General features: G+C 46.5%; 1 long non-coding RNA gene across 1 annotated transcript; it reads left to right on the forward strand.

The window, feature by feature from the left end:
- Nucleotides 1-1,347: 1,347 nt before the first annotated feature.
- LOC141219420 (uncharacterized) lies at nucleotides 1,348-58,760 on the forward strand. The gene is made up of 3 exons (XR_012287896.1): nucleotides 1,348-1,687; nucleotides 5,055-5,141; nucleotides 58,490-58,760. It is a non-coding gene; the product is annotated as an uncharacterized lncRNA (long non-coding RNA).
- Nucleotides 58,761-72,089: the final 13,329 nt, after the last annotated feature.

The following is a 72,089-nucleotide window of genomic DNA, read 5'->3' on the forward strand; positions in this document are numbered from 1 at the left end:
AATTATTCCACATAGAAGGGAGAACTACCGTCACACCGTGAGCAGACCACATGACCACCACATAGTGACCGAACAATACCTCATACTGTAAAAGGGACAAATATCGCCACACCATGACCAGACCAGATTTTAGCAGCATATAGCGACCAAATTATTCCACATAGAAGGGAGAACTACCGTCACACCGTGAGCAGACCACATATGACCACCACATAGTGACCGAACAATACCTCATACTGTAAAAGGGACAAATATCGCTACACCATGACCAGACCAGATTTTAGCAGCATATAGCGACCAAATTATTCCACATAGAAGGGAGAACTACCGTCACACCGTGAGCAGACCATATATGACCACCACATAGTGACCGAACAATACCTCATACTGTAAAAGGGAGAAATATCGCCACACCATGACCAGACCAGATATTACCAACATATAGCGACCCAAATAATTCCACATACAAGGGAGAAATACCACCACACCATGTCCACACCACATAGTGACCAAATAATAACACATACAGGGATAAATACCACACCATGACCGGACCAGATATTACAACATAGTGACCGAATATTACAATACTGATCATTAATGAAATGTCCTCGGACGTACATTCAGTTGAAACCAGTGGGCCCCCTCTACGTCCTGCTCAGGGTCCTGCCAAGGACCCTGGCCCACCGGATAATCGTTCAGTGTCCCGGTGCTCCAGTCAGACCCTGTTTGCCCACCAAACTCATCCATTTAAATGTCTGATTTTAGAGTTTGCATTGTGTTCCTTTTCTTTGCTTATAAAAACATAATAATTATAGTCTATGGACCTTTTCTGATGCTGATGGTTCACAAAAGAAATTTGAGACATGTTTGATTGTAATCTGATTTGCAGATAAAGCTGGCCCATTCAAATGATTGGATTGCCAAAAAAAGATCCATTTGCATCCTTGTTCTGTATGTTTTTCACTGACTAATGTTAGAAGTTTGTAAATCTTCATCACTTTTTTTCTCTCATCAATAGGTGGCAGAAAATGTCATTTTTCAACATGAGGAGAGAAAACTTCATTCCATCACTTTACCTGATGGGCCCATGCAGGGTCGGACTGGCCTGGTGTGACAAATTCCCGGTGGGCCCCGATGAGAGAGTGAGAGAATTGGTAGCGGGGGCTCTTAAAAAGTGCGGGCCCTTTAAAAGCGCAGCCGAAGGAAATGTAGCGTCGCGTGCGGCGCTCCTACTATTCAGTGGTGACAGCGGGTGACGCGCATAGTCACATGACAGGAGGACGTGATCTTGGTGGGCGGTGACACGCACCGCGCTCTGCTTTCCCGCTGGTGGCTGGCAGTTGTGTGGTGTCAGGTGACACGCTGACGTCACGCTCTCCTCTTTCTGCTCCCCTGCCGGTTTTCGATACGCCGACGCCGCGCTCTGCTCTCCAGTCCCGGCTCCTGCTCCCTTGGAATTGGCCTTGTAACACCGGCTCCCGTCCGGGTATGTAACACCGCACCAGCACCGCGCACCGCCCTCTTCTCTCCTGCTCTCTTGGCCTTTTAAGCCGGCTCCTGGGCTGAGTATGCGGTGACCTGCACTCTGCTCTCTCACCATCACCCTGGAAACAAGGCTGCCGGCCCCGGCTACAGCTCTCCCTGCTTCAACTTCAAGTCAAGTGCAATAGCCACGTTTTTCTGGGTGAGTGTTCCCAGCATTGGTCATCATCCATATATGGAGGGGTTGCAGGCTGGTCACATGGTGACATGGATGGAGACATGGGGCTGAAGGCGGGGCTGGCTGGACCCATGGGGACATGGGGCTGAAGGGGGGGCTGGATGGACTCATGGGGACATGTGGCTGAAGGGGGGCTGGATTGACCCATGGGGACATGGATGGGGACATGAAGCTGAAGGGGGGGCTGGCTGGACCCATGGAGACATGGGGCTGAAGGGGGGGCTGGATGGACCCATGGAGACATGGATGGAGACATGGGGCTGAAGGGGGGGCTGGATGGACCCATGGGGACATGGATGGAGACATGGGGCTGAAGGGGGGGCTGGATGGACCCATGGGGACATGGATGGAGACATGGGGCTGAAGGGGGGGCTGGATGGACCCATGGGGACATGGATGGAGACATGGGGCTGAAGGGGGGGCTGGATGGACCCATGGGGACATGGATGGAGACATGGGGCTGAAGGGGGGGCTGGATGGACCCATGGGGACATGGATGGGGACATGGGGCTGGATGGACCCATGGGGACATGGGGCTGAAGGGGGGGCTGGATGGACCCATGGGGACATGGGGCTGGATGTACCCATGGGGACATGGATGGGGACATGGGGCTGAAGGGGGGGCTGGATGGACCCATGGGGACATGGGGCTGGATGGACCCATGGGGACATGGGGCTGGATGGACCCATGGGGACATGGGGCTGGATGGACCCATGGGGACATGGGGCTGGATGGACCCATGGGGCTGGATGGACCCATGGGGCTGGATGGACCCATGGGGACATGGGGCTGGATGGACCCATGGGGACATGGGGCTGGATGGGGACATGGGGCTGGATGGACCCATGGGGACATGGGGCTGGATGGACCCATGGGGACATGGAGCTGGATGGACCCATGGGGACATGGATGGACCCATGGGGACATGGAGCTGGATGGACCCATGGGGACATGGATGGGGACATGGGGCTGGATGGACCCATGGGGACATGGGGCTGGATGGACCCATGGGGACATGGGGCTGGATGGACCCATGGGGACATGGGGCTGGATGGACCCATGGGGACATGGGGCTGGATGGACCCATGGGGACATGGATGGGGACATGGGGCTGGATGGACCCATGGGGACATGGATGGGGACATGGGGCTGGATGGACCCATGGGGACATGGATGGGGACATGGGGCTGGATGGACCCATGGGGACATGGGGCTGGATGGGGACATGGGGACATGGGGCTGGATGGACCCACGGGGACATGGATGGGGACATGGGGCTGAAGGGGGGGCTGGATGGACCCACGGGGACATGGATGGGGACATGGGGCTGAAGGGGGGGCTGGATGGACCCACGGGGACATGGGGCTGAAGGGGGGGCTGGATGGACCCACGGGGACATGGATGGGGACATGGGGCTGAAGGGGGGGCTGGATGGACCCACGGGGACATGGATGGGGACATGGGGCTGGATGGACCCACGGGGACATGGATGGGGACATGGGGCTGGCTGGACCCACGGGGACATGGATGGGGACATGGGGCTGGCTGGACCCACGGGGACATGGATGGGGACATGGGGCTGGCTGGACCCACGGGGACATGGATGGGGACATGGGGCTGGCTGGACCCACGGGGACATGGATGGGGACATGGGGCTGGCTGGACCCACGGGGACATGGATGGGGACATGGGGCTGGCTGGACCCACGGGGACATGGATGGGGACATGGGGCTGGCTGGACCCACGGGGACATGGATGGGGACATGGGGCTGGCTGGACCCACAGGGACATGGATGGGGACATGGGGCTGGCTGGACCCACGGGGACATGGATGGGGACATGGGGCTGGCTGGACCCACGGGGACATGGATGGGGACATGGGGCTGGCTGGACCCACGGGGACATGGATGGGGACATGGGGCTGAATGGGGGGGCTGGCTGGACCCATGGGGACATGGGGCTGAATGGGGGGGCTGGCTGGACCCATGGGGCTGAATGGGGGGGCTGGCTGGACCCATGGGGCTGAATGGGGGGCTGGCTGGACCCATGGGGCTGAATGGGGGGGCTGGCTGGACCCATGGGGCTGAATGGGGGGGCTGGCTGGACCCAATGGGACATGGGGCTGAATGGGGGGGGCTGGCTGGACCCATGGGGACATGGGGCTGAATGGGGGGGGCTGGCTGGACCCATGGGGACATGGGGCTGAATGGGGGGGGCTGGATGGACCCATGGGGACATGGGGCTGAATGGGGGGGCTGGCTGGACCCATGGGGACATGGATGGGGACATGGGGCTGAATGGGGGGGCTGGCTGGACCCATGGGGACATGGGGCTGAAGGAGGGGCTGACTGGACCCATGGGGACATGGATGGGGACATGGGGCTGATGGGGGGGGCTGGCTGGACCCATGGGGACATGGAGGGGGACATGGGGCGGAAAGGGGAGCTGGATGGACCCATGGGGACATGGAGGGGGACATGGGGCGGAAAGGGGGGCTGGATGGACCCATGGGGACATGGGGCTGAAGGGGGGGGGCTGGCTGGACCCATGGTGACATGGATGGGGACATGGGGCTGAAGGGGGGGCTGGGTGGACGCATGGGGTGACATATGGATGGAGGCAGGGGGCTGAAGGGGGGGCTGGCTGGACGCATGGGGAGACATGGATGGAGGCATGGGGCTGAAGGGGGGGGCTGGCTGGACGCATGGGGAGACTTATGGATGGAGGCACGGGGCTGAAGGGGGGGGCTGGCTGGACGCATGATCGGACACATGGAGGTGAAGGTGGCCAAGTTGGGGACCTGGATGGACACATGGAGGTGAAGGGCGGCAAGCTGGACACATGGGGACCTGGATAGATATATGGGGTGGGGTGGGATGCATATATGAGGGGGACAGGATGGATATATGAAGGGGGGCGGGCTGGACACATGGAGGCCCGGATGGATATATGGGAGGGGCAGGCTGGACACATGGAGACCAGAATGGATATATGGGGGGGGGGTCAGGTTGGATAGATGGGTGGCCACGCTGGACAAGGGACTTTATTACTGTTTAGGGGCCAGATTGAGGAACTTTATTAGTTTATGATGGCGAATGGGGAACATTATTACTTTAGAGTCCAATTAGGGACATTATTACTTCTGTAATATAATTTACTTTTTAGGAAACTGTTTTCCATAAGAGGGGACAAAAGGGGGGTCCTGTTACTGTGCAGGGCGCCACTATGTCGCTTTATTTCTTCAACTGGTGTAGTGTAGAATCCTGGGGAAAAGTGGGAATGTGCTCTAAAAGAGATCAGTTATTGATAACTGTGTGTTATTTTCTGCAGAGATGATTCCTGGCTGGAAGAAGTGATGGCGGACTGTGCCAGATGAAGAAAAGCGAAGATGAAGAACTTCACCTAGAGACATCACTGGTGAGTCAGTGTATTACTGTACACTTACACTATATAGTATATACTGAGCTCCTGTGTATGTCACTCGTGATAACTGTATTACCTGTACACTATATACAGAGCTCCTGTGTATAATGTCACCGGTGATCACTGTATTACCTGTACACTGACACTATATACAGAGCTCCTGTGTATAATGTCACTGGTGATCACTGTATTACCTGTACACTATATACAGAGCTCCTGTGTATAATGTCACTGGTGATCACTGTATTACCTGTACACTGACACTATATACAGAGCTCATATGTATAGTGACAGTGTTGTTAGTATTGTGGTTTGTATTCCTGATCAGTATTGTAGTATTTGGTCACTATGTGGTGGTAATATGTGGTCTGGTCATGGTGTGGTGATATTTGTCCCTTTTGTATGTGGTATTATTGGTGTTGTTATAGTGGATTATGTTGTGTATGGCGGTCATTTGTTCTCGCTGAGATTAACTAGGAAAAGATTTTTTTCAATGAGGCCACGGCTTCACTATCCGTATTTGGTCAGTATTTTTTCTCAGTAGTGAGAGGCAAAAGCAGGAGTGGGTGATAAATCCAGAATTGGTGACTTGTTTCTATTCTACCTTTTCTCTGATTGTTCCTCACCTGGTTTTGGCTCCCACTCCTGAGAATAATCCTGACTGAATACTGATAGTGGGGCTGTGGCCTTAGAGATGAAATACTTGGAGCAGAGCGTCAAAGATGGACTTACAGGGGTTCTCCGGTGAAAACAAGTAATCACCTCTCCACAGGATCAGTGATAACTTATTGATTGGTGGGGTCTGACTACTGGGACCTGCACCGATCGGCAGAATGTGGAGCTTTTCTCCCCATTAGACTGGAGCTCATGTGCGACTCGACCACTGATCCATTCTTCCAATCGGTGCGGTTTCCAATCAGTAAGTGATCACCTATCCTGTGTAGCCCATGAATCTGTGATCACTTGTTTTAACCGCAGAAGCTCTTTCATGCAAACTCCAGAAATTGTCCATCCCTGTTCTAGTCTGTGCACAGTAGATGTGAGGAGCCGCCGGTCACTGCTCCACTATAACAGGGAGATAATATAAGAGAACCACCGAATGATAGGTCCAATACAACAAAAGCAATTCAAAAATACCTTTATTCAAGTTATGGTTAAAGTGACACTACATACACAAGGAAAGCCGCATTATAATAGTCATACAGCAATGTTATAATATATACTAGACTCTGAGATATATAGATGAATAAGAATAGATAAACATCAAGCAGGTTAATACATGGAAGGAAGGGGACAAACGGAAAGGGGTTATATCACCGAAATGGCAACTAAGAAAACATGTGAATGGCCAAATCATAAATATATATATATGTACATGGCAGTGTGGAGAGGAAAATTCCCGTGTGCTCCATGTCATTTAATAGTACATATACCCCATGCTTATCCATACAGTCCAGAGTAATCAGTGTGTAAGCCCAAATATAGAGTGTATCTACCTGCACAGAAGTCCAGTGTGTATAAATGGCATCAAGCGGCGCAGCCCCGATGCGCGTTTCGGACACACATCCTTCGTCAGGGGGTAGCGTCCATATGAACCAGCACGTATAAAAATACTAATGTGACCAATCGGTAAGCACCGGGTGTCCTACATAATTAGGATCGCCCGCAATTAAGCTCCAAATTGAGGCGGGCGCATACAGCTGGTTATCCGCCGGTGTATACAGGCAGCGCTTGATGTGCACGCATGCGGCGGCCGGAGGGACTGGAAGTCGCGGGCATCGCGTCATGCATCAGCCGACGACGGGAACACACGTGACCCGGGTCACCTGATGCATAGAGACACGTGACCGCAGCCTCACGGAGCACAGACGGCGCATGCGCGCAGCGCTTACCCGTAGAATGGGCATCAAATTGTCCTCTGTATCCAAGCAACCACGGGAGATCAGGAAGCCAGAATGGAGAAAGGAACACAAGAGGAATAAGGATCACGCAGATAGAGACAACTCGGGGAATCAGAGTGACAATAAGTAAGTGTGAGACTAGTGAAGTGACTGTGCAAATCATACAAATATAATCATATGTTATGTATATACACATCGACCACAATGGGAGATATGCATAGAGAGGAAGAGGGATAAAGTGAACATGTGCTATATATCAAAGACCTATAATGGCCAGTTAAAACATTAAGGTGTGTGTATATAGAGTATAACACAGTGTATATATCCATATTTGAATATATTTGCGTATACATACATATCAAATATAAAGTGTTTACGTGCAATAAATAGAGTAACATGAAAAAAAGGGGGGGGAAAGAAAAAAAGAGAAGAGAAAAAAATATATATATAAAAGATATATATAAAAAATAAAATAAAAAATTTTTTTTACATATAAATATATAGATAGATAGTAAAAACAATCAGATAATACATCAACATACGTATGGAAATAATATACAGGTGAGACATTCTATCCCATCAAGAAAAAATTATATTTTTATATATAAAATATATAAAGAAAGAAAAAAGGGGGAGAAAGAGAAGAACAATATAATAACGGCTTCCAATCTTCAATCCCGAAATATGTCATAACACTAGGATCCCACTCCGATGCTAGATCAAAGGCCACATCAGAAATAAACTATAAGAGGGGAGAGAGAGTTAAAATTACTATCATATAGAAAATAAATAAAAACATGTTAAAAACAAATTAAAAACAAACAGGCAGGTTCAAGGACTAGATTGGTCACAGAAATGGAACGTAACTCATGTCAATACCGGTAGGCCAATTCCTTAGATTAAGGAGAATCTGCTCCAGTGATGCGGATTTTATACAACAGGCCGATATATTAAAGATGCGATTCTTGGAGAGAGGCTACAGCCGTCGCTCCGTCAAAAGAGCATTTAATAGGGCTAAACATACCTCTAGACACAATGAACTATATTCAAATAAGACACAGCCAACGAACAGAACTGTTAGATTCATCACACAGTATCATGGTCAAACTAATCTGATGCGCTATTTTCTAAACAAATCTTGGCCCATCCTACAATCTGACCCTGTGCTCTCGAGATATTTGAGCCCGAAACCCAATATCACTTTTCGTCGGTCACGTAATTTACGGGACGATCTAGTGAAAAGTCACTATACCAATGAAAGAACAACTTTTATGTCTAAAGTGAAACCACTCAAAGGCTGTAGACCCTGTGGTAAATGTGTGGCATGTTCAAATGTGGTGCGATCCGACACATTTCAAAGCTCGGACGGACTTACAATATATAATATCCAACACCTCATTACATGTACCACAACTGCAGTGATCTATTATGCCACTTGCCCATGCTCATTAATCTATGTGGGATTAACTACCCGCCAATTAAAGGTTAGGATACGCGAGCATGTTCTTGGTATTATAGCAGCAAAAGAAATCAATGATCCATCGCTCTTGAAGACAATACCGAGACACTTCAAGACATTTCACGGATGTGACGCCTCATTACTTAGAGTAATTGGGATTGATATGGTTCCACCTAACATTAGAGGAGGTAAGATAAGTAAACGTCTGGCCCAATTAGAAACAAGATGGATCTGGACATTGAAAACTGTCTGTCCTTTGGGACTCAATGAGAACATGAGTTACGTTCCATTTCTGTGACCAATCTAGTCCTTGAACCTGCCTGTTTGTTTTTAATTTGTTTTTAACATGTTTTTATTTATTTTCTATATGATAGTAATTTTAACTCTCTCTCCCCTCTTATAGTTTATTTCTGATGTGGCCTTTGATCTAGCATCGGAGTGGGATCCTAGTGTTATGACATATTTCGGGATTGAAGATTGGAAGCCGTTATTATATTGTTCTTCTCTTCCCCCCCTTCCCCTCTCCCCCTTTTTTCTTTCTTTATATATTTTATATATAAAAATATAATTTTTTCTTGATGGGATAGAATGTCTCACCTGTATATTATTTCCATACGTATGATGATGTATTATCTGATTGTTTTTACTATCTATCTATATATTTATATGTAAAAAAAAAAATTTATTTTATTTTTTATATATATCTTTTATATATATATTTTTTTCTCTTCTCTTTTTTCTTTCCCCCCCCTTTTTTTCATGTTACTCTATTTATTGCACGTAAACACTTTATATTTGATATGTATGTATACGCAAATATATTCAAATATGGATATATACACTGTGTTATACTCTATATACACACACACCTTAATGTTTTAACTGGCCATTATAGGTCTTTGATATATAGCACATGTTCACTTTATCCCTCTTCCTCTCTATGCATATCTCCCATTGTGGTCGATGTGTATATACATAACATATGATTATATTTGTATGATTTGCACAGTCACTTCACTAGTCTCACACTTACTTATTGTCACTCTGATTCCCCGAGTTGTCTCTATCTGCGTGATCCTTATTCCTCTTGTGTTCCTTTCTCCATTCTGGCTTCCTGATCTCCCGTGGTTGCTTGGATACAGAGGACAATTTGATGCCCATTCTACGGGTAAGCGCTGCGCGCATGCGCCGTCTGTGCTCCGTGAGGCTGCGGTCACGTGTCTCTATGCATCAGGTGACCCGGGTCACGTGTGTTCCCGTCGTCGGCTGATGCATGACGCGATGCCCGCGACTTCCGGTCCCTCCGGCCGCCGCATGCGTGCACATCAAGCGCTGCCTGTATACACCGGCGGATAACCAGCTGTATGCGCCCGCCTCAATTTGGAGCTTAATTGCGGGCGATCCTAATTATGTAGGACACCCGGTGCTTACCGATTGGTCACATTAGTATTTTTATACGTGCTGGTTCATATGGACGCTACCCCCTGACGAAGGACGTGTGTCCGAAACGCGCGTCGGGGCTGCGCCGCTTGATGCCATTTATACACACTGGACTTCTGTGCAGGTAGATACACTCTATATTTGGGCTTACACACTGATTATTCTGGACTGTATGGATAAGCATGGGGTATATGTACTATTAAATGACATGGAGCACACGGGAATTTTCCTCTCCACACTGCCATGTACATATATATATATTTATGATTTGGCCATTCACATGTTTTCTTAGTTGCCATTTCGGTGATATAACCCCTTTCTGTTTGTCCCCTTCCTTCCATGTATTAACCTGCTTGATGTTTATCTATTCTTATTCATCTATATATCTTAGAGTCCAGTATATATTATAACATTGCTGTATGACTATTATAATGCGGCTTTCCTTGTGTATGTAGTGTCACTTTAACCATAACTTGAATAAAGGTATTTTTGAATTGCTTTTGTTGTATTGGACCTATCATTCGGTGGTTCTCTTATATTATGTGTCTTACCGAATGGTCTGCCATTTCACGTTGGTCCATATAATAAGTACACGATTACTTACCGGCCCGTTGATTTGCGGGTCTGAATATGATCAGTGTCTTATACTGTTATATTCAGTGTTGTATATATCTGATAATTTTACTGTGTTTTGCACAGGCTCCGTCTACTCTGAATATGGACCTAAAAGCCAGGGAACTATCCTGGCAGGGACAAATTAATGAAGTTTTTGGTAACAGTGGTGCTGCAGCTTTGGATTCTATTGGTTCACAGGTTGATATAGCTACTAACGTAATTAGGAACCTATTGTTAAAAAGGACACGCCTTTGGTGGAATAAAGCTTTCCTTGAAAATTACATTCTGAAACAGTTGATCCCTAGAGGCCTTAGGGTACGGGTCATACCATCCTTTCTGATTGAAGATAAGGACTTTATTAGGGATTGGGAGCAAGTGTGTAATGACACATCTAAGAGATTTATGGAGTTATTGATACAACTCAATCTCAAGTCCATCAATGAGATTGATAAATCCCTTGAAAAGACGGTCTCCAATGCAAAAGTGGATTTATCTGTGGATCAAATTAACTCCATTGATGCACAGATGAATAAGTCCATGGACTTGTGGGTAAAGGACATCCAGGCGAACCATGCCAAAAAACTAACTAGAGACCAGAGGGATTTTTCGATGGGCAGAGTATATAGGTGGAAGAAACTTACTCCCCCGGGCCTAACTAGGGATCGCACCCCATCTATTTCATCAAACCCGCCGACCAGCGAGGCATCTGACGCCTCCTCTTCCGTCTCTGTATCTACTCCAAAACGGAAACGCGAGTTACGGTTCCCTCCTAACAAGCGCAACTATAACTACTCACCAGAATCTAGAGGCAGCTTGAAGGTAATTAACCTAAGTTCTCACTCTTTTTCCCAGCAGGAGATTTCGTTGTTGAATAAAGGTTTGATGTTTTGCCCTTCAGCACAATTCGATAGGTTTACGGCCATTAAAGATCTCCATCTTTTTGCACGGAAATTACTATTTAAAAGATACTTCCATGATGAGGCCGCCTTTTGTTTATTTCCCACAGAGACGGAACAGGAGGCGTTAGCCAACCTGGAAGAACTGGCGGAGGAACATAACAGTCCGATAGGGGGTAAGATCCCTTCCTCTATTAGACCACGCTCTCAGAAATTCCCACCCCTATCTACGTGTCCCACCATTGATGTATTTGTTAAAATGGTGAGCAAAGACTTTGAGAAAATTCCACGTTACCCAACATTAGATAATTTGACTAGAGATGAGAGACAGTGTCTCCAGCGGCTGCGTAAGTTGCCAGATGTGGTGTTTAAACCAGCTGATAAGGGTGGGAATGTGGTGATCTGGCCTAAATCAATGTACGAGGATGAAGCCTTCCGCCAATTGAGAAGTGTGGAATGCTATAAGAAACTAACCTTTAATCCCATAATAAAATATCAGACGGAACTCTCCTCTATCTTACAAATAGCTAGGGACAATGGAGTCATTTCAAAAGAACTACATCTAGCACTCCAGGTCAGTGAACCCTCCATTCCCACCCTGTATCTTTTACCAAAAATACATAAAAACTGCCAAACACCACCAGGGAGACCAATTATCTCAGGGAAAGGGAATTACCTGGAAAATGTAAATCGATTCATTGACACCAAACTGCAGCCGCTGGTAGAATCACTACCTTCTTTTACCAAAGACACCTCTGAGTTCTTGAGGAAAATAGATGGGCTTCACATAGATGGGGATACCATTCTCGTAACAGGTGATGTAGAATCATTGTATACCAATATTCCCCATGCAGATGGAATACGGGCTACCCAATTCTTTCTGCAGTCTTCATCCAACACAACGGATATGAGTGATCTCATTATCCAACTACTAGAGTTCACCCTATCTCATAACTTTTTTCTATTCAATGGGTCCTTCTACCTACAGCTCCGGGGTACCGCAATGGGTGCGGCATTTGCACCGGCATATGCTAATTTATTCCTGGGGCTGTGGGAGAGGGACCTATTCCTGTCAGATCAGTATCCATCTATGGACCGCGTTCTTTTTTGGACGCGATACATAGATGATATATTCTTGATCTGGCAGGGGACCATTAAAGAATTACATCAATTTATGAATGATTTGAATCAGAATCATTTAAACATTCACCTTACATATCAATACGACACGGACTCCATCGATTTCCTGGATGTGAAGATATATAGGGATGCCCATAACTGTTTACAATCCACTCTATTCCGTAAAGATACAGCGGTGAATTCTCTACTGCTGGCATCTTCGTCACATCCTCCAGCAATGATTCGGTCAATACCGGCAGGCCAATTCCTTAGATTAACCACTTCGCGCCAGAGCCTGTTTTTGCCTTCGTGACCGGGCCAATTTTTTCAATTCTGACCACTGTCACTTTATGAAGTAATTACTCTGGAACGCTTCAACGTATTCCCCTGATTCTGAGACTGTTTTTTCATGACATATTGTACTTCATGATAGTGGTAAAATTTCTTCCATATAACTTGCGTTTATTTGTGAAAAAATCGGAAATTTGGCGAAAATTTAGAAAATTTTGCAATTTTCAAACTTTTAATTTTCATGCCCTTAAATCAGAGAGATATGTCACACAAAATAGTTAATAAATAACATTTCCCACATGTCTACTTTACATCAGCACAATTTTGGAACCAAAATTTTTTTTTGTTAGGGAGCTATAAGGGTTAAAAGTTGACCAGCGATTTCTCATTTTTCCAACAAAATTTACAAAAACATTTTTTTATGGACCACATCATATTTGAAGTCACTTTGAGGGGTCTTTATGACAGAAAATACCCAAAAGTGACACCATTCTAAAAACTGCACCCCTCAAGGTGCTCAAAACCACATTCAAGAACTTTATTAACCCTTCAGGTGCTTCACAGGAATTTTTGGAATGTGGAAAAAAAAAATTAACATTTAACTTTTTTCACAAAAATGTTACTTTAGACCCAATTTTTTTTATTTTCACAGGGGTAACAGGAAAAAATGGACCCCAAATTTTTTTGTGCAATTTCTCTTGAGCGTGCTGATACCCCATATGTGGTGGAAAACCACTGTTTGGGCGCACTGCAGGGTTCGGAAGGGAAGGAGCGCCATTAGACTTTTTGAATGTAAAATTTGTCTGAATAATTAGCAGACACCATGTTGCGTTTGGAGAGCTCCTGATGTGCCTAAACAGTGGAAACCCCCCACAAGTGACACCATTTTGGAAACTAGACCCCTTAGGGAACTTATCTAGATGTGTGCTGAGCACCTTGAACCCCAAGGTGCTTCACAGAAGTTTATAATATTGAGCTGTAAAAATAAAATTTTCACATTTTTCCCACAAAACCGTTTTTCATCCCTTAATTTTGCATTATCATAAGGGTAATAGGATAAATTGCACCATGAAATTTGTTGTGCAATTTCTCCTGAACACGCTGATACCCCATATGTGGAGGCAAATTACTGTTTGGGCGCATGGCAGGGTTTGAAAGGGAAGGAGCGCCATTTGACTTTTTGAATGTAAAATTTGTTTGAATAATTAGCAGACGCCATGTCGCATTTGGGGAGCCCCTAATGTGACTAAACAGTGGAAACCCCCCACAAGTGCCACCATTTTGGAAACTAGACCCCTTAGGGAACTTATCTAGATGTGTGGTAAGCACCTCGCACCCCCAGCTGCTTCACAGAAGTTTATAATATTAAGCCGTAAAAATAAAATTTTCACATTTTTCCCACAAAACCGTTTTTCATCCCTTAATTTTGCATTATCATAAGGGTAATAGGATAAATTGCACCATGAAATTTGTTGTGCAATTTCTCCTGAACACGCTGATACCCCATATGTGGAGGCAAATTACTGTTTGGGCGCATGGCAGGGTTTGAAAGGGAAGGAGCGCTATTTGACTTTTTGAATGTAAAATTTGTTTGAATAATTAGCAGACGCCATGTCGCATTTGGGGAGCCCCTAATGTGACTAAACAGTGGAAACCCCCCACAAGTGCCACCATTTTGGAAACTAGACTCCTTAGGGAACTTATCTAGATGTGTGGTGAGCACCTCGCACCCCCAGCTGCTTCACAGAAGTTTATAATATTGAGCCGTGAAAATAAAATTTTCACATTTTTCCCATAAAAAATGTTTTTCATCCCCTAATTTTGCATTATCATAAGGATAACCGGAGAAATTGCACCATGAAATTTGTTGTACAATTTCTCCTGAGTACGCCGATACCCCATATGTGGGGGAAAACCACTGCTTTGGTGTACGGCAGGGTTCGGAAGAGAAAGGAGCGCTATGTTGGCTGGGATAGGCAGCAGACACCATGTCACATTTGAAGAGTCGCTGACATGCCAAAACAGCAGAAGCCCCCACAAATGACCCCATTTTGTAAACTACACCTCTCAAGGAATTCATCTAGGGAAGTAGTGAGTATTTTTTAATTTTTAAATTTATACCATTGGGCAGTGAAAAAATCATAATTATATTTTTACCACAAAAAAATGTTTTACCCTCAGATTTTACATTTTCACACAGGGCAATGGGTAAAAATGGTGCCAAAATGTGTCACACAATTTCTTCTAAAAGTGTCAATACCCCATATGTGGCTGTATCGTACCGCTTAGCCATACGGTGAGATCTGGGGGGGACAGAGTGCTATTTGACAATTGGAGAACAAATTATTGTAGAATAGGCATTTGGATTTGGGAGCACAAAATTTTCTGAATTTCTTTTGGGGGGCAAGGGTCATTTTGCTTTTCCAGAGCCTTTCTGCTACCAGTAACTTGGAAGTCCCTTATATTTTTAACAGATGACGGACCTGAGTGGGGACTAGCTTTTTTTGAGGACTGAGTTGAAGCTTTTATTGGGAACATTTTACGTAACATTTATCCGGCGCTCTAGGCTGAGCACTTACATCGGGGTTTCCATCTAAATTTCCAAGTGATGTAATTCAGATGAAACCCCTGCAGGATCCATTCACTGTAATGAGGCAGCAGAGTTACTCTGGACACCGTCTGGCCTCTGTGTAGCGGTGTCCTTTTTTTCAGAAGTGCACAAAACTGTGGCCAACCGCACTTTTATGCACGCCTAAAACAAATGACACCGTGGGATCCCAGGCTAGACGGCGTCCACAGTGGCCTATATCTGTCTCATTACAGGGAATCTTCCGTCATGGGTTCCGGCTGAATCATGTATTTCAGAGATTTACACGGAAACTCTGGTGTAAGTGCTCAGCGCAGAGCACAGGATAAATGTGAGCAGAGCCTTACTGGGATCTTTGGGGACATAATAAACAAATCAGTAGCAGGTGAAGAATTGGTTTTATTTATTTTTTACGCCGTTCCTAGTGTGATATAACTGATTAGATTACTTTATTCTTCGGGTCGGTGTGATTACAGAGATACCAGATTGATATCGGGTTTTTATGACTGACAGCTGTCACACACTAAAAGACGCTTTTTTTGCAAAATCTAGTTTTTGCATCACCATATTTTGAGAGCTATAATTTTTCCATATTTCGGCCGACAGAGTCATGTGATGGCTTGTTTTTTGCGGGACGAGTTGACATTTTTATTGGTACCATTTTTGGGTATGTGACATTTTTTGATCGCTTTCTATTCCGTTTTTTGGGAGGTAAAATTAACAAAAACAAACAATTCAGGAATTGTTTTTTGAGTTTTTTTTTTATGCCGTTCTGCGTGTGGTAAAAGTGATCAGGCAGCGTTATTCTTCGGGTCAGTACATTTACAGCGATACTACACTTACTGTATTTTTTTTATGTTTTGGCGCTTTTACACAATAAAATATTTTATAGAAAAAAATATTTTTTTTGCATTGCTTTATTCTGAGCGCTATAACTTTTTTATTTTTCGGCTGATGGAGCTGTATGGCGGCTTTTTTTTTGCGTAACAAGATGACGTTTTCAGTGGTACCATTTTTATTTCTATTTTGTTTTTTGATCGCATTTTTTTCCACTTTTTGTTTGGCAATATGATGAAAAAGCATATTTTTTTGCTCCGTTTTTTATTTATTTTTATTACGGTGTGCACAGAAGGAGTTAATTAGTGTGACAGTTTTATAGCTCGGGTTGTTTCGGACGCGGCGATACCAAATATGTGTACTTTTTTTGGTTTTGTAAAAATATACGGATTTATTGGTTTAATATTTTATTTATTTATTTTTATTTATTTTGTGATTTTTTTTATTAATAGTTTAAAAACTTTTTTTTTACTTTTTTTCACATTTTTTCTTAGTCCCTGTATGGGACATTAATTTTTATTTTTCTGATCTCTGATCTCATGTAATGTAATAGACATATATTACATTACATGAGATCTTCCCTGACTGTTTCAGTCAGAGTCTCCTGTCTGGCTACAGCTGCAGCTGAGCCAGACAGGACACCATATATGGCAGAGCTGGAGGCGGTCATGTGACCTCCAGCTGCCATAGCAACCCCAGGTCCTGGAAGGACTCGGAGGTCTTCGGAGAGGTAAGTTGACGACCCCCTCTCCTCCTGCTGTCTCCTATATGCCGCGATCACTATAGATCACAGCATATAGAAGACAGCTAGGGGTTAACATCACTGGGACCTGATCTAATCAGGTCCCGATGATGTTCCCTGTCAGAGCTAACGCTCTGCACCGGAATCGCAGCGCTTGCAGGACCCTGGGGGTCCTGAGCGCTGCGAGACCACCCACCGTTTTTAAACGTCGGCGCTGCACAGAGCCCAGCAAGCGCCGACGTTTATCTACAGTGGGCGGTCGGGAACCGGTTAAGGAGAATCTGCTCCAGTGATGCGGATTTTATACAACAGGCCGATATATTAAAGATGCGATTCTTGGAGAGAGGCTACAGCCGTCTCTCCGTCAAAAGAGCATTTAATAGGGCTAAACATACCTCTAGACACAATGAACTATATTCAAATAAGACACAGCCAACGAACAGAACTGTTAGATTCATCACACAGTATCATGGTCAAACTAATCTGATGCGCTATTTTCTAAACAAATCTTGGCCCATCCTACAATCTGACCCTGTGCTCTCGAGATATTTGAGCCCGAAACCCAATATCACTTTTCGTCGGTCACGTAATTTACGGGACGATCTAGTGAAAAGTCACTATACCAATGAAAGAACAACTTTTATGTCTAAAGTGAAACCACTCAAAGGCTGTAGACCCTGTGGTAAATGTGTGGCATGTTCAAATGTGGTGCGATCCGACACATTTCAAAGCTCGGACGGACTTACAATATATAATATCCAACACCTCATTACATGTACCACAACTGCAGTGATCTATTATGCCACTTGCCCATGCTCATTAATCTATGTGGGATTAACTACCCGCCAATTAAAGGTTAGGATACGCGAGCATGTTCTTGGTATTATAGCAGCAAAAGAAATCAATGATCCATCGCTCTTGAAGACAATACCGAGACACTTCAAGACATTTCACGGATGTGACGCCTCATTACTTAGAGTAATTGGGATTGATATGGTTCCACCTAACATTAGAGGAGGTAAGATAAGTAAACGTCTGGCCCAATTAGAAACAAGATGGATCTGGACATTGAAAACTGTCTGTCCTTTGGGACTCAATGAGAACATGAGTTACGTTCCATTTCTGTGACCAATCTAGTCCTTGAACCTGCCTGTTTGTTTTTAATTTGTTTTTAACATGTTTTTATTTATTTTCTATATGATAGTAATTTTAACTCTCTCTCCCCTCTTATAGTTTATTTCTGATGTGGCCTTTGATCTAGCATCGGAGTGGGATCCTAGTGTTATGACATATTTCGGGATTGAAGATTGGAAGCCGTTATTATATTGTTCTTCTCTTCCCCCCCTTCCCCTCTCCCCCTTTTTTCTTTCTTTATATATTTTATATATAAAAATATAATTTTTTCTTGATGGGATAGAATGTCTCACCTGTATATTATTTCCATACGTATGATGATGTATTATCTGATTGTTTTTACTATCTATCTATATATTTATATGTAAAAAAAAATTTTTATTTTATTTTTTATATATATCTTTTATATATATATTTTTTTCTCTTCTCTTTTTTTCTTCCCCCCCCTTTTTTTCATGTTACTCTATTTATTGCACGTAAACACTTTATATTTGATATGTATGTATACGCAAATATATTCAAATATGGATATATACACTGTGTTATACTCTATATACACACACCTTAATGTTTTAACTGGCCATTATAGGTCTTTGATATATAGCACATGTTCACTTTATCCCTCTTCCTCTCTATGCATATCTCCCATTGTGGTCGATGTGTATATACATAACATATGATTATATTTGTATGATTTGCACAGTCACTTCACTAGTCTCACACTTACTTATTGTCACTCTGATTCCCCGAGTTGTCTCTATCTGCGTGATCTTTATTCCTCTTGTGTTCCTTTCTCCATTCTGGCTTCCTGATCTCCCGTGGTTGCTTGGATACAGAGGACAATTTGATGCCCATTCTACGGATAAGCGCTGCGCGCATGCGCCGTCTGTGCTCCGTGAGGCTGCGGTCACGTGTCTCTATGCATCAGGTGACCCGGGTCACGTGTGTTCCCGTCGTCGGCTGATGCATGACGCGATGCCCGCGACTTCCGGTCCCTCCGGACGCCGCATGCGTGCACATCAAGCGCTGCCTGTATACACCGGCGGATAACCAGCTGTATGCGCCCGCCTCAATTTGGAGCTTAATTGCGGGCGATCCTAATTATGTAGGACACCCGGTGCTTACCGATTGGTCACATTAGTATTTTTATACGTGCTGGTTCATATGGACGCTACCCCCTGACGAAGGACGTGTGTCCAAAACGCGCGTCGGGGCTGCGCCGCTTGATGCCATTTATACACACTGGACTTCTGTGCAGGTAGATACACTCTATATTTGGGCTTACACACTGATTACTCTGGACTGTATGGATAAGCATGGGGTATATGTACTATTAAATGACATGGAGCACACGGGAATTTTCCTCTCCACACTGCCATGTACATATATATATATTTATGATTTGGCCATTCACATGTTTTCTTAGTTGCCATTTCAGTGATATAACCCCTTTCCGTTTGTCCCCTTCCTTCCATGTATTAACCTGCTTGATGTTTATCTATTCTTATTCATCTATATATCTTAGAGTCTAGTATATATTATAACATTGCTGTATGACTATTATAATGCGGCTTTCCTTGTGTATGTAGTGTCACTTTAACCATAACTTGAATAAAGGTATTTTTGAATTGCTTTTGTTGTATTGGACCTATCATTCGGTGGTTCTCTTATATTATGTGTCTTACCGAATGGTCTGCCATTTCACGTTGGTCCATATAATAAGTACACGATTACTTACCGGCCCGTTGATTTGCGGGTCTGAATATGATCAGTGTCTTATACTGTTATAACAGGGAGAGCAGAGAAAAGAGATCTGCATATTGCTGTAGTTGGCCCCTAGAGTCAATGTCCCCTGTGGGCCCCAGACACCCCAGTCCGACCCTGCTGACATCTGATTAAGGCCTAAGGCCCCGTTCACATGTCAGGTTTTAATCAGTGTTTTTTTTCTAATTTTCATCTGATTTTGGTCAGTGTGTCAGTTTTTCTCCTCAGTGGGGCATATTTTTTTATATGTAAAGTAAAAAGCTAAAGGTTTCCTAGCCTCGCTTGCCCGGCCTATAGACCCTGGAGAACAAGCAGTACAGGCAACATGGTTGGTTCTGGCCATTTTTCTGACAGACTCATTGACTTCAATAGATGATCTTTATCTACAAATCGGAAGAAAATCGGACCGGTCTCAGTTCTGATTTACAGATCAATCGTCCACAAAAAATAGAGCTGTAAACCTGTCCCCGGTCTATAACGGAGCATATTCTACCTGTTAGAGAAATAACCAGACGTGAAAAGAGCCATGTGCTATTCTTACTGGGAAGGGGCCACCATTTTATGTTTTGTATTAATAATTATGTAATCAATTATTTTTAATACAAAATTAAATGTCCCACTTTATTAGTTTTTTAGTTATTTATTTTTACATTGGCCACTGGGGGCTGCCATTTTTATTTGGGGGGTGTGTAAGAAGCGCTCTTACACACCTCATTTACTGCAGCCCTGGCCATAAGAGACAGTAGTCTGTCACCGACCCTATCTCTAACATTAGAGGCAGCTCCTCCTGCCTCTAGCTGTGACCTGGGCACGCCCCCTTGGCTGTCCAGGTCGCAGCCATGGGAGGAGATTGCAGCCATCTTTGTGGAGCCTGCAGTGTAAGCTGTACATTCCCCCTGTCGTCGCACGCACTGCTCAGTCAGAGCATGCCATGACAGGAGCTGCCGGGGAGGAAATGCCTGGGAGTGGACGTCCCGAGTGAGTATCTGCAGCGGCGCCGTGCGGTGATCTCAGCTTCTCTGCTGTTATCACCGCCGACATCTTCAGGCAACACAGACACAGCGCTGCATGGGAACGTGGAAGGTGAGTAGAAGCGTTTATTGTTTTTTGTTTTTTTTTCCTTTGCAGTGAATATATGGGGGCATATACACACAAGGGTGGAGTTGGAGGCATATACCCACCAGGATGGATGGAAGAGGCATATACCCACCAGGATGGAGGGGGCATATACCCACCAGGATGTAGGGAGTGTGCATATACCCACCAATGAAGGGGGGCATTTACCCACCAGGATGGATGAAGGGGGCATATATCCACCAGGATGGATGGAGGGGGGGTGTATACCCACAAGGATGAAGGTGGGGCATATACCGACAAGGATGGAGGGGGGCATATACCCACCAGGATGGATGGACGGGGGCATATACCCACCAGGATGGATGGAGGGGGGGCATATACCCACCAGGATGGATGGAGGGGGGCATATACCCACCAGGATGGATGGAGGGGGGGCATATACCCACCAGGATGGATGGAGGGGGGGCATATACCCACCAGGATGGAGAGGTGGCATATACCCACCAGGATGGAGAGGTGGCATATACCCACCAGGATGGAGAGGTGGCATATACTCACCAGAATAGAGGGAGGGGGCATATACACCTACCCAGGATGGATGAAGGGGCATATACACCTACCCAGGCTGGATGAATGGAGGGGCATATACACCTTCCCAGGATGGATGGATGGAGGGGCATATACACCTACCCAGGATGGATGGATGGAGGGGCATATACACCTACCCAGGATGGATGGATGGAGGGGCATATACACCTACCCAGGATGGATGGATGGATGGAGGGGCATATACACCTACCCAGGATGGATGGATGGAGGGGCATATACACCTACCCAGGATGGATGGATGGAGGGGCATATACACTTAGGATGGATGGATGGATGGAGGGGCATACACACCTTCCCAGGATGGATGGATGGAGGGGCACATACACCTACCCAGGATGGATGGATGGAGGGGCATATACACCTACCCAGGATGGATGGATGAATGGATGGAGGGGCATATACACCTACCCAGGATGGATAGATGGAGGGGCACATACACCTACCCAGGATGGATGGATGGAGGGGCATATTCTCCTACCTAGGATGGATGGAGGGGCATATTCTCCTACCAAGGATGGATGGAGGGGCATATACTCCTACCCAGGATGGATAGATGATGGAGCATATATACTTATCCAGGATGGATGGAGGGGCATATACACCTACCCAGGATGTATGGAGGGGCATATACACCTACCCAGGATAGATGGAGGGGCCGATACACCTACCCAGGATGGATTTATGGATGGAGGGGCATCTACACCTACCCAGGATGGATGGATGGAGAAGCATCTACACCTACCCAGGATGGATGGATGGGGAAGCATATACACCTACCCAGGATGGATGGATGGAGGGGCATATACACCTACCCAGGATGGATGGAGGGGCATATACACCTACCCAGGATGGTTGGAGGGGAATATACACCTACTCAGGATGGATGGATGGAGGGGAATATACACCTACCCAGGATCGATGGATGGAGGGGAATATACACCTACCCAGGATGGATGGATGGAGGGGCATCTACACCTACCGAGGGTGGATGGATGGAGGGGCATCTATACCTAACCAGGATGGATGGAGGGGCATATACACCTACCAGAATAGACTACCCAGGATGGATGGAGGGGCATCTACGCCTACCCAGAATGGATGGATGAAGGGGCATATACACCTACCCAGGATGGATGGATGGAGAAGCATATACACCTACCCAGGATGGATGGATGGAGGGGCATATACACCTACCCAGGATGGATGGATGGAGGGGAATATACACCTACCTAGGATGGGTGGAGGGGAATATACACCTACCTAGGATGGATGGGTGGAGGGGAATATACACCTACCCAGGATGGATGGATGGAGGGGCATCTACACCTACCCAGGGTGGATGGATGGAGGGGCATCTATACCTAACCAGGGTGGATGGATGGAGGGGCATTTTCACCTAACCAGGATGGATGGAGGGGCATATGCATCTACCAGAATAGACTACCTAGGATGGATGGATGGATGGAGGGGCATCTACACCTACCCAGGATGGATGGATGAAGGGACATATACACCTACCTAGGATGGATGGATGGAGGGGCATATACACCTACCTAGGATGGATGGATGGAGGGGGATATACACCTACCTAGGATGGATGGATGGAGGGGGATATACACCTACCCAGGATGGATGGATGGAGGGGGATATACACCTACCCAGGATGGATGGATGGAGGGGGATATACACCTACCCAGGATGGATGGATGGAGGGGCATATACACCTACCCAGGATGGATGGATGGAGGGGCATATACACCTACCCAGGATGGATGGATGGAGGGGGATATACACCTACCCAGGATGGATGGATGGAGGGGGATATACACCTACCCTGGATGGAGGGGGATATACACCTACCCTGGATGGATGGATGGATGGAGGGGGATATACACCTACCCAGGATGGATGGATGGAGGGGCATATACACCTGCCCAGGATGGATGGAGGGGCATATACACCTACCCTGGATGGATGGATGGATGGAGGGGCATCTACACCTACCCAGGATGGGGACCATATTCCATATACCAGGATGGGGCATATAGAAGGATGAGGGGCATATACTGTAGGGCGTATATGGTGTCATTACGCTTTGGCTCTTTTGATACCTGTGATACGTCTGACCTCATAGTATGTCCCCCCCTTTTTACTCTTTTGAAGGAGGTTGTTTTACACTTGAAGCATATATGTGTTACAATCCATAACTAAATCGTGTATATTTTTTATTTTTCCTCTTTATTGGTTAACTCTGGAATGAAGCACCGCTTTGTATTCATTTATATGAGATATTTTCATGTGCTGAGTGTCGGCTTATTTGTTACCCCCCCTCTTTTTCTCAGATATGATTGTAATTTGATTTATCATGAGACGATGGATTTTCGTTTTTTATACAGTTCTTCCCATTTTTTGTATTGTTTTAGATAAACCTTAATAAAGGCTGAGGCCGAAGTGTTGGTCATACATCTGTCTCATGAACAATTTATTGTCTGAATAAATTCCTTGATTTGCATCAATATCCATTGTGCCTAAAGGTTTTTATATATATATATATATATATATATGTATATATATATATATGTATATGTATTTTTCCATGTGAGTTTTCTTATAATGTTTTTAAATAGAAGACCGTATTGCGATATCATTGAGATACAAATGTTTCTGTTGCGATCCTCAGCTCTACCTGAGAACACAATCTGCGTGGGACTGGGCCGAGTGGGGGGCAACTGGCCAACATATAGCGGCGGGCACTCTGCAGCAACTCAGCACTGTTGACTTTGGAGGTCCTCTTCATTCCCTGGTGGTCAGCGGCTGCATGCATCCCCTAGAACTAGATATGCTAAGATTGTTTGCTGTGGAGCCCTTTAGTTTCTATCAGATAAATGTGGAGGACAACTCAACATATCTGTCATCATAGACAATCTGTGCCGAATCCGCACCCCTCACTGCTGAGCAGCTACCCTGTCTAGGTGGCAGCACACAGTGCTTTGTGTGTGTCCCATTGTGTTACTAGTGATATAGCAGTATACTAGGGATGCACCAACTCCACATTTTTATTAATATTACTCCAGATATGGACGAAACCCTCCAAGATGCAGGCTTTATTATACTACAGAATTTTGGTGCATCCATAATATATGCTCAAGCACTTTAATAGAAACCTGTTCCACCATGTCCATCCTTCACTGCGTTACTGGTATTTATTTGGAAACACAGGGATATTCCAGGAAAACGTGTTTTATGCTTAATAAAAATAAACTGATCACATTTTCAGAGAATTTCCACTGGTATTTATCTCCTTTTTTGTAATTTATCTGTCTGGTTAATTCACACTTTTCTTGTTTTTTGTACAACCAGTTAATGGGGTGGTCTCAGTTTCTTAAAGGGAGTCTGTCACCCCAATACTCAAATCATTTATGGATTTGTATAGGAATCTTGGCCCCTATAAAAAAAATATACTTTAGGTACAGATATTTTTATGCAAAAACAGCATTTACACCCCACGCTTAATTACCATCCTCTGCCCCTCCCCTTACGATGATTGACAGCACTGCCTATATTGAATCCTCAGCCCTGCACACACTGACACTGCAGGAGCTGAAAACTCAGTGTCCGAGCTTGCGGGCATCCTCTGATCCCCTTGTCCAGTCTACAGTTGTCTCGTTCAGTGGGCAGAAAAAAGCTTTTACTTAAAAATTGTAAGTCTCGATTTGAGTTTGCCAAAAGACATGTGGGAGACTCCCAAAATATATGGAGGAATGTGCTGTGGTCAGATGAGACCAAAATTGAAGTTTTTGGCCACCAAGGTAAATGCTATGTCTGGCACCAAACCAACAGCTCATCACCCCAAGAACACCATCCCCACAGTGAAACATGGTGGTTGCAGTATCATGCTGTGGGTATGTTTTTCTGCAGCAGCCACCTCCATTATCTGAATGCAAGGAAGATTGTGAACTTGTGCTACTTGTGCAGTAACACTTTGTCATTTCTGCTCCATTCTGTCTTCAAGCACAGGGTTAACAATGCTCTGACTCCATATCCGGCTTCATGGCTTGATCATAGATGCTGGATCCTGATTCCCAAGAAAATCCCACCAACCCAAGATTGTGAAAGAAATGCACAAAACACTTTTAGTGAATGTTAAATAGACCAAATTTTATTACAAATCATATTATTTCATTCAGTGTCTGAAATTTAGAATCAGCCAATTGCTATGAAAAAGACACTGAAAATGGCAAACCTCCGACTCACGAAGAATCATCCGTCAGCACTCAGGAGAGGAAAACCCCCTGTGGAGGAAACCTCTAGGGAACCATGGCTGGAGGACTTGCCCATCCCTCGGGCTTAGAAGGATAGTGCCAACAAGTAACAGCAAATTGTACTAGAATTTGTACATTGTATCATATTTACAGTGAGACATAATATACATCCACTATAGATATGATAGCAGTGACATCACATAGTCATACAAGTTACACATTACATCATCAGAAAACAGACAGTAATGGAGAAGGTCAAAGTAGGTGCCCTGTGCGAGCACCATATGGAGAAGTCTAATGCGACATCTCCAGGCCGTACACATAAAGGTGAAGGCAACTAGTACCGGACGTGAGGGAGATCTGGCTGCAACATCTGTCACCCCATTGATCGCTAGGGTTAGGCTGATCTGGCTGGCTAGGCGATATGGCTGATCTGGCTGGCTAGGCGGTATGGCTGATCTGGCTGGCTAGGCGGTATGGCTGATCTGGCTGGCTAGGCCGTATCCCCTTCCTCCCTTACAGGTTATGGAGTGATGAAGCTCCAGGTCTCCAGACACATCAAGTACGGCGCTTCATACGGCTGAATGACCTGTGGTTCCGGAATCATCTTCTATATCATAGATGTATGTGTTTATGACATCAGCACAGTTGCCGTAGTTACCACAGGTGTTCATTACTGGTGCTTCACTGGCTAGAAAGTCTCTCTCAGTGTTCCAAAGAATTAACCCTTGAATGACTGGCACTGTACATTTGTCCAGAATCCTGTAACATAATCTTGTCACTGTGCAGGACCGTTATCAATATTATACTTTAAAATTGCCCTAAACAAAGTCTAATTAGTGAGCGCATCTACAGATTTGATGGGTAACAAGCACAATAATCCCCACTAAATGCATAAATGTCCAATATGAGTACAGAGCAGTCCATACAGAATGGATGATACAGAGGGCAATACAGTTAGATAAAGAAGTAGAAAGCCAAACCAAGTAAATGTCTCCTGAGATCTCGGCTACTGAGGTCTCAATTGCGCATCTGCTGCCTCAGGCGGCCATTTGTGTAACACAAGCGATCGGAAGATCACAGCTTCTAGTCTGCTAAGGAGACTATTGAAGCATGTAAAAAGTATAAAAAAAATATTTAAAAGTTCAAATCACCCCCCTTTTACCCCATTCAAAATAAAACAATCAAAAATCCACGTTTGGTATCGCCGCATTTAGAATCGCCCGATCTATCAATATATAATAAGAATGACTTCGATCAGTAAACCGTATAACGAGAAAAAAAAACAAAACTCCAGAATTAAGTTGTTTTGGTCACCGCAACATTGCATTAAAATGTAATAACAGGCGATCATAACATCATATCTACACCAAAACGGTATCAATAAAAATGTCAGCTCAGTGCGCAAAAAATAACCCCTGACCCGGCTCTAGATCACGAAAAATGGAGACGCTACGGTCTCGGAAAAATGATTATTTTTTTTTACAAGCTTTGAATTTTGATTTCACCACTTAAATAAAATAGAAGCTCCACATGTTTGGTAACTACGAACTCGTAATGACCTGGAGAATCATAATGGCCGGTCAGTGTTAGCATTTACTGAACATGGTAAAAAAAAACCTTTTGTGGAATTGCACTTTTTTTGCCATTTCACTGCACTTGGATATTTTTCCCATTTTCCAGTACACAATATGGTAAAATCAATGGTGGTGTTCAAAAGAATAACTCATCCCACAATACAACAAGCCCTCACATGGCCATATTGACGGGAAAATAGAAAAGTTATGCTCTGGGAAGAAGGGGAGCAAAAAATGAAAACGGAAAACCTGAGGTGATAAAGGGGTTAACTGGAATTTTCTGCCATGGACTCATTGGCAAATCTGAAATAGATATTTCTCGCTCCCTTATCAGTGTGGAAACATATATCTTTGGCCTCATTCAGACGTCTGTTTTTCATGTTTGTGTCCTCTCCATATTTGTTACGGATAGATCACATACACAATATAATCTGTGGAGTCGTCCACATGTCATTTTTTTGTTGAAAACCGCGTAGTGTCCGTTTTTTATCCTAGTGGTTGATGAAAATTCTCCAGTCAGATCTATGGGTCCATGACATCGCTGACAGCTGGCATTGCCATCCATGTGCTGTCTGTGATAACACTGTCACCAGAGGAGAAGCTTCTCAATTTATGGATTTATTTTGCATACAAGAAAAGCTGATGAAACGCTGAAGATAAAACTGACCACTTTCAGACATTTTTTGCATATACGATAAGTCACTGACATCTGATTAAGGCCTAAGGCCCCGTTCACATGTCAGGTTTTAATCAGTGTTTTTTTCTCATTTTCATCTGATTTTGGTCAGTGTGGCAGTTTCTCTCCTCAGTGGGGCATATTTTTTTATATGTAAAGTAAAAAGCTAAAGGTTTCCTCGCCTCGCTTGCCCGGCCTATAGACCCTGGAAAACAGGCAGTACAGGCAACATGGTTGGTTCTGGCCATTTTTCTGACAGACTCATTGACTTCAATAGATGATCTTTATCTACAAATCGGATGGAAATCGGACCGGTCTCAGTTCTGATTTACAGATCAATCGTCCACAAAAAATAGAGCTGTAAACCTGTCCCCGGTCTATAACGGAGCATATTCTACCTGTTAGAGAAATAACCAGACGTGAAAAGAGCCGTGTGCTATTCTTACAGGGAAGGGGCCACCATTTTATGTTTTGTATTAATAATTATGTAATCAATTATTTTTAATACAAAATTAAATGTTCCACTTTATTAGTTTTTTATGAATTTATTTTTACATTGGCCACTAGGGGCTGCCATTTTTATTTGGGGGGGGGTGTAAGAAGTGCTCTTACACACCTCATTTACGGCAGCCCTGGCCATAAGAGACAGTAGTCTGTCACCGACCCTATCTCTAACATTAGAGGCCGCTCCTCCTGCCTCTAGCTGTGACCTGGGCACGCCCCCTTGGCTGTTCAGGTCGCAGCCGTGGGAGGAGATTGCAGCCATCTTTGTGGAGCCTGCAGTGTAAGCTGTACATTCCCCCTGTCGTCGCATGCACTGCTCAGTCAGAGCGTGCCATGACAGGAGCTGCCAGGGAGGAAATGCCTGGGAGTGGAGGCCCCGAGTGAGTATCTGCGGCGGCGCCGTGCGGTGATCTCAGCTTCTCTGCTGTTATCACTGCCGACATCTTCAGGCAACACAGACACAGCGCTGCGTGGGAACGTGGAAGGTGAGTAGAAGCGTTTATTGTTTTTTGTTTTTTTTTTCCTTTGCAGTGAATATATGGGGGCATATACACACAAGGGTGGAGTTGGAGGCATATACCCACCAGGATGGATGGAAGAGGCATATACCCACCAGGATGTAGGGAGTGTGCATATACCCACCAATGAAGGGGGGCATTTACCCACCAGGATGGATGAAGGGGGCATATATCCACCAGGATGGATGGAGGGGGGGCATACACCCACAAGGATGGAGGGGGGGTGTATACCCACAAGGATGAAGGTGGGGCATATACCGACAAGGATGGAGGGGGGCATATACCCACCAGGATGGATGGACGGGAGCATATACCCACCAGGATGGATGGAGGGGGCATATACCCACCAGGATGGATGGAGGGGGGGCATATACCCACCAGGATGGATGGAGGGGGGGCATATACCCACCAGGATGGAGAGGTGGCATATACCCACCAGGATGGAGATGTGGCATATACTCACCAGAATAGAGGGAGGGGGCATATACACCTACCCAGGATGGATGAAGGGGCATATACACCTTCCCAGGCTGGATGAATGGAGGGGCATATACACCTTCCCAGGATGGATGGATGGAGGGGCATATACACCTACCCAGGATGGATGGATGGAGGGGCATATACACCTACCCAGGATGGATGGATGGAGGGGCATATACACCTACCCAGGATGGATGGATGGAGGGGCATATACACCTAACCAGGATGGATGGATGGAGGGGCATATACACCTACCCAGGATGGATGGATGGAGGGGCATATACACTTACCTAGGATGGATGGATGGATGGAGGGGCATACACACCTTCCCAGGATGGATGGATGGATGGAGGGGCATACACACCTTCCCAGGATGGATGGATGGATGGATGGAGGGGCATACACACCTTCCCAGGATGGATGGATGGAGGGGCACATACACCGACCCAGGATGGATGGATGGAGGGGCATATACACCTACCCAGGATCGATGGATGGAGGGGCATATACACCTACCCAGGATGGATAGATGGAGGGGCACATACACCTACCCAGGATGGATGGATGGAGGGGCATATTCTCCTACCTAGGATGGATGGAGGGGCATATTCTTCTACCAAGGATGGATGGAGGGGCATATACTCCTACCCAGGATGGATGGATTGATAAAGGGGCATCTACACCTAACCAGGATGGATAGATGATGGAGCATATATACTTATCCAGGATGGATGGAGGGGCATATACACCTACCCAGGATGGATGGAGGAGCATATACACCTACCCAGGATGGATGGAGGGACATATACACCTACCCAGGATGGATGGAGGGGCATATACACCTACCCAGGATAGATGGAGGGGCCGATACACCTACCCAGGATGGAGTTATGGATGGAGGGGCATCTACACCTACCCAGGATGGATGGAGAAGCATCTACACCTACCCAGGATGGATGGATGGAGGGGCATATACACCTACCCAGGATGGATGGATGGAGGGGCATATACACCTACCCAGGATGGTTGGAGGGGAATATACACCTACCCAGGATGGATGGATGGAGGGGAATATACACCTACCCAGGATGGATGGATGGAGGGGCATCTACACCTACCGAGGGTGGATGGATGGAGGGGCATCTATACCTAACGAGGATGGATGGAGGGGCATATACACCTACCAGAATAGACTACCCAGGATGGATGGAGGGGCATCTACGCCTACCCAGAATGTATGGATGAAGGGGCATATACACCTACCCAGGATGGATGGATGGAGAAGCATATACACCTACCCAGGATGGATGGATGGAGGGGCATATACACCTACCCAGGATGGATGGATGGAGGGGAATATACACCTACCTAGGATGGGTGGAGGGGAATATACACCTACCTAGGATGGATGGGTGGAGGGGAATATACACCTACCCAGGATGGATGGATGGAGGGGCATCTACACCTACCCAGGGTGGATGGATGGAAGGGCATCTATACCTAACCAGGGTGGATGGATGAAGGGGCATTTTCACCTAACCAGGATGGATGGAGGGGCATATACACCTACCAGAATAGACTACCTAGGATGGATGGATGGATGGAGGGGCATCTACACCTACCCAGGATGGATGGATGAAGGGGCATATACACCTACCCAGGATGGATGGATGGATGGAGGGGCATATACACCTACCTAGGATGGATGGATGGAGGGGGATATACACCTACCTAGGATGGATGGATGGAGGGGGATATACACCTACCTAGGATGGAGGGGGATATACACCTACCCAGGATCGATGGATGGAGGGGGATATACACCTACCCAGGATGGATGGATGGAGGGGCATATACACCTACCCAGGATGGATGGATGGAGGGGGATATACACCTACCCAGGATGGATGGATGGAGTGGGATATACACCTACCCAGGATGGATGGATGGAGGGGGATATACACCTACCCTGGATGGATGGATGGAGGGGGATATACACCTACCCAGGATGGATGTATGGAAGGGGATATACACCTACCCAGGATGGATGGATGGAGGGGCATATACACCTGCCCAGGATGGATGGAGGGGCATATACACCTACCCTGGATGGATGGATGGATGGAGGGGCATCTACACCTACCCAGGATGGGGACCATATTCCATATACCAGGATGGGGCATATACAAGGATGAGGGGCATATACTGTAGGGCATATATTGGGCCGTTACGCTGTAATGCAATATATAGGGCCATTGCTCTGTGGATCTGTGGCACCCCAGGGGTCTGGTTTTCCACAGTAATGTAATGTTATGTCTGAGAGCAGGTGGGAGGTCCTTTGGTCAGGGATCCTGTGCATGCCACACCTCCTGCCCAGTCTTGGGAGGGGAAGAACTTCCCCTGTATAAACCCGGGGCTGAGGCAGGGTGAGTCAGACAAGGAGAGTGGAGACAAGAAGCAGCATAGGAAACAGCAGAGTTACAAGGAGTCAGGGGCTGGCAGCTGCAGAGTTCGCCCTGACTAAGAAGATTCTTTACCGGACCCGGAGTCCGAGGCTGTGGGGACTAACTCCTACCCAGCAGCAGAATCCGTCAGGCAGGGGATTTCAGGTCCTCTGGCCCAGAAGCCCGAAGGCACGGTCACACGCGTGGGACCAGCACCGCCATCGTGGAGCGGAAGCCATTAGAAGGCCCCGAGTCACCGGCCATACGGGTGAGCACCACACGGTACACTCAGGGACGTGGGCTACTTATATCCGCTTCTAGCAAGGTAGCCAGAAGAGTACAGTCAGTTTGGGAGGCCTACAACTCCGCCTGGCCAGGGGAGATCCCATCTGCTCAAGGACTGACCAGGCCCCGTTCGCTAGCAAGTACTCCGGGAGGGTCTATCGTTGTTACCAGTAAAGACCCTGAATTACACCGCACCGTCTCTGAGTGGTTCCTGCTACCCCCATCATCCACGTCGGCTGCCCTGAGGCCATACCCCTCCCGTTGGGGGTTATACCATCCCCGCTGCACCATCCATCCACCGGCCTCAGCGGACTGTCCTGCAGTGGCAGCTCCATAAGCTGCATTCAACGGGTGGCGTAGTCGTACTACATCTACTGCCGTCCAGTTTGACTCCCTGGGCACGGACCGGGTCACCGCCACGAGACTACAACCCTCAAGAGATCCGGCTCCGGGTAAGCTCCCGCGTGCGCAACGCAGCGCGACACAGGCCCAGGGGCGCGTCAACTTTGGCGTAGTCGGCAGGATCTCGTGCCCGCAACCACCGGGTACTGCGTGCCTGAAAAGCAAAGACTGTTCAAACTTACCAGTGGTGAAGATTCCCGCTATCCGTGGAGGTTTCCCGCCATCCGGCGCCATCTTCTACCTTCTTCCCGCCATCGGTGAAGTTTCCCGCCATCCGGCGCCATCTTCGGCCTTCTTCCCGCCATCCGTGGAGTTTTCCCGCCGTTGGACGCCATCTTGGGGACGCCGCGCGGGAAGAAGAGGGGCGTGGACTCTGAAAGCGCGCGAGAACTGAAGCCCCGCCTCACGTCCGGACGTTGCGTAAGGTCCTGGAAGGAGCCCAGCAGACGCCGACGTCACAGGAGCGCGACGGAAGGTCCTCAACCCTGACGATCCACTGCGGAGCCGCGGCCTACGGAAGAGGATCATCGCAAGGTAGGCCACGGTCCACTAGGGGGGAGGAAGATGTCGGATACGGAGGAGAGCTTCACTGCCCCAACCCCCGCCAGCGCTACCGCTGCTGCAGTTATGCCCTTCACCATGCCCTATATCCCGGGAGCAGCCTGGCTACCCCAGTACTCAGGGGAGTCACATACCCTGCATGACTTTAGAGAAAAGCTGGATAGCCTCTTCCAGGTGTACCCCCTCACAGAAGAGCAAAAAGTGAGCATCCTGGTGGCCCAACTAACCGGGGCAGCCAAAAGGGAAGTAAAATCCTGGCCACCTGGGAGGAAGACTGTCGCAGGGATACTAACCCGGCTGAAGGACACCTTTGATACCCGCACCTCAGCCGAGATTAAGCTTAGATTCTACGGGTGCAAGCAGCGAGCGCATGAGAGTATAAGGGACTATGCACTAAACCTACAAGAGGCCCTGAGGGCCATAAAGCAGACCGACCCTGATGGGGTGGGAAACGAGGACAGGCTGTTGACTGAACAATTTATAGAGGGTTTATATTGCAATGCCCACCGAACCCAGTTGCGGGCAATGTTCTTACAGGATCCCCATCTGGACTTTGCACAGTTCAAGGACAGAGCCATCCGGGTGCTCCGAGAACCGGCACCAGGTGGCGTTGTGACCCACAGACGCCCCACTACCACTTACTACCAGGAGGCGGCGCCCTTGTCAGCAGGGCCTGTGGGAGCTGATGCGCAGGCTTTGGACAATGACCCGGCTCCAGACCTACACCATCAGGTCCAAGAGCTAGCTAAGAGCGTTGCTGCGCTAACCCGAACTGTGCAGTCTTTACAGGTTTCCACCCCAGGGAAGATCCAGCTGGCATCCGGACCGGAGGACATCCCGTGGCGTCGACCAAGGAGGACCCCACCGGCCAGAGGAAGACCCAGTGACCGATACAGCGAGGACGGACGACCCATCTGCCGCCGCTGCAATCAATCCGGACATATGGAAAGGTACTGTTCTTTAAACGGGCACAACCTGGGGTAGAGGGCCAACCCCCAGGAAAAAGATCACCAGGCCCATCGAACTGGCGCGACAGATATGTGGGAGGACGTCCAGTCTTGCCTGTGGTACTGGATGGCATTCCCATGAGTGCCCTACTGGATACCGGGTCACAGGTCACCACCATCCCGTACGTGCTCTTCAAGCAGTACTGGAATGACTCGGATATTACCCACTACCCTGACGACGACTTGAGTATCATCGCCAGCAATGGCCAGCCCGTGCCACAGATCGGATTTAAAGAGGTGGCCCTCAAAATCGGTAGAGTCGAACTGGCCGCACAGGGACTGATCATTGTAGATATTGATAAACATGAGAGTCACCCAAAAATAACTCTGGGAACTAACGTAATTGAAAATTGTCTTGCAGAGGTGATTTTCCTTTTACAGCAGGTTGCCAAGAACGCCAGCTCCGGCGAGCAGCGGGTGCTCCAGAAAGAGATCCGGGCACTGATGCAACGGCAACAAGTGGAACTCTCCGGCGGTGAGATTGGTAGCGTAAGAATGTGTGACCCTTTTCCTATTGCCATGCCCCCAAAAAGTGAAATGATGATTTGGTGCCGGGCAGCTATTGGTCTGAGAGGAAGAGATTACCAGGCAATGGTGGAACCAGTTTACTCAGACAGTAGGCCCACCATTTTGACAGCACGGGGGGTGGTCAATGTACGCCATGGGAGGGTGCCCATTCGCATAATAAATATCGGGGAGAGGGAAGTGTACCTGCCCCGGTATGCCACGCTAGCCAAATTATATACCACTAATCAAAATTCTATACAATCTGTGGAACCCTTGCCTCCATCTCACCCGGAGGAAGGTAACGGCTCTAAGAAAGACATGGAGGACTGGTGTCAGCAACTACATTTGGGTACTGATTCCACTCCCTCACATCAGAAACAAGGAGTCTATCGGGTGGTTCAAGAGTATGAGAGAGTGTTTAGTAAACACCCGTTAGACTTTGGGCGGGTCAAGGGGGTAGAACACCGCATCCCCACGGGAGATCATCCTCCCATAAAAGAGAGGTATCGACCCGTACCCCCTGCACACTACCAACACGCCAAGGGGATGCTTCGAGACATGAAGGAGGCTGGGGTAATCCGGGATAGCTGTAGCCCCTGGGCAGCCCCACTAGTTTTAGTCAAAAAGAAAGACAACACCATGAGGATGTGTGTAGATTACCGGAAAATCAACCGTATCACACACAAGGATGCGTACCCCTTACCAAGGATAGAGGAGTCATTGGCTGCTTTAAGATCTGCTAACTTCTTCTCTACCTTGGATCTCACTAGCGGGTACTGGCAGGTTCCTGTAGCAGAGGCGGACCGGGAGAAGACCGCATTCACCACCCCGATGGGACTTAGCGAGTTCACCTGCATGCCGTTCGGACTCTGCAATGCCCCAGGAACCTTCCAACGATTAATGGAGTGCTGTCTGGGCCACAGAAACTTTGAGACGGTCCTGTTGTACCTGGACGATGTCATCGTATACTCCAAAACTTATGAGGACCACCTGAAACACCTGGCGGAGGTGTTCGAAGCTCTGGCGAGTTACGGCCTAAAGGTGAAACCCTCCAAGTGTCACCTCCTGAAACCAAAGGTGCAATACCTGGGACACGTGGTGAGCGCTGACGGAGTGGCTCCCGACCCCGATAAGATCACCGCAATTAAGGGATGGCCAAGCCCCTCCAGCGTAAAAGAAGTGCGGCAGTTCCTAGGGTTGGTAGGCTACTACCGAAGGTTTATTCCCGGTTTCACCAAAAAGGCAGCGCCTATGCAGGACCTCCTGATAGGCCAGTCCCGGAAGGCCAAGAACCAGAAGCCGCCCTTCAAATGGGAAGAGCTAGAAGAGGAGTCCTTCCGCCAGCTGAAGATGGCCCTCACGGGGGATGAAATCTTGGCGTACCCGGACTATAGCCAGCCCTTCATCCTCTACACCGACGCCAGTAACATCGGGCTAGGAGCCGTACTGTCCCAGATTCAGCAGGGGAGAGAACGAGTAATCTCCTATGCCAGCCGAAAACTGCGACCCACCGAAAGGAACCCCGAGAATTACAGCTCATTTAAGTTAGAGTTCCTGGCCGTGGTATGGGCAGTCACCGAGCGCTTTAGGCATTACCTCGCTTCTTCCCGGTTCACCGTATACACGGATAACAACCCGTTGATACACCTGGACACGGCAAGACTCGGTGCCCTGGAGCAGAGGTGGATGGCCCGTCTGTCCAACTACGAGTTCACAATCAAATACCGGGCAGGACGCTCCAATACTAACGCGGATGCCCTGTCCAGGATGCCCAACCTGCCGGACGAAGGAGAAGATCCGGAGGGACTGGAAGAAGTTGAACTCCCTGCGTTCCACCGTCATGGGACTATCCAGTATTCCCACCGGGTAAGGGGTAAGCAGGCTGCTACGTTGAACCCCTTACCCCACTACAACTGGGCGGAAACGCAAGACAGCGACCCTGCCGTCCGACTAGTGAAGGAGATGCTGACTCGGCCGGAGGCTCGCCTTGAACCAGACGCTCCGGAGGAAGCCAAACAACTATGGGCGGAGAAGAGTCGACTATTCCTTTACAAGGGGAAGTTGTGCCGCAGAATGGTCAACTCCCGGACGCATGAACTACTCTGGCAAGTAGTGGTGCCACGAAGAGACGCAGCCATGGTGATGGAGGCATACCACGACGGAGCTGGACACTTCGGGTGGAAAAAGCTGGAGTTCCTGCTGCGCGAGCGGTTCCACTGGGTAGGCATGAGGGGAACCATCGAGAAGTGGTGCAGAGACTGTGGCCCGTGCAATCTGAGAAGGAAGGACCGGGCCAGCCAGAAGACTCCCCTGCAGTCCATCGTCACCCGGCAACCGTTGGAACTGGTAGCCTTGGATCATGTAAAACTGACCCCAAGCAGAAGTGGCTACGTCTACGCGTTAACCATCGTGGATCATTACTCCCGGTTCTTGGTTGTCGTCCCCGTCAAGGACTTAACGGCTCAAACAGCAGCTAGAGCCTTCCAGCAGCACTTCTGCCGTCCACACGGGTACCCGGACCAAGTGCTGACGGACCAGGGACCTGCCTTTGAAGCGGAGGTCTTCCAGGAATTCTGCAATCTGTATGGCTGCCGGAAGATAAGGACGACACCCTACCATCCGCAAACTAATGGACTTTGTGAAAAAATGAACCAGGTGGTAATGGATCTTCTAAAAACATTGCCCCTGGAAGAACGCAGTCTGTGGCCTGAGAAGTTGCCCGATCTGGTGGACCTATACAACCACATCCCGGTAGGTTCCACCAACTGTACCCCGGCTTACCTAATGAGGGCGAGACCTGGTAAGTTACCTGTTGACCTGGAAATGGGAGTCCTGACACCTGAGGACACTTCACCAGAAACAGACTGGGACACAGAGAGGCAGCAGCAGTACCGGAGAGTACAAGAGAGCGTGGAGCGAAGTCTCTGTCAGGCTAGGGAAAGACAAGAGAAGACTTACAACCAGTATGCTCCCGCTGTTCCCCTGGTACCCGGAGAGCAGGTCTTGAAGAGGAAAAGACGGCTCCACAAGTTGGATGACCAGTGGGAGAAGGACCCGTACACCGTACTGCCCTCAAGCCACGAGAACCCGAAGGTCTGTACCATCAGTAAAGACGGAGGGGAAACCACAGCCATTGTGTCCCGGGACCACCTGAAGAAGTGTCCCGAACAACTGAGGAACCCTGAAGAGGAACAAGAAGACCATCGACCCGTGGGAGAAAGGGAAGATATGGTTAGTACCGTGCTCGGGGACTTCCCTCGGTCTTGGACTCAAGTCAATGGTGCAGTTGTGGTACCCGTACTCACCTTCCTCCAACCATCATCCCAAGAACCAACGGAGCAACGGGTAGAGCTGGAAGAACAGCCGGTCCAGGAGGCAGAAGACTCCACACGAGTAGAACAGGAGAATCAACCCTCTGCTTATAGTGAGCCTGCCGTACCCCTAGTGAGACAAAGAGCCGGTAGACAGCTGCCCAGTTTACCCTTGACAGCTCCTACACCCTGTAGTTCAGGGCCAGACAGTCAGCTCCGTAGGTCCACTAGGGCCACTAGAGGCCAGTTACCCGCACGCTGGAGAATTTGAAGTGTAAAAATAGTTTTATTTATGTTTATCTGTGTATTGTTGCTTGTGTATAATTTTGTGTTTCCAGTTGTTTTTAGGAAACCTTGGTGGATTTACCGGGAATCCTTGTACATAGTTGGAGCGTAACCCAGGATGGACTAGAGACTGTTAAGGACTCGGGGTAGGACAGACCCCTACCTGGTTACGTCTCCCTGTGTTGGTGAAATGGACACCTTGCTTCTTTCAGAGACTGCACCCGGTTGCGGACACGCCGTAACCATCTTTATATGTTTTCTTATTGTATTATTAATGTTTTTTTGCCTTGTTATGTTTTTCTAAATGTGTTTAGTCCCGGAGTACTAAATTTCACTAGGGGGGAATATGCCACCCCAGGGGTCTGGTTTTCCACAGTAATGTAATGTTATGTCTGAGAGCAGGTGGGAGGTCCTTTGGTCAGGGATCCTGTGCATGCCACACCTCCTGCCCAGTCTTGGGAGGGGAAGAACTTCCCCTGTATAAACCCGGGGCTGAGGCAGGGTGAGTCAGACAAGGAGAGTGGAGACAAGAAGCAGCATAGGAAACAGCAGAGTTACAAGGAGTCAGGGGCTGGCAGCTGCAGAGTTCGCCCTGACTAAGAAGATTCTTTACCGGACCCGGAGTCCGAGGCTGTGGGGACTAACTCCTACCCAGCAGCAGAATCCGTCAGGCAGGGGATTTCAGGTCCTCTGGCCCAGAAGCCCGAAGGCACGGTCACACGCGTGGGACCAGCACCGCCATCGTGGAGCGGAAGCCATTAGAAGGCCCCGAGTCACCGGCCATACGGGTGAGCACCACACGGTACACTCAGGGACGTGGGCTACTTATATCCGCTTCTAGCAAGGTAGCCAGAAGAGTACAGTCAGTTTGGGAGGCCTACAACTCCGCCTGGCCAGGGGAGATCCCATCTGCTCAAGGACTGACCAGGCCCCGTTCGCTAGCAAGTACTCCGGGAGGGTCTATCGTTGTTACCAGTAAAGACCCTGAATTACACCGCACCGTCTCTGAGTGGTTCCTGCTACCCCCATCATCCACGTCGGCTGCCCTGAGGCCATACCCCCCCCGTTGGGGGTTATACCATCCCCGCTGCACCATCCATCCACCGGCCTCAGCGGACTGTCCTGCAGCGGCAGCTCCATAAGCTGCATTCAACGGGTGGCGTAGTCGTACTACATCTACTGCCGTCCAGTTTGACTCCCTGGGCACGGACCGGGTCACCGCCACGAGACTACAACCCTCAAGAGATCCGGCTCCGGGTAAGCTCCCGCGTGCGCAACGCAGCGCGACACAGGCCCAGGGGCGCGTCAGCTCACCATATAGTGTCATTACGCTTTGGCTCTTTTGATACCTGTGATACGTCTGACCTCATAGTATGTCCCCCCTTTTTACTCTTTTGAAGGAGGCTGTTTTACACTTGAAGCATATATGTGTTACAATCCATAACTAAATCGTGTATATTTTTTTATTTTTCCTCTTTAGTGGTTAACTCTGGAATGAAGCACCGCTTTGTATTCATTTATATGAGATATTTTCATGTGCTGAGTGTCGGCTTATTTGTTACCCCCCCTCTTTTTCTCAGATATGATTGTAATTTGATTTATCATGAGACGATGGATTTTCGTTTTTTATACAGTTCTTCCCATTTTTGTATTGTTTTAGATAAACCTTGATAAAGGCTGAGGCTGAAGTGTTGGTCATACATCTGTCTCATGAACAATTTATTGTCTGAATAAATACCTTGATTTGCATCAATATCCATTGTGCCTAAAGGTTTATATATATAAAATAAGTATTTTTGCTTGTGAGTTTTCTTATAATGTTTTTAAATAGAAGACCGTATTGCGATATCATTGAGATACAAATGTTTCTGTTGCGATCCTCAGCTCTACCTGAGAACACAATCTGCGTGGGACTGGGCCGAGTGGGGGGCATCTGGCCAACATATAGCGGCGGGCACTCTGCAGCAACTCAGCACTGTTGACTTTGGAGGTCCTCTTCATTACCTGGTGATCAGCGGCTGCATGCATCCCCTAGAACTAGATATGCTAAGACTGTTTGCTGTGGAGCCCTTTAGTTTCTATCAGATAAATGTGGAGGACAGCTCAACATATCTGTCATCATAGACAATCTGTGCCGAATCTGCACCCCTCACTGCTGAGCAGCTACCCTGTCTAGGTGGCAGCACACAGTGCTTTGTGTGTGTCCCATTGTGTTACTAGTGATATAGCAGTATACTAGGGATGCACCAACTCCACATTTTTATTAATATTACTCCAGATATGGACGAAACCCTCCAAGATGCAGGCTTTATTATACTACAGAATTTTGGTGCATCCATAATATATGCTCAAGCACTTTAATAGAAACCTGTTCCACCATGTCCATCCTTCACTGCGTTACTGGTATTTATTTGGAAACGCAGGGATATTCCAGGAAAACGTGTTTTATGCTTAATAAAAATAAACTGATCACATTTTCAGAGAATTTCCATTGGTATTTATCTCCTTTTTTGTAATTTATCTGTCTGGTTAATTCACACTTTTCATGTTTTTTGTACAACCAGTTAATGGGGTGGTCTCAGTTTCTTAAAGGGAGTCTGTCACCCCAATACTCAAATCATTTATGGATTTGTATAGGAATCTTGGCCCCTATAAAAAAAATATACTTTAGGTACAGATATTTTTATGCAAAAACAGCATTTACACCCCACGCTTAATTACCATCCTCTGCCCCTCCCCTTACGATGATTGACAGCACTGCCTATATTGAATCCTCAGCCCTGCACACACTGACACTGCAGGAGCTGAAAACTCAGTGTCCGAGCTTGCGGGCATCCTCTGATCCCCTTGTCCAGTCTACAGTTGTCTCGTTCAGTGGGCAGAAAAAAGCTTTACTTAAAAATTGTAAGTCTCGATTTGAGTTTGCCAAAAGACATGTGGGAGACTCCCAAAATATATGGAGGAATGTGCTGTGGTCAGATGAGACCAAAATTGAAGTTTTTGGCCACCAAGGTAAATGCTATGTCTGGCACCAAACCAACAGCTCATCACCCCAAGAACACCATCCCCACAGTGAAACATGGTGGTTGCAGTATCATGCTGTGTGTATGTTTTTCTGCAGCAGCCACCTCCATTATCTGAATGCAAGGAAGATTGTGAACTTGTGCTACTTGTGCAGTAACACTTTGTCATTTCTGCTCCATTCTGTCTTCAAGCACAGGGTTAACAATGCTCTGACTCCATATCCGGCTTCATGGCTTGATCATAGATGCTGGATCCTGATTCCCAAGAAAATCCCACCAACCCAAGATTGTGAAAGAAATGCACAAAACACTTTTAGTGAATGTTAAATAGACCAAATTTTATTACAAATCATATTATTTCATTCAGTGTCTGAAATTTAGAATCAGCCAATTGCTATGAAAAAGACACTGAAAATGGCAAACCTCCGACTCACGAAGAATCATCCGTCAGCACTCAGGAGAGGAAAACCCCCTGTGGAGGAAACCTCTAGGGAACCATGGCTGGAGGACTTGCCCATCCCTCGGGCTTAGAAGGATAGTGCCAACAAGTAACAGCAAATTGTACTAGAATTTGTACATTGTATCATATTTACAGTGAGACATAATATACATCCACTATAGATATGATAGCAGTGACATCACATAGTCACACAAGTTACACATTACATCATCAGAAAACAGACAGTAATGGAGAAGGTCAAAGTAGGTGCCCTGTGCGAGCACCATATGGAGAAGTCTAATGCGACATCTCCAGGCCGTACACATAAAGGTGAAGGCAACTAGTACCGGACGTGAGGGAGATCTGGCTGCAACATCTGTCACCCCATTGATCGCTAGGGTTAGTTTGATCTGGCTGGCTAGGCGGTACGGCTGATCTGGCTGGCTAGGCGGTATGGCTGATCTGGCTGGCTAGGCGGTATGGCTGATCTGGCTGGCTAGGCGGTATGGCTGATCTGGCTGGCTAGGCCGTATCCCCTTCCTCCCTTACAGGTTATGGAGTGATGAAGCTCCAGGTCTCCAGACACATCAAGTATGGCGCTTCATACGGCTGAATGACCTGTGGTTCCGGAATCATCTTTTATATCATAGATGTATGTGTTTATGACATCAGCACTATAAAACAAGCCCTCACATGGCCATATTGACGGAAAAATAAAAAAGTTATGGCTCTGGGAAGAAGGGGAGCAAAAAATGAAAGCGGAAAAACCTGAGGTGATAAAGGGGTTAACTGGAATTTTCTGCCATGGACTCATTGGCAAATCTGAAATAGATATTTCTCGCTCCCTTATCAGGGTGGAAACATATATCTTTGGCCTCATTCAGACGTCTGTTTTTCATGTTTGTGTCCTCTCCATATTTGTTACGGATAGATCACATACACAATATAATCTGTGGAGTCGTCCACATGTCATTTTTTTGTTGAAAACCGCGTAGTGTCCGTTTTTTATCCTAGTGGTTGATGAGAATTCTCCAGTCAGATCTATGGGTCCATGACATCGCTGACAGCTGGCATTGCCATCCATGTGCTGTCTGTGATAACACTGTTACCAGAGGAGAAGCTTCTCAATTTATGGATTTATTTTGCATACAAGAAAAGCTGATGAAACGCTGAAGATAAAAACTGACCACTTTCAGACATTTTTTGCATATACGATAAGTCACTGTCATCTGATTAAGGCCTAAGGCCCCGTTCACATGTCAGGTTTTAATCAGTGTTTTTTTTCTCATTTTCATCTGATTTTGGTCAGTGTGTCAGTTTCTCTCCTCAGTGGGGCATATTTTTTTATATGTAAAGTAAAAAGCTAATGGTTTCCTCGCCTCGCTTGCCCGGCCTATAGACACTGGAAAACAAGCAGTACAGGCAACATGGTTCGTTCTGGCCATTTTTCTGACAGACTCATTGACTTCAATAGATGATCTTTATCTACAAATCAGATGGAAATCGGACCGGTCTCAGTTCTGATTTACAGATCAATCGTCCACAAAAAATAGAGCTGTAAACCTGTCCCCGGTCTATAACGGAGCATATTCTACCTGTTAGAGAAATAACCAGACGTGAAAAGAGCCGTGTGCTATTCTTACAGGGAAGGGGCCACCATTTTATGTTTTGTATTAATAATTATGTAATCAATTATTTTTAATGCAAAATTAAATGTACCACTTTATTAGTTTTTTATTTATTTATTTTTTCATTGGCCACTAGGGGCTGCCATTTTTATTTGGGGGGGGGGTGTAAGAAGCGCTCTTACACACCTCATTTACGGCAGCCCTGGCCATAAGAGACAGTAGTCTGTCACCGACCCTATCTCTAACATTAGAGGCAGCTCCTCCTGCCTCTAACTGTGACCTGGGCACGCCCCCTTGGCTGTCCAGGTCGCAGCCATGGGAGGAGATTGCAGCCATCTTTGTGGAGCCTGCAGTGTAAGCTGTACATTCCCCCTGTCGTCGCACGCACTGCTCAGTCAGAGCGTGCCATGACAGGAGCTGCCGGGGAGGAAATGCCTGGGAGTGGAGGCCCCGAGTAAGTATCTGTGGCGGCGCCGTGCGGTGATCTCAGCTTCTCTGCTGTTATCACTGCCGACATCTTCAGGCAACACAGACACAGCGCTGCGTGGGAACGTGGAAGGTGAGTAGAAGCGTTTATTGTTTTTTTTTTTTTTCCTTTGCATTGAATATATGGGGGCATAAACCCACCAGGATGGAGGAGGAGGCATAAACCCACCAGGATGGAGGAGGAGGCATAAACCCACCAGGATGGAGGAGGAGGCATAAACCCACCAGGATGGAGGAGGAGGCATATACCCACCAGGATGGAGGGTGCATATACCCACCAGGATGGAGGAAGGGCATATACCCACCAGGATGGATGGAGGGGGGGCATATACCCACCAGTATGGAAGGGGGGCATATACCCACCAGGATGGATGGAGGGGGGGCATATACCCACCAGTATGGAGGGGGGGATATACCCACCAGGATGGATGGATGGAGGGGGGCATATACTGACCGGGATGGATGGAGTGGCATATACACCTAACCAGGATGGATGAAGGTACATACGTTCCTCTCCCAGAACTCCAACTATTGGTCTCCTCACTACCCGGAGGTTTACTGACTGCTGTACAAAGAGGAGGAGATGCCACACAGTGGTAGACATGACCATGACCTTATTTTGAGTTGTGTTGCTGCCGTCAATTTCTACATTAGGTAAGTTTTTCAAATGAAATGGAAAATGTCTGATGTTCACCCTCTGATCTGTGATCTATGTTCTGTTGTGAATAAAATGTGGCTATAAGAGATTTCCCAATCATTGCATTCTTGTTTTCTTTCCATTTTTACACACGGCCCCAACTTTTTGGGAATTGGGGCTGTAATTTATGGTCATGTTCACAATGTCCACAAAGATAAAACATGGATATATCCATTTTCCATCGGATTTGCAGATAAAACTCGCCCCTTCGAGTGAAAGTTTGTAAGGAGAATGCACAGCACTCGGATGCTATCCACGTCATTTGAGCGATGTTCGTCTTTTAGGGTTTAATGGGCAGAAGACGCTTGGAAACGCTAAAGGGACGTCACATAAATGTGTCACATACATTGACATGATGCAGATTTTAATTCTACATTGCAAACAATTTCTGCATGAAATCAGCAGAGACATTTATTTTCAGCGTGCAGATTACATTTTGTAAACTTCCATCCGCTTTCCTGCTGCTATAATACGCTGCGGCTTTTCCACAGAGAGAGGACCCTGGTCCACAACATTTTGCTTATTTTGTTGGGAATTGGGCCCTCCGGAGTATGGGAGCTGACACTGATATGGGAGGTTTTATGCTGTTTGTGCAGTATTTGGGACATTAATTTATCAATTATTCGGCCAGGGTATAACAGTATTTTTAGGTAATGATTTGTATTGTACTAATATTTAAAACTTTAATACAATAAACTTTACGGTGTGATGTCAGGACTATGGCACAGTTATTCGGCCGGTGTATTTCAGTATTGTACAGCACTATTATTTGGGGACTTTCTGACGTGTATTTATGGACTGCGGGGTAGAATTATTTTGTGCATTGTATTGCACTATTTTCCATAGAACTGTGTGGCTATATTATTTGGCCAGCATATGGTAGTAGTTTTTGGCACTAGGGATACTATTATTCTGAAACTTTGTGTCATCATTTTATGGACTGTACAATTCTGTTCATACTAATGTAATTGCTTCTATTTTTATAGTCTATGTAACATTTTGAACACCGTACGGTATTATTTTATGACAGAATTATTTGACCACTTTATGGAATTATTTTCTTATGGACTGTATGGCGCCATTATTTAGTTATTGTATCGTCGTTTTTAGTAATTATGTGTTACTATTCTTTAGAGTTTCATATGGTGGGTATTTAGGGATTGTTTGGTGGAATTAATTTGACCACTGTATGGCAGTATTATTGAGGCATTATAATAGGCCCATTGTGTGACTGTTGAAAGTATATCCAGCGGAGCCGTCACCACAGGGAGTCTCACATGTAGACCCAGGTGATGTGTTTGACCTGAGAAAAATACCTCCACTAGCTTTGGGGGGGAGGGTGAGAGCAGTTCTGTCCATTCAGAGGGCTGATCCCAGTGAAGGAGAAAAGAAGCCACATGGTTAGAGTTGGTGGAATGTCGTTGAAGGGATAGTATCTAGTCTGAGGATCTGGACCATGGATGAATCGATGGCTTATGGCGTAGAGATCAGCTACCACCTGAGCTGAATAAATGTGCTACAGTTGTGGGATCCGTGATCCATTGTCTGGATTTGATACATTTTCTTAAAGGACTGTTGCTACTGGGCACCTTTGCTTCTATCGTTTTATGTGTCACATGGAGGATCGTGGACTGTGACTACAGACTATACTTGCTGGAGATACGAAATATGTGGGCCAACCAAAAGTTGGGGGATAGTGAGTATCGCTTGGCACAAAGGCAGTGGAATTACCTCCCCGGGGAGGGGATCTTGTGGACTGAGACAATTGTATTTTGGACATTTACCTGGAATTGCTGTATTACCATGGATGTAAGGAATAAAATAGTGTTGCTTGTAGATGGTAAGCTTAGGAGCAGGGACCTCACTCCTCATGTAACAGTTTAAACTGTCTTACCGTGTATTGAACTTATTGTATGTACATGTCCCCGCTTAATTGTAAAGTGCTGCGGAATATGTTGGCGCTATATAAATAAAAATCATTATTATTATTAACCTGCCTAAGTAATTATTGAAATGCACCATCTCAGATCTTCACAGTATGGACCCCAAAATAGTAAGGATAAAAACTACAGCAAACACTGCAAATAAAAAAAATAAGAAAGTTGGAAAGCAAAGAGGAAGCAATAGGACTATGTGACCCAGGACCTGGTGCAGCCATCTACTAATGTGCAGGACACCCTGGGGACAATGTCCTCCCCATCCATTAGAACTACAAGGTCCAGCAGACAAGCAGCAGAGCACATCACTCCTTCCCTCCATGTTCCGCTGCAAGTCCAGCGCCGACATTACCGCACATGGCCGCTAGATGGCGGGGCACCTCTGCTGTTGCAGCCAATACTAGCGTGCAGGTGAAGTCGCTGGCCACTAGGTGGAGGGTCATCTCTGCTGTTGCTTCCATTACAATTGCTGGGTGCAGTCGCTGGCCACTAGGTGGCGGCAGACTTTTCCAGGCTGGAATGTTGCTCTCCTCTGCTCTTGCAGTCTGATATAACGCTGGGGATTGTGGGCAGAAGAGATCACAGCCGCCTTGTCTCCTCCACACTCCGTGGAGAGATCCTGTCAGTGAGCCGCCCCTCCTGTCAGGGAGCCGGGGAGAGCCTGACCGCTGCCTCCATCCATCACCGGCCGCTGCTGCGGGCTCAGGTAAGTAGCAGCCCCGTGCCCGCAGCCCATGTCCCGGGCTGAGAAGCCTCCGGCTGCTGATTGCTGCTGGCAGAGGCGATGGCATCCGGGACTGGCAGCAGGTGATGGGTCCTGTGTGATGTGGGCACATACTGGTCAGATGGGGGCACAGCAGTGCCAGGGAAGCTGGCAGGAGGAGATGCCCATAGTGTGTGGTGTCTGGGGTGATGGGGTGAGACTGGCACCTGCCCTGATAACGCTGCCAGTGCCCGGGAGACTTGTGCCGCTCACTGTGCCCGGGGAGACTCGATCACCTGCTGATCTGCCAGTATTCTACAGCTGGGATTGGCTGTAAGAAGCGGATTGTAACCAAGTCCTAGTGATTAGCTGCAGCGTCGCTATGTTCCATTGTGATCATTATATACCAGGGATTAGCTGCAGCATCGCTATGTGCCATTGTGATCGTTATATACCAGGGATTAGCTGCAGCATCGCTCTGTGCCATTGTGATCGTTATATACCAGGGATTAGCTGCAGTGTCGCTCTGTGCCATTGTGATGTTATATACCAGGGATTATCTGCAGCGTCGCTCTGTGCCATTGTGATCGTTATATACCAGGGATTAGCTGCAGTGTCGCTCTGTGCCATTGTGATAGTTATATACCAGGGATTAGCTGCAGTGTCGCTCTGTGCCATTGCGATCGTTATATACCAGGGATTAGCTGCAGCGTTGCTCTGTGCCATTGTGATCGTTATATACCAGGGATTAGCTGCAGTGTCGCTATGTGCCATTGTGATCGTTATATACCAGGGATTAGCTGCAGCGTCGCTCTATGCCATTGTGATCGTTATATACCAGGGATTAGCTGCAGCGTCGCTCTGTGCCATTGTGATCGTTATATACCAGGGATTAGCTGCAGCGTCGCTCTGTGCCATTGTGATCCTAATATTCCGGGTTACAATGTGACCCTATAAGATGTGAGTAGCCCCTGAGTAATAGACACGAGGAGGTGAAGGACCCTCCTGCTGTTCCTCCTGGCCCGGTGGCCGTGGCACATGAGGACGTCCACTCCAGTGATGGGTATCAATGTTATTATATTATTTTCTGATAACTGAATATTTTATCAACGGTATTTTCTGCCGTTAATGTTAGTGTTGGTGAGGTCCCAGTGTGCTATGAGATATTCCCCAGCGCCTTCTCTCCTGCTGATCCCCCTTCCATTCCTCCGTGCTGCTGATATCCCCCCCTCCATTCCTCCGTGCTGCTTCTATCCCCCCTCCATTCCTCCGTGCTGCTGCTATCCCCCCTCCATTCCTCCGTGCTGCTGCTATCCCCCCTCCATTCCTCCGTGCTGCTGCTATCCCCCCTCCATTCCTCCGTGCTGCTGCTATCCCCCCCTCCATTCCTCCTTGCTGCTGCTATCCCCCCTCCATTCCTCCGTGCTGCTGATACCCCCCCTCCATTCCTCCGTGCTGCTGCTATCCCCCCTTCCATTCCTCCGTGCTGCTGCTATCCCCCCTCTATTCCTTCGTGCTGCTGCTGATATCTCCCCCTCTATTCCTTCGTGCTGCTGCTGATATCTCCCCCTCCATTCCTCCGTGCTGCTGCTGATATCCCCCCTCCATTCATTCCACCGTGCTGCTGCTGATATTCCCCCCTCCATTCCTCCGTGCTGCTGCTGATATCCCCCCCTCCATTCCTCCGTGCTGCTGCTGATATCCCCCCTCCATTCCTCCGTGCTGCTGATATCCCCCCCTCCATTCCTCCGTGCTGCTGATACCCCCCCTCCATTCCTCTGTGCTGCTGCTGATATACCCCCTCCATTCCTCCGTGCTGCTGATATCCCCCCCCCCTCCATTCCTCCGTCCTGCTGACCGGGTCCCCGCTACTTTCTTCTCTTCTTCCATTGTTGGCTCGTGCCTTTCCCATTCAAGTAGTGGTGGTAGCAGGTATGGCCACTGAATTGGCTGCAGCAGTCACATGCCAACAGTACTGGGAAAGGAGCCTGGTGGGACCCGACCAGCAGCATGGAGGACTAGGGGGGGATCAGCAGGGGCTGTTCAGTATTTCCATCCCACACTCAGCCCATACCTACATATAGAATGTGATGTCTGCAGCCGATCTATAGCTACTGATTGTCTGCAGCGTTCCTCGGTGCACTTCACTATTGAGGGCGCTGTCTGGGATCGTCCTCACCCACTGGGATTCTGGCAATAATGAGAAGCGATAAATGACGGGTGAGGAAAATCCTGGAGAAAAGCCGCAAAGAGAAACCTTCAGGGTGTTTCCTACTGATTCTATAGAAATCCTTTTCTCCGCCAGTAACATAGTCCATTAGCCCCCATAGGGACCGCCTGGTGGTCAGGGGGTCCGGGGTGTTGTGCCCTGGTGGTCAGGGTGTCCGGGGTGTTGTGGTCAGGGGGTCTGGTGTGTTGCACCTGTGGCCTCTGTACATTTATAAGGGTGGAGTCGCTGATATCAGCCACAATATAGTGAGACATAAAGATGGAGAAATGCTGGAGATCTCCGGATCCACTGTGATCTCCTAGAAGAGATCTGCCGGTGACGCCCCAGAAACGATGACTGTTCGGAGCTCCGCACCTTGGATACGAGTGGGGTCTCATTCACACCTCCGTGATCTTCACGTGTGCAAGAAAAATGCTCCCGTGGTCCTCAGTGTTCTGGATATAAGTATAAGGGTCTGTGCGCACCACGTCTTGTAGATGCCGGCGACCCGCTCAACTTTACTACAGGAAGAAGCTGCAGAAACCGAGACAGGGAGAACTCCGAGCAGAAACCGCCTGGAGAACGGAGCGGTCACTTCTAACCGTGTGGCCTCTTCATAAACGTGAAACGGTTAAAGGACTGACCATGTGCACAGCGAGGCGGATTACATTGCAGGGTATATGGTCATTCTATCTATTTAGTGGGTGGTTGTTCTTCAGACGGGTTGTGGAGCGTACCGGCCTGATAAAGGCGCTGTGTGCACAGAGCCTAAACCTGCAGCGGGAATCATAGGGTCAGCCATGAATCTCTGCTCGTAGATCACATTGCAAATGCACAAGGGATTTATTAGTGTGAACTCCCGGTAACAATGCTCACACTCACTGGGTGGATGTGGACCAAGCCTGCTCATATTCACCACCCAACATGTATGGTGTTTCTTCATGTCTGGGAAGGAAAGATCAGGCATATTGGATAGCAGCATGCCCAATCCTTTTCTTCTGAGAGAAGCTGTCATCAGTAAATATATTTCTAAAGGTGCTATTGCCATGAAATTCTCACCAGATGTCGGTAACAGCCCATCCAATCCACACAGGCAAAGAAATCACCATAGATGTCCATAAATGAAGTTTTGTGTAATGAGAAATGACAATTTCTCAGCTGGAGGACTACGAGGCATCGAGTGATATCATTGCTACTAATGGAGACAAGTGTAGAGAATTCTGCTACTTCTGGGCTTAGGACCATTATGTGCAAAAAGTGTATGGTGTGTGTTACCAAAATAGGAATACCTCTTTAAAGGGGTTGTCCGAGCTTTTATACTTTTCAATGTGTGTGTCTAAGTTGCAGAATGCTGCCCCCTTGTAATATACTCACTGTCAGCATTCTGCACGGTTGCCTACATACTATACTTCAGCATGTGACCAGCCTCACTCCTGATTTTGGAGGACCTGGTCACATCCTGACTAGTCTTTTTGTGTTCTGTTCGGAGACTAGTCATGAAGTCACAACTAACACCACACCCAGTTTCTGCCAGACCCTCCTCCTTCAGCCTCCTGTGCCTGCACACAGTGCAAGGCGGCAGTGGCATGTCACAGCTGGTGGCACTAACCAGTCCAATCAGCTGCTAGCAGAGACATACGGGTGAACTGAATGGTGGAACAAGGAACTGAAAGCTTCTTCCTCCACTGATCAATCTCAGGAAAGGCTGGAGGTCCTGTCACTGATGATGATGGGAAAACAGTGCTGCTGTAGGTGCAGCGCAAAATCACATTCTGCAAATGGGAAAGTAATCAGACCTAGGTATTTCTAATAGCTGCAGAGCAGGTGACATTACTTTGACCAATGTCCTAATAGACCTTTCTTCAGTCAAGGTCTAATAGGAGCAGTAAGATGTCAGTCATGGGGGTCACTGTTAGGACCCCAACTTCTATAGAAACTCATCTGCCCTGTAATCGTATCTCCCTCTCCTTCTGTCCAAACCATCTAGATGCTGTGGTTGCTACTGACGGTGGGGTATAAGGGGTTAACCTGCCAGGATCAGGAATAGCTCCGCCAGCAGCGGGACTGTGTAATACAGCTGTACGACTGCTGCAGATCTCGTAGGTGCCCTGACGACACCTGCCTGATGAAAATGTGCACTATTGAGCGGGTGCTGGATCCTGACTGTGAAGTAGATTTTCGATGCTTCTCGGGAACCAGTTATTCTTAATCTTTCAGCAGGTTAAGGGTAGAGAGTCTGATTCCAGTGATGTGTCAATTACTGGGTGTGTTTTGCTGTTTTAATACAATCAGTATTTTATCAGCAGGACGTTGTCACTACAAGACTAGGTGTCTCGTGTCTCCTAGTCCAACCACACCGCCATCACTGGTTAGCGGCTTTCTGTCAATATACAGTGTACACAGAAAGCTGCCAATCAATGGTGTGTTCAGGGTTATACAGGGCTCAACATCTGAGCTCTGCTACAGAGAAAAGTGTGATTCTATCACAATTGCTGCACCCAGTAAGTGGCACATCGCTGGAATCAGGGTCTCTGTCCCTACATCATGCTGCTGTCAGATTACATAGCAAAAACCTGCTGACAGATTCCTGTTAAGGCCCAGCTATAATATCACTGTAACACTATCATTAGATGTGAGCTCCCTATACCTGTATACCTGCTGCTGTGGTGCTGCACAAAAAGTTATTCACAAAACGAGTGTATACATGTATATCTATATCTCCTGAATGGTATTACTGCTAGATTTACTATAGATATACAGTACAGACCAAAAGATGAAGCTCATCAAGAGAATGCCAAGAGTGTGCAAAGCAGTCATCAAAGCAAAAGGTGGCTACTTTGAAGAACCTAGAATATAAGACATATTTTCAGTTGTTTCACACTTTTTTGTTAAGTATATAATTCCACATGTGTTAATTCATAGTTTTGATGCCTTCAGTGTGAATGTACAATTTTCATAGTCAAGAAAATACAGAAAAATCTTTAAATGAGGTGTGTCCAAACTTTTGGTCTGTACTTTATATGATTGTGAACTAAAAGTAAACGACACAAAGTGAATAACAATTGATCATACTTTCCATACGCTAATGAAAGTGCTACAGTGCATATATGAACAATAAAAAATGTGTATATAATTTATTTAAAACAATAATAAATATATAAGGATTGAGAGGAGCCACTAATTTTAAAAACCTCTATATCAAAAAAGCTCTTGTATGAATATCCAGCAGCCTGTCACTGGTATTTATTCAGATAAGTATGATGAACAGAACCTGGAATGTGACGACCAATTCCTCGTTGGCGAAATATCATCAATTCAGATGCATTTTTATTGTGTAAAAGCGCCAAAACCTAAAAAAACTATATAGATGTAGTATAGCAGTAAATGTACTGACCCGAAGAATAAAGCGACCTTATCAATTTTACCACACGTGGAACAGCGTAAAAAACCAATTCCTGAATTGTTGATTTTTGTTTGTTCTGCCTCCCAAAAATAGGAGTAGAAAGCGATCAAAAAATGTCACGTGCCCGAAAATGATACCAATAAAACCGTCAACTTGTCCCGCAAAAAACAAGCCCTGACATGACTCTCTCGGCCGAAATATGGAAAAATTATAGCTATCAAAATATGGGATGCAAAAACTAGTCTTTACAAAAAAAGCGTCTTTTATGAATATGAATCTGGTATCGTTGTAATCGCACCAACCCGAAGAATAAAGTCGTCTAATCACTTATACCGCACGAGGAACAGCGTAAAAAATAAGCTCTAGCATTAGAGTTACGGTTAGACCACGGCCTCATTATCAGTATCTGGTCAGCATTTGGTCAGTATTTTTCTCAGGAGTGGGAACCAAAACCAGGAGTGGGTGATAAATGCAGAGTTGGTGACTTGTTTCTATTCTACCTTTTCTCTGATTGTTCCTCTCCTGGTTTTGTCTCCCACTCCTGAGAAACAATACTGACCAAATACTGATAATGGGGCCCTGGCCTTAGGGTTGTTTTAGGGTTAGGGTTGTGTTGAGGTTGGGATGTTTTCAAAAGTAAAGAAAAAAAAAAAAAAATGATGACGATATGGTGACTAGTCTTGAGAGCAAGTGCTCGCTACTTGAGTATGCATCGGGTGCCGGGTATGCACTGAGTATCGCAGGTGCTCAAGTGACATGCTCGAGTCTCTGCCCCATATGTTTCACGGCTGTTATACAGCCAAAAGAAAAAAACACATGGGGATTGCCTGCTATGCATCGGCAATCCCTGCATGTTTTTTTTTTGTTGTTGTTTTTTCGAGTGTCTAGAAACCGTGAAACATGCGAGGCGGGGACTCGAGCATGTCACTCGAGCCCCCGCGATACTTGTTTCATACCTGAGTACCTGATGCAAACTCAAGTAGCGAGCACTTGCGCTTAAGACTAATGACAACATATTCAATATGATGACATAATGTTATCAAACTCTGTGTTCTGTGTCGTACCTCTGGGTTCAAAATGTTCACTATACCCTGTGACAAAGTCACTGGCAAAGTACTGGAGGGAAGATGTGTAACACTGAGACTGGGAGCTCCAGTAATTAAATATAGGAAAAAGGTTCCAGCACACGAAGGGGTTACTCAGCCATCTTTAGTTCTAAGGTGGTTAAACACCTGTAGAAAGGAAGGAGGTCAGAGGATAAAATCCCAGCCTTTTAGAGCATTTGTGTGTAGGGTGGGTTTGGAGGTGAAAGCTCTGAGCTGTTTTGTCATGTGAAGGAAAGACAAACCTTGAGTTGTTTGTTCCTGAAGCGGGCGGTTACTCGTAGCAACAAGGACTGTGCCATACGTTATGTTTTGTTTTTCCTGTTAGGCCAGGAAGGCCGTGTTTGTTTTTGCTATCTGTGCTGTGGTTTATGCAGCATTCTTAATAAACCCAGCAGAAGATTTAAAGAGACAATGTTCCTGTGTACCGCTATATGCAACCAAGTGAGCCGATCTACAACAACCCCTTGATAAAATCCTTGGGGGGGGGTCTAGTTTCCAAAATGGGGTCACTTGTGGGGGATGTCCACTGTTTAGGTGCATCAGGGGCTCTCCAAATGCGACATGGCGTCCGCTCTCGATTCCTGCCAATTTTGCGTTCAAAAAGTCACACGGTGCTCCTTCCCTTTTGAACCCTGCCGTGCACGCAAACAGTGGTTTTTCCCCACATATCAGGTATCGGCGTACTCAGGAGAAATTGCACAACAAGTTTTGGGGTCCATTTTCTCCTCTTACCCTTGTGAAAATAAAAAATTTGGGGCTAAAAGATAATTTTTGTGAAAAATGTTAAATGTTCATTTTTTTCTTCCACATTCCAAAAATTCCTGTGAAGCACCTGAAGGGTTAATAAACTTCTTGAATGCTGTTTTGAGCACCTTGAGGGGTGCAGTTTTTAGAATGCTGTCACTGTTGGGTGTTTCTATCATATAGTCACTTCCACCTCCTATCCACGATCTGTCACAAACTCTCGCAACCATTCTAAACTTATTCCCATCCGCCCAGCCCCCGCCTCCCCAGTCCCACTAACAGGAGCTCTATGCAATGCTCGCTCCGTGTGCAACAAACTTTCCTACATCCATGATCTTTTCATTACTAACAAACTCTCCTTCATCGGCATCACCGATACCTGGCTCACCACCTCTGACACGGCGTCCCCAGCTGCACTTTCTTACGGTGGATTCCATCTTTCTCACACACCCCGCTCCAATTTCAAGCATGGTGGAGGAGTAGGTTTTGTCCTGTCAGGCAACTGCTCCTTCACCCATATCCCACTGCCACCCTCCATTACTCTTCCCTCCTTTGAAGTACACTGTGTGCTCATCTACGCCCCCCTCCAACTGGCCGTCGTTTACTGCTCCTCAGGACTAGCCACCACCTTCTTTGACCACTTCAACGACCTGGCTGCTTAATTTCCTTTCCGATGACATCCCCACTATCATCATGGGTGACTTCAACATCCCCATTGACACTTCCCACTCATCTGTCTCGAAGCTTCTATTCCTCACTTCCTCCTTCAGCCTTGCTCAATGGTCTTCAGCCCTCACTCACAAAGATGGCCACACACTGGACCTCATCTTCACCCTCCTCTGTTCCCTATCTAACCTCTCAAGCTCACCTCTCCCTCTTTCTGACCACAACTTACATTCTCTTACCTCTCCTCTCCAGGTACACAAGCCACACTCCACAAACTTGCACACCCTCACAGAAATCTCAAACACCTTGACCTACACTCAATCTCTGAATCCCTTCTCCCTCTCACAGGCATAAGTTCATTACACAATGCAATGCTGCTGCCACTTTATATAACACCTCAATAGCTGCAGCTCTCAAATTGGTCGCCCCCTGACACTTATCACAGCTCGCCCATTCAACCGGCAACCCTGGCACACCAACATGACTAAAGAACTGCGAAGGGCCTCCAGGGTTGCTGAGTGAAAATGGAAAAGGTCCCACTCCAGCGAGCACTTCATTGCATTCTAACAGTCCCTCACTACCTTCAAGTCCACACTTACTGCAGCAAAACAATCATACTTCTCATCTCTCATATCATCCCTGTCTCACAACCGTAAACAGCTATTCAAAACTTTCAGTTCTCTCCTCCGTCCCCCAGCGCCTCCTTCATCTCCTCTCATCTCAGCCGAAGACTTTGCCACATTCTTCAAGCAGAAGGTTGACACTATCAGACAAATCTTTTGACTAAAGTCCCCACAGCCCCTCCTCACACCTACTCAACCATCCTCCTCCAAAACCAGCTTCTCCACCATTACAGACAATCAACTCTCCTCTTTACTCTCCAAATCACACCTCACCACCTGCAAACTTGACCCAGTCCCGTCCCAACTCATCCCTAGCCTTAACACTATTCTCATCCCAACCCTAACCCACCTTTTCAACCTGTCACTAACAACTGGTGTCTTCCCCTCATGCTTCAAACATGCCTCGATCACACCCATCCTCAAAAAGCCATCCCTTGACCCATCCTCTCTGTCTAGCTATTGCCGCATATCACTTCTCCCCTATGGCTCAAAACTACTGGAACAACACGTCCATTCTGAACTGTCCTCCCACTTCTCCTCTTTGACCGCCTCCAATCTGGCTTCCGACCGCACCACTCCACTGAAACTTCCCTGACTTAAGTCACCAACAACCTACTAACTGCCAAATCCAGGCAACACTACTCTGTCCTCCTCCTCCTGGACCTGTCATCTGCCTTTGACACAGTCGACCATTCCCTCTTACTACAGACTCTCATCTCTTGGCATCACGGACTTGGCCCTATCTTGGATCTCTTCATACCTAACTGACCGGACATTCAGTGTCTGCCACTCACACACCACCTCCTCATCTCGCCCCCTATCTGTCAGTGTCCCCCAAGGTTCAGTCCTAGGACCCCTGCTCTTCTCCATCTACACCTTCGGCCTTGGACAGCTCATAGGGTCCCATGGCTTTCAGTATCACCTCTATGCTGATGACACACAGATCTACCTCTCTGGATCCGATTTCTCCTCCCTACTAACCAAAATCCCACAATGTCTGTCTGCTATTTTATCCTTCTTCTCTGACAGGTTTCTAAAACTTAACATAGACAAAACTGAATTCATAATTTTTCCACCGTCTCACTCAACCCCCCCCAACTGACCTATCCATCAAAGTCAATGGCTGCCCAATCTCCCTAGTCCCGCAAGCCCGCTGCCTCAGGGTAACCCTGGACTCTAACCTCTCCTTTAAGCCACATATCCAAGCCCTTTCCACTTCCTTCCGACTCCAACTCAAAAAATATCTCCCGGATCCGCACATTCCTCAACCACGAATCTGCAAAAACACTAGTGCACGCCCTCATCATCTCCTGCCTTGACTACTGCAACCTCTTGCTCTGTGGTCTCCCTTCTACCACTCGCACACCTCCAATCTATCCTAAACTCTGCTGCCCGACTAATCCGCGTGTCCCCCGCCTCTCCTCTCTGTCAATCCCTTCACTGGCCCCCCATTGCCCAGAGACTCCAGTGTAGGGCCAGCAATGGCAGCCCTGGGAGCAGCAGTACAGTATATCACTATAACCATAGTGAGCATCCAGGAGATGTGTGGCTGGCATGGCCGTGCTGTTTATGTGGCAGAAGCCACATGATATAAAGACAAAGTAGCACTCTGTAGTGCTAAAGCATGGAAACATGAAATACATGGAATCTGAATGTCATTACTGCTTTAGATAATAAGAAAAAATGGAGATGTTTAGCTCATAATTTGGCCAATTCACGCAAACCCAGCAGCCAACGACAAGGCACTTTCCGGTTTGCTGGGAACTGATGTAATGTGAATCCTCTGCTAGGCTAAAGCCTGCATTTATGGGTAGCTAGGATCCTGCTGCAATTAAATCCACCACAGGCTGGAGGGTGGAGCGCTCGGTCAGAGAGACAATATACAAATAGCAAAAAACTGACTGTCACTTCCAAATCAGAAGACTGGTGTGTACAAGTCCCCTCTGGAGCGGAGCTGCGCCCACTAGTCGGGTTCTGCCCGGGAGTATGTATAATGCATATATCCCCGCCGTCCCCGGGTCAGAAACCAGCGACTCCGCACAGTGCACAGTCTCTGCGCTGGAGGATTTATAAGTCTGCAGTTACACACTGACCCCACAACCCCTTACAGCAAGCCAACCATTAGCTTTGTGTGTAATACCAGGGTGAACCCAAGGTTATGGAATGATTTGTACTCACAGAACAATAATAAAACAATATATTTGTCACTTAGTTGATTTCCTTATAGAATGATCAGACTCGCAGAATTGCAAGAAATCAGTTCTACAGTTTTGTAGGAAAGACTTTGCCCATAAATCCAAAAGACTTTGCTAAAACATCTGAAAAGAATTCTGCCAACATCCCTTTCTTTTAGGAAGGATAATGGCCGTTCTCTTTCTTCCCTTTCAGAAGGCGTTTAATGTGTCCAGCGACTGCTCTGCACTTATACCGCTGGCAAACACCGCAATGAGGAGCGACGTCCAGGAAAGTCAGGCGCGCGGCTTACTACGTCTGGGGAGGCGCAAAGAAGCGCTGGAGAGCGCAGAACTGCTGGGAATGGAATTGGAGACATTATAGGAAACATTATTTCTCCAACTTGAGAAGAAAAAGTTGCTTTATTATGTTTAAAAGTAAAAATGGATGAAACTTACCTTTTTTTTTTAACTAGAGCATAATAGTATGGAAAAGTTGTCATATTTGCATTGGTCCAGGATCTCCTTCTGCCAGTGCCACCTATGTGAGAATGGAGCTGCCAACACCTGGGACCTGCGCTGATATAGTGTTGTGGGAAAACGCTGCAAAGTCAGAATGCTTTACAAAATAAGTGTTGTGTAGGGGGGCATGTCTGGCAGCCATTGGGTGCGTATGTGTCCAAGGGTCTCCGAGTTGCACAGAGGGCTCATCCCGGCATGGAGGGCCATCAGTGTGACTCCTCTTGGTTACAAGAAGCTTATGGGCCATTTTCAGATGAGTTTGGCTGAGCTCCATTAGCATGGCCTACGCGATGCTCAGAGTTGCGGCCTCACTTGAGCTGAGGTGGGAGACCAGAGGACCTTGTCTGCCATTGTCCTGTTACGAATGGGCCCCAGACTGTGAGACCCGACTCAGAAACACATGGCCCCTTAGCAGCGCTTCACTAATTGGTACTGTCCGTTACCACAAGATGGCGTAGTTGGCCCAGACCAAGGGTGCAGTTCTAGGTAGACATTGTCCCCCCTGATACCATCACCTATTTACCAGCGCTCAGAGGGAGAGCGAGAGGAGACTGAGGAACAGGGCACAGATACGCCCTCACAGACATTATCGGGCGCACGTACAGTCTGATGTCAGCCATACCAGTGCAAGTGGCAGTATCTTTCATTAGTCAGCACATGTAATATGCAGGTACTGTTATGTCTGACCTTATTCTGTGCATAGTACTCTGCTGCCCTCATGTGGTGAATGTGAAAACTGAAACATCTCTGCACATATAAATAAAAATGATTATTCTATCATAGCACCAACATATTCTGCAGCACTTTCCAATTAAGTAATGACCTGTACAGACAATAATAACAATAAAATGTAAGACGTTTTATCCGTTACAGGAGGAGTGAGGGCCCTGCTCGCAAGCTTACAATTTATATACTGAACTCTCTCAGCATCTTAAAGAAGGAAGGGGGAGGAGCTAGCAGAAGGGGGAGGAGCTAGCGGAAGGCACAGACCTTCTGCTGCAAGTTCTCCTGAAACCACAGTTACTTCTCCATGGAAGATTGCAGCTGGTGTTTATACATAGAATCCTAGAACATTAGAATTGGAGGAACCTCCAGGGTCCTAGTGTCCAACCCCTGCTCAATGCAGGATTCACTAAAGCATCTCAGACAAATGTCTGTCCAACCTCTGTTTGAAGACTTCCATTGAAGGAGAATTCACCACCTCTCGTGGCAGCCTGTTCCATTGAAAAACGCACCAAATCTGCAGCGTGTGCACACAGCCTTGTTGTTCTTTTGGTCACAGGCAGGTCTTTGCACAGTCCTGAATGATAAGTACAGCACATACACGCTAAGGCTATGTGCCCACGTAGCAGATTTGATGCAGAGCGTTTTTGCCTCTCTCTGGCAGAAAAAAACGCATGCAGATTTACATGCAGACTTACATGCAGATTTACATGCATTTTTTCTGCCAGACAGAAGTGTTTTTTCAGCATTTTTTCAGCGTTTTTTCAAGCACTTTTCCAAGTGATTTTGAGCATCACTTGGAAAAGTGCTTGACAAGTTGGTCACACAATATAAATCCATGCAACCGGCAACCGGCATGGATTTATATTGTGTGACCAACTTAGATGCTTTAAATGCTGCATCTATAGTAAAAAAAAAAAAAGAATTAAAAAGTTAAAAATAAAAAAACCCTGTATACTCACCTCTCCGGTCTCCTCCCGGCGGTGTTCTCTCTCTTCGGTGTCCCGCGGTATACTGGCAGGACCTGCGGTGACGTCATTTAGTCAGCTGATGGTCACGCGACCATCACCTGACCTCTGACATCATCGGTCGCATGACCATCAGCTGACTAGATGACGTCACCGCAGGTCCTGCAAGTACACCGCTGGACGCCGAGGAGAGAGGATCGCCGCCGGGAGCAGACCGGAGAGGGGAGTATACAGGTTTTTTTATTTTTAACTTATTTATTTCTTTTTTTCACCGCTTGGTAGCCGGGATGAAGAGGAGTTGTAGTCTCTTCTTCATCCTGGGTACCACACGCACCCCGATTACGCTGCAAATTCTCGGCCATTGAATTTAATTGAAACGCAGCAAATCCACATATACCTGCGGGTTTGCTGCTTTTCAATGGCCGCGTAATCGCGGTAGAAATGGTCATGCTGTGTTTTGCAACGCAATGTGAATTCGGCGCGCTAATTAGCGCATCATGTGCACAGCACATCCCAATTCACATTGCTTGACATGGCAGACGGTTTTACATGGGCACATAGCCTAAGAGCGGGGAGCGGCTCTAGTGCCACCTGCTGGGATGGCACAATCACTGTCAGCAGGATACAGGGGACATTATCAGAAAGGAGGAGATGACGTCTCTTCCCTCTCGCCTATCAGAGAATAGATTGCTGTATACGGGGGGCCTTATCCTCCTCTATTACACAGCACTCAGCTCCTAAAGGGAATGATTTGACCATAATACAATATATTTGAGTGGGGCCAGTGCTCCAGGTTTACCTTCATAATGTTGAATGGAGATTGATCAGTTCCAGTGTGTCTGAACAGGGTCCGAGCCCACATCTCCTGAGCTCAGGCTTTACACTGAGCATCACTGTCACGGAGGTCAGATTAGAAGGGCATGGAGCACGATGTGGATGGTTGCCCCCGTATCCGCCATTACCTGGACTGCTAGCTTTCCCTGGACACTCTGGATCAGCTCCTCCGTCTTGTCGAGAACTCTAAGGGCCGGTTCACACAAGCAGATAAAATATCATCCAGAGTTTCATCCAGAAAAGTGGGAGAATTCTTTCCTCACTTGTCGTCCATGTGCAGTCCAGATCTAATCTGGCTTTTTAACCATTTACAGTTTCCAGGGCTACAGGATTGCAATGTATCTGTATAAAGCAGATTTTTTTCTGTACCCATAGACTTGAATGGGTGAATCTTGTCTGACAGATGAAACGAGGACATGCTGCCATTTTCTTTCTTTATTTTTTGCTCACACACAGATTCGATCAGTGACAAAAAAGAAAAATGACTCCTCTGCACTTTCCCATTGAATCCCATTGGTCTGAGTGCCGTCCATTTGTTCCACAGACAACTTTCCTACTGAAAATACATTTGTGTGAACGAGTCCTAAGAAAGACCTTGTAATTGGTTATTAGATGTTGACTGAAGTTTGGCTCTGAAAATGCAGGGCTCTTAAAGACGTTCTCTAATACTTTAATGCAGATGATTTATGCATAAAATAGGTGGTCTATATCAGATCGTTGTAGGTCCGACTCTTGGCTCCCCACCAATAAGCTGTTTATAGCTCTGGCAACGGCCGGATGTAACTTGTGAACAGAGCGCACCCCAGTGGCCACTGCCTGGTGCTGCAGATCACCTCCGGTACTCCTCAATAGCTGGTCTGCACCCGGCAGCGGCCGCAGTGTAAGGAGCGGTTTTGTTCCACTTTGAACATTGCCTGCATCTTGCCAGAGGTGATGACAGCTGATCATCGGGGGGCCGATGGTTGGACCCCCACCTATCTTATATTAATGACCTATCCAGTGGAGTATAAAAGTGTTTGATAACTCCTTTTAAAATCTTGTTTCCATCCCATTGTCTTATACAGCGTGTATCTGTGTTCTTTCTGTAACCAGATGGGCCTGACCTCTGATGGTTCTTCTAGGCTTCTATTACAGCTCTTACAGCCCCAGCATGCATCATTTGTGCTGGAGAGGAATATGAAGACGCAGGAGCAAATAGAAGAACAATTAGGAAAGCTTGGATTATTAGAAGAGCAAAAAATGCTCATAGTGGAGGTGAGCCTATTATTATTTTTATTTTTTTTTTTCTTAACTTTCATTTTTATATTTTTTTATTTTTAGGACATTTGTTTCCTCTCTTCAGAAAATAACAGCAGATAAGATTGATTAAAGCTTCTGGAAAGGTGTTCAATAACGTCTGATCAGGTGGCTGGTTTGTAATGGTTGTCCCATCTTACCAATCCCTCTCTTCTACCATGAATGTGACATTGTGGGATGAATATATATATATGTATATGTGTATGTGTGAAAAGTTGTTTGCCCCTTCCTGATTTCTCATTCTTTTGCATGTTTGTCATACTTAAATATTTCAGATCTCAAAACAAATTTTAATATTAGACAAAGATAACACAAGTAACCACAAAATGCAGTTTTTAAATGAAGACCCTAATTATTAAGGGAAAAAGAAATCCAAACCTACAGGGCCCTGTGTGAAAAAGTGATTGCCCTCTAAACCTAATAACTGGTTGAAGCACCCTCAGCAACAGCAACTACAATCAAGTGTTTGGGATAATTGGCAATGAGTCTTTTACAACACTCTGGAGGAATTTTTGCCCACTCATCTTTGCAAAATTGTTGTAATTTAGCCACATTGGAGGGTTTCCGAGCATGAACCGCTTTCTTAAGGTCAGGACTTTGACTAAGCCACTGCAAAGTCTTAATTTTGTTTTCCTTAAGCCAATCAGAGGTGGACTTAATAGTGTGTTTTGGATCATTGTCCTGCTGCATAACTCAAGTGCACTTCAGCTTGAGGTCATGAACAGATGGCCGGACATTCTCTTTCAGGATTTTTTGGTTAACCAGCAGAATTCATGGTTCCATTTACCACAGCAAGTCTTCCAGGTCCTGAAGCAGCATAACAGTCCCAGACCATCACGCTACCGCCACCATATTTTACTGTTGGTATGATGTTCCTTTTTTGAAATGCAGTGTTACTTCTACGCCAGATGTAATGGGACATACACCTTCCAAAAAGTTCAACTTTTGTCTTGTCAGTCCACAGAGTATTCTCCCAAAAGTCTTGGCGATCATCAAGATGTTTTCTGACAAAACTGAGATGAGCCTTTGTTCTTATTGCTCAGCAGTGGTTTTTGTCTTGGAACTCTGCTATGCGTGTCATTTTTGCCCAGTCTCTTTCTTATGGTGGAGTCATGAACACTGTCCTTAACTGAGGCAAGTGAGACCTGCAGTTCTCTGGATGTTGTTGTGGGGTCTTTTCTGACCTCTTGGATGAGTCGTTGCTGCGCTCTTGGGGTAATTTTGATCAGCCGGCCACGCCTAGGAAAGTTCACCATTGTTCCATATTTTCGCCTATTGTGGATAATGACTCCCACTGTGGTTCGCTGGAGTCCCAAATCTTTAGAAATGGCTTTAGAACTTTTTCCAGACTGATAGATCTCAATTACTTTGTTTCTCATTTGGTCCTGAATTTCTTTGGATCGCAGCATGATGTCTAGCTTTAGAGGATCTTTTGTTCTAGGGTTAAGATAATTGTGTAAATTCGCGCTAATGGTAGTGGGTTTGGAGAAAGAAAACCAGAGGTGGATAACTTAATTTGCTTGAAGCTTTTATTAAGATATAAAATATAAAATATATGGGGGTGGGAAAAAAAATAAGTTTTAAAAGGGTGATATGTATCACCAGGATTAGTGTACAAATTTCTTTAAAAATGCACCAGGCTAATATGATAAAAACATAAAACATAGAAAGAAATTTGATGATTGAAATTAATCTTCCTGCTCAGGTGCGACGGGTAGGTTAGATCGGCTGGGCCTGTTGTTGAGTACTTGTAGAATGTGGATAGGGACTCTCGTAGGAGAGGATTAGATACTCAGCTCAGCAGACAGTATCACACAGGAGAGGATTAGATACACGGCTCAGCAGACAGTATCACACAGGAGAGGATTAGATACACAGCTCAGCAGAGAGTATCACACAGGAGAGGATTAGATACACGGCTCAGCAGACAGTATCACACAGGAGAGGATTAGATACATAGCTCAGCAGAGAGTATCACACTGGAGAGGATTAGATACACAGCTCAGCAGACAGTATCACACAGGAGAGGATTAGATACACGGCTCAGCAGACAGTATCACACAGGAGAGGATTAGATACACAGCTCAGCAGAGAGTATCACACAGGAGAGGATTAGATACACAGCTCAGCAGAGAGTATCACACAGGAGAGGATTAGATACACAGTTCATCAGACAGTATCACATAGGAGAGGATTAGATACACGGCTCAGCAGACACTATCACACAGGAGAGGATTAGATACACAGCTCAGCAGACAGTATCACACAGCATAGGATTAGATACACGGCTCAGCAGACAGTATCACAAAGGAGTGGATTAGATACACAGCTCAGCAGACAGTATCACACAGGAGAGGATTAGATACACAGTTCATCAGACAGTATCACATAGGAGAGGATTAGATACACGGCTCAGCAGACAGTATCACACAGCATAGGATTAGATACACAGCTCAGCAGACAGTATCACACAGCATAGGATTAGATACACAGCTCAGCAGACAGTAGAACACAGGAGAGGATTAGATACACAGTTCATCAGACAGTATCACATAGGAGAAGATTAGATACACGGCTCAGCAGACACTATCACATAGGAGAGGATTAGATACACGGCTCAGCAGACAGTATCACATAGGAGAGGATTAGATACACGGGTCAGCAGACAGTATCACACAGCATAGGATTAGATACACTGCTCAGCAGACAGTATCACACAGGAGTGGATTAGATACACAGCTCAGCAGACAGTATCACACAGGAGAGGATTAGATACACAGTTCATCAGACAGTATCACATAGGAGAGGATTAGATACACGGCTCAGCAGACAGTATCACACAGCATAGGATTAGATACACAGCTCAGCAGACAGTATCACACAGCATAGGATTAGATACCCAGCTCAGCAGACAGTAGAACACAGGAGAGGATTAGATACACAGTTCATCAGACAGTATCACATAGGAGAGGATTAGATACACGGCTCAGTAGACAGTATCACACAGCATAGGATTAGATACACAGCTCAGCAGACAGTATCACACAGCATAGGATTAGATACACTGCTCAGCAGACAGTATCACACAGGAGTGGATTAGATACACAGCTCAGCAGACAGTATCACACAGGAGAGGATTAGATACACAGTTCATCAGACAGTATCACATAGGAGAGGATTAGATACACAGCTCAGCAGACAGTATCACACAGCATAGGATTAGATACACAGCTCAGCAGACAGTATCACACAGCATAGGATTAGATACACAGCTCAGCAGACAGTAGAACACAGGAGAGGATTAGATACACAGTTCATCAGACAGTATCACATAGGAGAGGATTAGATACACGGCTCAGCGGACAGTATCACACAGCATAGGATTAGATACACAGCTCAGCAGACAGTATCACACAGCATAGGATTAGATACACAGCTCAGCAGACAGTATCAAAAAGGAGTGGATTAGATACACAGCTCAGCAGACAGTATCACACAGGAGAGGATTAGATACACAGTTCATCAGACAGTATCACATAGGAAAGGATTAGATACACAGCTCAGCAGACAGCATCACACAGCATAGGATTAGATACACAGCTCAGCAGACAGTATCACACAGCATAGGATTAGATACACAGCTCAGCAGACAGTAGAACACAGGAGAGGATTAGATACACAGTTCATCAGACAGTATCACATAGGAGAGGATTAGATACACGGCTCAGCAGACAGTATCACACAGCATAGAATTAGATACACAGCTCAGCAGACAGTATCACACAGCATAGGATTAGATACACAGCTCATCAGACAGTATCACACAGGATGGGATTAGATACACAGCTCAGCAGATGGTATCACACAGGATAGGATTAGATACACAGCTCAATAGACAGTATCACACAGGATAGTGTTATAGCAGAAGATGGAGTCCCTCAAGTTTAAAGGCCCCATCTATGCTATATAAGTCTGACAGTTATTTTAGGTGAAAACAACAGCTATGAATGTTCCTTCTTGTATCATTGGGAGAAGATAAAGTATACTCCCTGGCCAGATGTTTCTTCTTGTAGCAATAATGTGTTCTTGCAGAAAGATGAAATGACCTTGCTAACTAGATAAGTCTAATTAAATATTTTAAAGCATACAGAAACTAGCTTTTTTTCGCTTGTTCAGCTAAACTGTATAATCGAACCATATATGGCAAATCCGTTTCCTGCCTTTTAGGGTGTATATTAGCCCTGTGTTTTGTAATAAAGTTTTTAGAGTATGTTTAGACACAAACATCCTGTCCTGTGTCTTCATTCTCTCCGAGCTCGTAATTCAAAGGATAGAAGACCCAAAATTCAGTGACGACAGCTGGCGCCCGAACAGGGACCTTGAGTTAATCTACCCAAGGGTGCTCGACCGGTCAAAGACGTGGGACGAGTGAAGATCTCTGTTGGTGATATATACAGCGCTGAGGTAAGAATAACTGTTATATTCTACCTAATTATATCACTGCATAGAAGAGACTCCCTCACCCCCGAGCGGTCGGCTCCCCAGGTAATTCAACAGATTGTTGTCTGGCTCAGGTCCCTTTGAACCAGTAGAATCCCTCAGATAAATTGACAGTCCTGCCTTCTATCCTTTAGAGAATTTAAGAATGAAAGTATGGATCCGATGATTGTGTTGTGGATGTGTCCCGGGATTGATGTTTTTGGTCTGTTTTTCTGGTTGGCGTATAAGTCCTAGAGAGGCTAGTAGTGGAATGGTTCAGAAACCTTTGTGGCCCATTGTCTAAGTGACCATTGTCTAAGTGACTGAGGAGTCTCTTCTAGGTGAGGAGAACCGAAAAAAATGGGGAACCAAAATGCCAAGGAAGGCATTATAGCCAAAGACTTAGTGGTACGCAGAGAAGGGAAACAGGCACTGATTGGAATTGACAAAATATTGTGTAAAGCGGGAATGAATGAGAATGGAGAGATGAATGGAGAGAAATGGAAATCCTTCTTTAACTCCTATCATGGATGGTTGAAAGATAAGGGTCTGTTGAAGACAGTGGATGTATGGATGAATGCATGCGCTTATTTTGAAGGAAAGATTGAAGAATTAGGAGACGGACGTTACAGACTGACAAAAACTGGAATGACAGATTTTCCTCCCTGTCCGCTCCCGACGTCACCCCCACCCCAGTACCAGAATTCTCAAGAACCTAAATGTTGGGTTTGCCCCAGATGTGGACAGCAGAACCCCTTGACAGTAGACATCTGTGTGGCATGTGGAGGACCGAGTCCCCACCCAACTAGTCTATTCCCAATGAGGACGGTAGTTATGCCAGGAGCACCGGGAGCAGCAGCAGCAGGGGGGGATGCAGTGGTTCCAGGTCAGGAAGCTCGTACAATGTTAATGTATAGACCATGGAGTCCTTCAGAGCAGTTGGCACTGATCTCCCAGCTGCCTGACCCATCCCAGTCCCCTATGGGTTTCGCTAGAATGATCACCACCATACAGGATACGTACCATGCCACTAGAATAGATCTGCAGGGGGTAATTAAGGGAAAATTGGCAGATGAAGCCCGCTATGATAGGTTGATAGATGAGACAAAAAAACAGTATGCCAATAGGACCGGACCCGTAGATGCAGAATCTAATGATGCAGCAGCTGGAGTCCTATTCGCAGCAGCGTTGGTAAAAGCATGTCAAGACAGGCAAGCAGAAAAGCAAGTTACACTAGAAGATAGAGTGCAGGGAAAGGAGGAAGATCCTAAGGATTATTTCTATGCACTAAAGAAAACCTGGTCAGAAATGGGGTTCAACCCCGGGAATAAGACTAGTGAGAGGGTATTAGCAAGTGCTTTCATGAATGGACTAAAGAAAGAGATTGCAGAGAAGGTAAAAGCAAGTAGACCGGACTGGAGATCAGTGAAGGCAGAAGATTTAGCTAGAATCGCTCAGGGGGCACAGCATGACATAGCGCAGGCAAAAAGAGCTGCCAGAATACATATAGTAGAGACGACCCCCAGAAACAACAGAGGCAGAGGACGGACTGAAGGAGGAGGACAGAAACTGTGTTACGGATGTAAAAAGCCAGGACATTTTAGAAAGAACTGTAGGACCAACCCGTATCCAAATGCTCAGAGTACGGGTCCTCCAGCCGACCAAACAACGCCCCTATAGGATGAGGGTAGCTTGCACATGAACCCCCTCATCTCCTTACCCCCAACTCCCAGTTGTATAGTGCAGGTGAACCTACCAGGGGGACATGAAATCGATTTCCAAGTAGATACGGGGGCCGACAATTCAGTAATTACGCAAGGTAATTGGCCATATACTGACACTGATTTTTCACATCTTGTCATTGCCACCCCCTTCAATTCCCCGTCTGTCCTGCTTCCTGTCACTAAAAGAATTCCCCTGCAAATTCAAGGAGCTACTGTACATAGCCAGCTCATGGTATCGCCCCGAGGCCAATGTAATCTATTGGGAAATGATGTGTTGTCCCAATTACAAGCACATATTGAGTATCATCCCGATGGCACTGTCACCATGACCCCAGGTTTAAAACCAAGTACCCTTTGCAAAATTATGTCACTAGATATTGCCAGCATAGAAGAGACAAATGAGTTTCCCCCGATATTGGAGCAGGCTGTGCCACATGATTTTTGGGCCTCAGACAAAACAGATGTTGGTAGGTTAAGAGTTCAACCAGTAATGGTGAAATTAAAACCAGGAGCCATCTTGCCTCAACAGAGGCAGTATCCCCTTAGCTCGGCTCAGGAGAATGCCATAGCCCAGCAAGTCCAAAAATTACTACAGAGAGGAGTCCTAGTCAAAACCCAGTCCCCTTGCAACACTCCCCTGTTCCCAGTAAAGAAAAAGAGCGTGCCAGGACAACCAGCCGCATATAGAATGGTCCATGACCTCCGGTTGGTTAACAAAGCCACAGAACTTCTAACACCAGTTGTGCCCAACCCGCATACTCTCCTGTCACAGATACCTTCTAACTCTCTTTGCTTTTCAGTGGTTGATTTGGCAAATGCATTTTTCAGTGTACCATTACATCCTGACTGCCAGTACCTGTTTGCTTTCACATTCCAGGGCAGTCAATATACATGGACAGTGTTGCCACAGGGTGCCCAGAATTCACCCACAATTCACCCACAATGTACACTGCAAGTCTGCAGGAAATACTGGAGGGATGGTCTGAACCACATATCGTTGTTCTGCAATATGTTGATGACCTGCTCATTTGTGCCCCCTCCAGGAAACAATGTCATAGTGCAACTATATCGCTTATGTTGTTTCTCTATCACGCTGGCTGCAAGGCATCGAAAGATAAGCTTCAGTTTTGTAAATCTTCAGTCACCTTTTTGGGACATTGCATTACACCAGGAGCTCGTCATTTAACAAATGCACGTAAACAAGCAGTACAGGCATTCACCGTCCCCATTAATGTTGCAGCCCTCAGAACTTTTCTTGGACTTGTTTCCTATTGCAGACAGTGGATTCATGCCGTCTCTGTTTTGATGCAGCCCCTCTATGACTGTCTTACCCCAACACCTTTTGTACTAACATCAGAGGCAATAGACTGTTTTTATTCTCTCAAGAACCGTATTTTGGCCGCTCCAGCTTTGGGTACCCCTAATTATGAGCTCCCATTTACTCTGTACCTTCATGAACAAGCTGGACATGCAGCAGGAGTTTTAACTCAAACACACGGTGATAATCAGAGACCTGTTGCCTACTTTAGTGGCAGATTAGATGCGGTAGACAGAGGTGCACCATCCTGCGTACGTGCTCTGCATGCTGTTGGACTATTACTCCATAAATCCGCAGACATTGTTCTTGACCACCCGCTCACCGTGCTAACACCTCATGATGTCTACACTATATTGAATCAAGTGCAACCCACTCACCTCTCAGCAGCAAATAGTAACATAGTAACATAGTTTGTAAAGCCGAATAAAGACTTGCGTCCATCAAGTTCGACCTGTTAGTTCTGTAATTGCTAAAGTTGATCCAGAGGAGGGCAAAAACCCCCAATGATTTGGCCAATCTTCACCTGAGGAAAAATTCCCTCCCGACTCTGAAACCAGCAGTCAGAATAAATCCCTGTATCAACCTACTATTTTATTTTATTTTTAAGTATATGCTGAAATCTGCCTGGTATCTAGAAATGCATCCAGTCCCCGCTTGAACTGGTGTAGTGAATCCGACATTACCGTCTCCTCACTCAGTGAATTCCATATTCTCACTGCTCTTACCGTAAAGAACCCCTTCCTATGCTGGTGCTGAAACCTTTTCTCTTCCAGTCTTAGTGAATGCCCTCTAGTTACCGTAATATCCCTCCTTTTGAACAAATCCCGGGCAAGATCTCTATACTGTCCCCTAACATATTTGTACACATTTATTATGTCCCCCCTCAACCTTCTCTTTTCCAGGCTGAATAGTTCTAGTTTTGCCAACCTCTCTGGGTATTGCAGTCCATCCATTCCCTTTATTAATTTTGTTGCCCTCCTTTGTACCTTTTCAAGCTCATTTATATCCTTTCTATATATTGGGGCCCATAACTGAGCACAGTATTCCAAGTGTGGTCTGACCAGTGCTTTGTACAGTGGAAGAACAATGTTCTCATCCTTTGCAGCTATACCTCTTCTGATACATCCCATTACCCTGTTTGCCCTTACAGCAGCGGCCTGACTTTGGGCACTCCAATTTAGTTTGCTATCAATCAAGATGCCCAAGTCCTTCTCCATCTCTGAATTCCCCAATGATTTCCCATTCAGTGAGTACTGGTGACTTCCATTTTTCCTTCCCATATGTATGACCTTACATTTCTCCTCGTTAAACCTCATTTGCCATTTAATGCTCCACCTACCCAGCTTATCCAAATCCCTCTGTAGGTCTGCACTGTCCTCTTTTGTATTAATTGTTTTACATAACTTTGTGTCATCTGCAAATATTGATATTTTACTATTTATCCCGTTGACTATGTCGTTAATAAAGATATTAAATAACATTGGGCCTAGTACAGACCCCTGTGGTACCCCACTAGTGACGCTTACCCACTCTGAGTATATTCCATTTATAACCACCCTCTGCCTTCTATCCTTTAGCCAGTTAGCTACCCACTTGCAGACATTTTCCCCCAGCCCCATCATTCTCATTTTGTATACCAACCTATTATGTGGCACGCTATCGAACGCTTTTGAGAAGTCGAGATACACGACATCCACTGGTTCCCCCTGATCTACTCGAGAGCTAACCTCCTCGTAGAAGTCAATCAGGTTTGTTTGGCAGGAGCGATTCCTCATGAATCCATGTTGGTTCGGGATTAAAAGATTATTAGCATCAAGATGCTCCGTAATTGCCTCTTTAATGAAGCTTTCAAAAATTTTGCCCACAACGGACGTCAGACTCACCGGCCGATAGTTTCCGGCGTCACTTTTCACTCCCTTTTTGAATATTGGCACTACATTCGCCTGTCGCCAA

This window comes from Phyllobates terribilis, unplaced genomic scaffold (genome assembly GCF_046119375.1).
Source record: "Phyllobates terribilis strain yellow unplaced genomic scaffold, ASM4611937v1 Scaffold_271__1_contigs__length_2588678, whole genome shotgun sequence".
In the NCBI taxonomy this organism is placed as follows: domain Eukaryota; kingdom Metazoa; phylum Chordata; class Amphibia; order Anura; family Dendrobatidae; genus Phyllobates; species Phyllobates terribilis.